Below are 72,089 nucleotides of genomic sequence, written 5' to 3'. Positions count from 1 at the left end.
TAAGGCTTTGGGGTACCAATCGTTGTCTTTCGTCATGACCTTGTAGGAGGGAACCTATTGGGTGAGAACTTCTAATCTGCCCCTAGGTTCCCTTGAGGCTCATGCACGATGCCCCTCATTGCCCCAGTGTAAGGCTTTGAGGTACCAATCGTTGTCTTGTTTTCATAGCCTCGTAGTGAGGAAGAATGAAAGAAGCAGTTGATTCTTGCAAAAAGAATTTTCCAAGGACGAGAAATAGTTGAAGGATTTTTTGATGGATTAAGTCAAATGACTCCTATGTAGAAGCAAGATGTTTTGATGTTTTGATGATGCCAAATGATCAAGTGCTTCCAAGTTTTATTCAAGGCAAGAATCCAAGAAAATCAAGATATATGATCAAGTTGATCTCTAGAATCTTAGGGAGAAGTTTCCAAATTGAAGAAGCAAAAGGTTTGACCAAGGAATTCTATCCTTTCAAATTGAGATTTGCTCTCTGGTAATCGATTACCAGCAGCTGAAAATGTTTATATTCAAATTTTTAAAACCTGTAATCGTTTACACAAGTCTTGTAATTGATTACCAGAGGGGATTTTCGGAAAATAATTTCCAAGAGTCACATCTATTCAAATGGTTTATGAATGGGCATCAAAGGTGGCTTGGAAGCATGAATTTAAAGAGAGTTTTCATTGCCCACAAAGTTTATCCTCTCAAAAGATTAAGAGTTTTTCTGAACTGAACTGTCTTATCCTCTCAAAAAGATTCCTTGGTCAACCACTTGCATATTCAATAAGGAATTTTGATTGGTCTTCATTGTACAATCTATCCCTTTTAAGAGAGATTTCTTCTTCTCTTCTTCTTACTTCTGAAAAGGGATTAAGAGACTGAGAGTCTCTTATTGTAGAGGATTCTTGAACACAAGGGAAGGGTTGTCCCTGTGTGGTTCAGACTTTGTAAAAGGAGTTTTACAAAGAGAGTGGAAAATCTCAAGTGGGTTTCTTGAGGACTGGACGTAGGCGCGGGAAGTGGCCGAACCAGTATAAATCAAGTTTGCATTCCTCTCTTCCTTTAAACTTCTTTTATTTATTGCTATTTATCTTTTGCTTTAAAGAAGTTTATTTTGAATTGTCTTTTGAGTAATTCATGTTAAGGGTGCATTGTTAATCCAAAAAGAAAGAGTGATAGTTCAATTGGGGAATAGTCTTTGCATCTTAATTCAACCCCCCTTTTTCTTAAGGTAACTGAGGCCATTTGTCCAACATCTTATTCTTGATAACTCACTTCTTTCTAAAAAGACAAAATAAGGTCACATGAACGTCTATATTTTTACTTGAAAACCCAATCAACCAAATGCCTTTTTATTATTTTTTTTATTTTGAAACTTATTTGTTTTGAACTTTACTCGTTGTTTTACGGCACCCCCACCAACGTGCAAGACGAGTAATCTCTGATTGAACAGTCTTGGAAGTCAACACTCAGGAGCGCAGGTCGCTTGAGCAAATAGACCAATGGCTTGCACCCACATTCCGGTGAAAGTTGAATTAGCAAACATGCGTTTGTGAGAGGATGAGGGACAAGGATGTCCATTTTATCCATATCATTTAGCATTGTAACTGTGGTTTATAATAATGGCATAAACTTGAAAATCCTGATGAGTCATAACAACAGCTTCCAGAATTGCCCCATGTATGGTGTTGCTTGTCAATATTATGATTCAACAAGCGATTCTCCTCAAATTTCAGCCAGCCCGTATCAATTAGACTTCACACTTTATGCTTCGGGGTCATACAATGCTCAATGGAATGCCCCAGGGCTCCTCCACGATAAGCACACGTTGCGTTCGAGTCGTATCCTCAGAAAAATGGAGGTTGAGGAACCTTGGTTGGGGTTATGGCTACCATTGAATTATTGAGTGGATATGGGATCAAGTTTAGCATATGACAACCGAATTTGGGGTGAACCCTACAGGCTTTTTGCTGCAAAATTCCTTTTTGTTGGTGTTTTTTTGGTTTGTGCTAAAGGTGGTCTTCGTCATTGGAAGTGCGGTAGACAGGCTTTGTGGTTGATTTAGGGATGGCCTTTGTGGATAACTGGGTGGTGGGTAAGGAGGAGGTTTGTTATTGACTGAGTAATGACATTGTTGGGTTTGGTGGGAAACTTGGCCGTATAGGAATGACAGTCACATCAAGGGTTTCTCCCTCTTTCTCACCCTCTTCATTTGCCCCAGTTTTCTCAGTCATCCTAGTAGGATGATCAAATTTGCCTCTTTTAGGACCCACATCGATCCTTTCACTGGCGAAGACCAAATCCGCAAAGCTTTGAGGGTGCGTAGCCCACCATCTTTTCATAGTAGAGTATCGATAATGTGTCTACCATCACGATCATCGTCTCCCTTTCCATCATTGGGGGTACCACCTGGGCCGCCAGATCCCTCCACCTTTTGGGCGTGTTCTTTGAAAGATCCGTCCCCCTTTTTGCAAATGTTCTGTAGTTGCATCCTATCCGGAACCATATCAAAATTGTACTGATACTGCCTAACAAAGGCAACCATTAGGTCCTTCTAAGAATGGACTCGGGAAGATTCCAAGTTAGTGTACCAGGTAACAGCTACCCCAGTAAGACTTTCTTGGAAGGAATGTATTAGCAATTCCTCATCTTTTGCGTATTCCCCCATCTTCTGACAATACATCTTTAGATGGTTCTTGGGACAAGTAGTCCCCTTGTACTTGTCAAGGTCCAGCACCTTGAACTTGGGAGGGGTGATGATATTGGGTTCTAGGAACAACTCTTTTAGGTTAGCGAAGGCATAATCTTCACCTCCTTCAATGGCCCTGAGCCTTTCCTCTAGATGATCCAACTTTCCCATTTCTGCCATAGCATGAGGGTTTTTACTTGTCATGGAATGCAAGAGGTGTAGTTGTGGGTGATACTGAGGGCCTTCCAAAGGGTTTTGTAGGGGTATACCACCAACTGCTTGCCCTTCCGTGGCATATCCGAGGCAAGGCTCGAAGTCGGCTAGATTGTGGTGGGGAATTTCATGTGTCCCCCCCCCACGATTTAAGAGACATGTGCATGATCAGTTTGGGGTTGTTGGCTCTCAATGGGTATAGGAGTGGAGTTATTGACATTCTTATTGGGAGTGTACGCCACTTTGGGTGGCGTATAGTTGAGAGGCAAGCCATATGGCGGGAAGGCGTGCTCGTTTTGAATTTGTACATTATGGGGGCTGCCCGTACTTCCCAAATCTTTGCCTACCATATCTGAGGTTGGATGATTCATTTGGTTGATGCCGGATGGGGACATTAGGTTCACCTTAGCAACAACGCTGGTAGCGGCAATTGCAACCGCATTGGCTTCCATTATCTTCTTCACGCTCATCATGGCCATTTTCTCTTTAATGGCCTCCATGTCGGCCTTCATCTTCTCTTGTATCTCCTCTACTTCACCCATTACTCTAGCTCTAGCACAAGTTCGGTGAGGACGTCGTAAAGCATGTTTTTTTTTTTTGATAACAATGATTAAGTTTATTTTATTTTTCAAGGAAAGAATGCAATGAGCAATGCAACCAATGAAAAGCATGGATGTATGCGAATGATGTACAGTTGAAGATTGCGAATTTTTACGCAGGATATGGGGTTGAATCAATTTAGATTTTCAACATGGTCCATGACATCTTTGTCAAGGTGAAACTGGAAGTAACAAGGACATCAACAATCCTAAATATGTTTGGCAGTAGACGAAGCAGTGATGTGACTCGATTCATCTTTTGCCCCAATTTTGCAAGACGGTTACTTCCATATTTTGACTTGATGAACCTTTTTATAAAAGCATGAGCTTGGTTCAACCCTATAATCCAAGGAATGGCAATTCTGATCGCCAATACTTCAACAACATCTCATAGGGATGAATGACTCGGGCATACTTTAAGCTATGCATGGAAAATGTAATTATGAAATTGAGATGCCCGAAGAAACACCATTTCCTAGTTAACCATGCATTAGGTACCATGTTCAATTATTTTGTTTTGTTGTTGTGTGTGTTTTTTTTTTTTTTTAGAAATGGGTTTATGATCCCAACATGGTTGGCTCATGGTGCCTAACACATGCAACTAAGAATGTAGTGTGAAGTTTCACGCTTCCCCTTTTTTGTTTTTGTAGAGGAAAACACAAGGATGAGAAAACATGAAAACAAATGGTATGCAATTTTGCAGATCAAAAAGTTTGTTGAACGCATATGCATGATGATGCCATGACTCATGCAAAATGTGAGGCTGGAATATGATAACGGACAAATGCAGGAACGATATGTTCATTATGATGCTGAAGAGATGTTTATGCGGTGCATGATATGAATGCATTTTACGGACACGAGAGCCCGGAAAATTATCTCTTCTTACTCGCGCATTTGGGGGCGCAGTGCCCCATATGTACAATTAAGAAGGTGATATGGACCTTCCGGCTTCCCGTGACAAAGGACGAGACCAACATACAATGCATGCTAGAGATAAAATGCGGGAGTGACTTGATTCGCACTGATTTTTGGAGTAAAAACGTGGGATAAACTCATCTTATTCAAAAAGTTATAACTAGTCAAGATCTGAGTGACAATACAAACTTCCTAGCGGTTTCCAATCATATGGTCCATTAAGTCTATCATATGCTGACAATAGCTGAGAAGTCCGTGGATCTCCTCGGAGGCGGAGTAGGTGTCCGCCACTGCTTTGGCCTTGGCTAGCAATCGGGGAAGTTCTTGACTCCTGTTCAAAGTAAGAGCAAATCAGTCCGTCCACATTGTTGCCTCTTGGTGCAATGAATCAATTACCCTTTCCCTTTTTCGACGCACGAGCGGTGACATTGTAGCGGATAGACGGGCCTACCTTCTTGGAGAAAAAAGGTGTGAAACCAGCCACACATAGAGAGCCAGTGCACAACAAACAATTCTTGCGCTGCTCTTTTCACATCCCCGGTCGAACGTGTCATACATGGCCAAAATGGCGACGACCGGGCTTTCCTTGCCATGATGAAAGGCGAGGAAAGCGTCAATCGCTGCTAGGTCCACTAACCCTTCCATATTCGGAAAGAGGACAACTCCAAAGATCAAAAACGCCAAGATGTCAATAAAAGAAAGCCCATTCGCCTTGATTTTCCAAGGCCTTTGCCCTTTCCTCCAAACACTTCCTTGGTACTCCGACTAATCGATTTCTGTTTTGCTTTAGACGTTCCAACTCTTGTGCTGAGATTTTCACTACCTTGGCAACTCTTGTCGTGGAGGGATAGAACCCAAAGAAAAGATATGGCTTCCTTCCTCCCAGTTGGCATCCCAGGATTTCTTCCAACTCTTTCACAGTCGGCACTAGCTGGAAGTCCTCAAATGTGAAGCACCTTAGGGGCTGGTCATAATACTGGGAAAGGGATGCAATCGGTTCCATGGAGACTTCTACCCTAGCTAGGTCCCAAATCTTACCATAGGCTTTGCGGAAGGCTTGCCGTTGAAGTTGACCCATTAATTGCCCCAACTCTCCTAAACTATTGACCTCTAAGCTCTTGATTTTGACTTGATAGAACCTCTTTTTAAGCGAAGGCTTTTGACTTGATCCCATGTTTTACTAAAGTGAAATAAAATCTAGTGCGAATCAAAACTCTGACATCTATCATGGGTGGAATGGATGAATGCATGAAGAAATGCATATGACACAGATGCAATTTATGAATACGGGAGCCCGAGAAACTGTCTCCTTCTTAGATACAACGTCTAGGGGTAGCAAAGTGCCTCAACGTATGTATTTAAAATGGTGACACGGACCCTTCGTTGGTTTGTTTACAGAGGGGATCAAGACAGAACCCATGTGCGATGCATATGCGAAAGGCGCAACACGGGAATGCACATAGTATGACAATACTCACTGAATATAAGCAAAAGGGTATATGACACTTATGCATGGCAGTGTGAAAAATGGCACGCAGCGTGTTTGCTCCGTGCCCCTATTTAAGGGACCTATAAGGGAGAGAGCTAACTAGGCTTTTAGTAATAACCCCCAAGGTAGTCATATCTCTTTTGATAGTTTCTAGAGGTATCATTCTCTTCGAAAAACATATTGCAGCAGTAGGGACTACTAGCAACAATAAGTTTTCAAAGAAAAAAGCTCTAGATGAGGGTTCACTGTAATCAAGCAAGTCGGAGACCTAGCATGACCACAGATTCACCTCCGCTCCTTATGTTCCCATGAACCCGGGTATAGGGCCCTTTTTCACTCACAGTGTGTGCAAATAGTGTTGGTGTTTGTGTGCATCAAATGAATAAATATTTACCCCATGCATACATTTTAAAACGCACTAAAAGCAACAAAGAGTTTATATACATAAGAACATAATGAAGGAAAACCAACAAAGGGATAAGTCACGGTAAAACATTGCACAAGATTAAATGGCCTAACTCTCTAAAAACAGTCCCCAGTGGAGTCGCCAACTGTCGCAACCTACCCTTCGGCGGGAGGGCGACGCGTGACTCGCGGGATGCGTGTTCCACGAAAGGAATGCGCGCGGAGTCGCCACCAACGTTTATTTGAGGAAAACGTCGGAAAAAACGGAAAAGACGCGATCTACGAACTTTTAAGTGAAAGGTTCGGGAGTTGTATTTACGCACGGGGAAGGTATTGGCACCCCACACGTCCGCCCCAAGGGACGGCAGCCTTTAATCGAATGTGCAAACATGACTTTGATTCTTACGTTCCCTTTTATGTCCTTATATCCTTTATACCCTTTTTATATTTTTTCTCTTTTTGTGGTCGACAAGGGTGTTTCCCTTTGCTCCTACGTATTCCTCAATTGGGATGAGAAAATCAGACCTACGTAGTTCTTTCAAAAGCGGTAAAGTCACATGTTGATTTTATGCTTTTGAACGGTCCATGTTAACCGATAAAAGCAAAGAGGACCGTTTAAGGCGTTGGACCTTAAAACGGTTTTTAGTGATTTTTCGGAAAAAAAAAACTTGATTTGTGAGTTGATTTTAGTCTTAGTTTCACTTTGGTTATTAATCAATTCATTCAAGGAAACTTCCAAAGAAAAACGTCCGATTGATTTTTTTTATTATTTTATTCAAAGATATTTTGATTATTTTATTATTATTTTTCAAGATATTTTGATTATTTTATTATTATTTTACTTTTTTTGGTTTAACCGATGTTATAGCGTGAACGATTGGTTAGATTTCGTTTTAACAGTGATTAAACGAGATTACAACACAAATGATCGGTTGAAATTCATTTTATCATTTATTAGACAAGAAAACGGCTTAAATAAATGGTTAAAGCATGTTAAAAACGGAAGAAAAGAAAACTGAAAGCAAACGAAATTAAAGTGAAAGTACACAAAACAAGAAATGAATTGAAAGTCTCGAATTCGAAAACTTACCCGTTGAAGAACGAAGAACGGATGAAGAACGGTGAAGAACGATGAAGAATTTCCACAGAATCGCTTACGGAAGCGTTACGGAAGTACTTCGACTTGATTTTTCTTCACGAAAACGTATTTTTGCCCAAAATAGCCGAAATGCATAGCCAAAGGGGTCTTGAACATTTTGAAACAGCTCCCCCCCTCCCCTATTTATAGAAAAAAAGGAGGTGCTTGCCGCCCAAAGACTTAATGAAGAAGATTTCTAAGCGCACCCGAATTACTAAGTTCACCCCCCTTTTCGTATTTTACGGAAAAGTTACGGAAGCCTTACGGAACTATTTTCGAATTTGATTTTCATCTTTTTTCTTTTCCCTTTTACCAATGTTAAGTGGAATATGCTTACCCAAGGTTTTCGGAAATTTTACGGAAGTATTACGGAAGCCGCGGAAGCCCCGAAAACCATTTTTCAAAAACGTGGAGGAGCTTGCCGCCCAGTTGCTTCCTCCTTAAGCAACCCAACTTCCAAAATGTTCGGGCCTAGATTTGAATTGCTATTTACACCCCTATCTTGATAAGTTCACCCCCCTTACCTTTTTTGGTGATTCTTTTTTCGTAAAGTTACGGAAACTTACGAATCTCGTAACGATACTTGTTTTCTTTCCGTAATGTTACGGAACCTTGCGGATTACATAATCATCCCCTTTTTGACTTACGGAATGTTACGGAATCTCACTTAATTATGCAACGATGCTTCCATTTGATTTCCGGTGTGTCACGGAAACTTACGGATTGTGCATCAATATTTTTTGGTTTTCCGGCATGTCCTGGAATTTCACAAATTGCCTAATGATGGGTGCCAAGCACCTCACAAGGACCAAAGAAAGGTCGCATGTCATCAAGCAAAGGTCCCCGGACGAAATTAGGGTATGACACTACCCCAGTAAGACTTTCTTGGAAGAAATGCATCAATAATTTTTCATCTTTCACATATGCTCCCATTTTCTTGCAGTACACCTTTAGGTGATTCTTGGGGAAATTTGTCCCTTTGTATTTATCAAAGTTCGATACCGTGAAATTCAGAGGAATGACCACATCAGGTACTAGGCACAAATCTTCCATGTCAGCAAAGGCATAATCTCCACCTCTTTCAACGACCCTGAGTCTTTCCTCTATCTGATCCAACTTTCCCTTTTCAGCCATAGCAGGAGGGGCTCTTCCCACCGCAAAATGCAAGGGTTGTGGTTGTGAGAAAAACTGAGGGCCCTCCAAAGTGTTTGGCAGGGGTACACCACCAACTGCTTGCCCCTCAGGGGCGTATCCGAGGCGAGGCTCGAAGTCGGCTAGATTGTGGTGGGGTATTTCATGTGTCTCCCCGATGGGTTGAGAGACATGTGCATGATCAGCTTGGGGTTGTTGGCTCTCAATAGGTATGGGATTGGAGTTATTGGCATTCTCATCGGGAGTGTGTACCACATTGGGTGGTGCATAGTTGGGAGGCAAGCCATATGGCGGGAAGGCATGCTTGTTTTGCACTTGCACAAAATGGGGGTCATCCGTACTTCCCAATTCCTTGCCCCCGTGACCTACACTATCTGAGGTTGGACGATTTATTTGGTTGAGGCTAGATGAGGGAGTCGGGTCCACCTCAGCAAAAACACTGGTAGCAGCAACTGCATCCGCATTGACCTCTATTATCTTCTTCATGCTCATCATGGCCTCCATCATTGTGGTCATTTTCTCTTTCAGGTGTAGAAGCAAGGCTTCATGGTGAATGTGATTCAAAGGTATTTTGATGATAACAATAATGACAACAAAAGATGATGACAAAGGTGATGAACAAAAAGCTCAAAGATCAAAGAACAACTCAAGTGAATCAAGAACAAGTCAAGAGTTCAAGAATCAAGAAAAATTCAAGACTCAAGAAGAAAGCCTAGAATCAAGAATCAAGATTCAAGATTCAAGACTCAAGATTCAAGAATGAAGAAAAGACCCAATCAAGATAAGTATTAAAAAGTTTTTTCAAAACTTTGAATAGCACATGAGTTTTTGACAAAACCTTTACCAAAGAGGTTTTACTCTCTAGTAATCGATTACCATATTGTTGTAATCGATTACCAGTAGTAAAATAAGTTTGAAAAAGTTTTCAAACTGAATTTACAACGTTCCAATTATTTTCAAAAGGTTGTAATCGATTACAATGTTTTGGTAATCGATTACCAGTGCCCTTGAACGTTGAAATTCAAATTTAAATGTGAAGAGTCACATCCTTTCACTCAAAAGCTTTGTGTAATCGATTAAACTTATTTGGTAATCGATTACCAGTGACTGTTTCTGATAAATCAAAAGATGTAACTCTTCAAAAAGGTTTTGACTTTTTCAAATTGGTTTTAAAGTTTTTCTAAAAGTTATAACTCTTCTAAATGGTCTTCTTGACCAGACATGAAGAGTCTATAAAAGCAAGGCTTTGTTTTTCATTTCAATAATCTTGAACACTTATTTCATACAATCCTTTACAAGCCTTGAATCTCTTTGAACTTCTTCTTCTTCTTTGTACCAAAAGCTTTCTGAAGTTTTCTGGTTTTCCAAACCTTGAAAAACTTGTGCTATTCATCTTTTCATTTTCTTCTCCCTTTGCCAAAAAGAATTTGCCAAGGACTAACCGCCTGAATTCTTTTTGTGTCTCTCTTCTCCCTTTTCCAAAAGAACAAAGGACTAACCGCCTGAATTCTTTTGTGTCTCCCTTCTCCCTTGTCAAAGAATTCAAAATGACACAGTCTGAGAATTCTTTTGATTCTTCCCATTCCCTTATACAAAAGTGTTCAAAGGACTAACCGCCTGAGAATTCTTTTGTATCCCCATTCACAAAGTATCAAAGGTTTAACAGCCTAAGATCTTTGTCTTAACACATTGGAGGGTACATCCTTTATGGTACAAGTAGAGGGTACATCTACTTGGGTTTGACTGAGAACAAGAGAGGGTACATCTCTTGTGGATCAGTTCTAGTGGAGGGTACATCCACTAGGTTCAAAGAGAACAAGGGAGGGTACATCCCTTTTGGATCTTTGCTTGTAAAAGGATTTTTACAAGGTTGAAAGAAATCTCAAGGACTGCAGGTCGCTTGGGGACTGGATGTAGACACAGGTTGTTGCCGAACCAGTATAAAAACTCTTGTGTGTTTGTTTCCTTCTTCCCTACTCTTTTACTTTCCGTTGTGCATTTAATTTCCGCTTTTACTTTCTATTAAGTTTCTCTTCTACTCCTTATTCTCTTAACAATTTAGTAAAAGCCTTAAAAGAGTAATTTTTTAATTGGTAAAGTTTTAGGAATAATTAATTCAACCCCCCCTTCTTAATTATTCTGAGGCCACTCGATCCAACATCAGGGCCTCTATGTCGGCCTTTATCCACTCTTGTACCTTGTCTTCTTCTTCACTCATTACTCTAGCTCTAGCATGCGTTCGGTAAAGGCACCGTAAAGTGCATTCTTTCCTGTTGATAACAATGATTACAGTTCTGATTTCAAGGAAAGAATACAATGAGCAATGCAACCAATGAAAAGTATGGATGCATACGAATAATGCATTGTTGAAGTATTGCAAATTTTACACAGGATATAGGGTTGAATCAATTCAGACGACATTGTTTATTACATCTTGTCAGAGTCAAAGTGAAACTGGAAGTAACATATGAACGCCAACAGTCCTCAATATTTTGTAAATTGGCAGAATTTATTTGTTGGCAGTAGACAAAGAAACGATGTAACTCGATCCATTTTTTGCCCCAATTTTTGCAAGTTGGTTACTTCCATACTTGACCTTGACTTGATGAACCTATCCTTAAAGGCATGTGCTTGGTTCAACCCCATAATCCAAGGAAAATAAATTTTTCTTGGATCGAGTGGCCTCAGAATAATTAAGAAGGGGGGGGGGGTTGAATTAATTATTCCTAAACCTTTACTAATTAAAAATTACTCTTCTAAGGCTTTTACTAAATTGTTAAGAGAAAGAGGAGTAGAAGAGAAACTTAACAGAAAGTAAAAGCGGAAATTAAATGCACAGCGGAAAGTAAAAGGGTAGGGAAGAAGGAAACAAACACACAAGGATTTTTATACTGATTCAGCACAAACCCGTGCCTACCTCCAGTCCCCAAGCAACCTGCGGTCCTTGGGATTTCTTTCAACCTTGTAAAAACCTTTTACAAGCAAATATCCACAAGGGATGTACCCTCCCTTGTTCTCTTTGAACCTAGTGGATGTACACTCCACTAGAACTGATCCACAAGAGATGTACCCTCTCTTGTTCTCAGTCAAACCCAAGTAGATGTACCCTCTACTTGTGCCACAAAGGATGTACCCTCCAATGTGTTAAGACAAAGATCTCAGGCTGTTACACCTTTGATACTTTGTGAATGGGGATACAAAAGAATTCTCAGGCGGTTAAACCTTTGAACGCTTTTGTATTAAGGAATGGGAAGAATCAAAAGAATTCTCAGACTGTGTCATTTTGAATTCTTTGACAAGGGAGAAGGGAGACATAAAAGAATTCAGGCGGTTAGTCCTTCCTTCTTTTGGAAAAGGGAGAAGAGAGACACAAAAAGAATTCAGGCGATTAGTCCTTGGTGAATTCTTTTTGGCAAAGGGAGAAGAGAATGGAAAGGATGAATAACACAAGTTTTCAAGGTTTGGAAAAAACCAGAAAACTTCATAAAACTTTTGGTACAAAGAAGAAGAAGAAGTTCAAAGAGATTCAAGGCTTGTAAAGGATTGTAAGAGATTGATTAGAAAGACTTGGAATGATTGATTCAAAATGCAAAACAAAGCCTTGCTTTTATAGACTCTTCATGTCTGGTCAAGAAAGTCATTCAGAAGAGTTATATCTTTTAGAAAAACTTAAAACCCATGTGAAAGAGTCAAAACCTTTTTGAAGAGTTACATCTTTAGATTTTTCAGAAACAAACACTGGTAATCGATTACCAAATATGTGTAATCGATTACACAAAGCTTTTGAATGAAACAATGTGACTCTTCACATTTAAATTTGAATTTCAACGTTCAAGGGCACTGGTAATCGATTACCAAAACATTGTAATCGATTACAGCCTTTTGAAAATATTTGGAACGTTCTAAATTCAGTTTGAAAACATTTTCAAACTCATTTTGCTACTGGTAATCGATTACAACAATATGGTAATCGATTACCAGAGAGTAAAAACTCTTTGGTAAAGGTTTTGTCAAAAACTCATGTGCTATTCAAAGTTTTGAAAAACTTTTTAATACTTATCTTGATTGAGTCTTTTCTTCATTCTTGAATCTTGAGTCTTGAATCTTGATCTTGATTCTTGAGATCTTGAATCTTGATTCTTGTTTGTAGGCTTTCTTCTTGAGTCTTGAATTCTTCTTGATTCTTGAACTCTTTGACTTGTTCTAGATTTTCTTGAGATGGATGTTCTTTGATTCTCTTGAGCTTTTTGTCATCATCTTTTGTTGTCATCATTGTTATCATCAAAACACCTTTGAATCATTGTCGATTCATCATGAAGCTTTGCTTCCACAATTTTGATTGGCAATACTTCGACCACACCTCATAGAGATGAATGACTCGGGCATACTTATGTTATGCACGACAAAATGCAATTATGAGATTGACATGAGATGCCCTAGGAACCATCATTTTCCTAGTTAACCATGCATTAGGTACCGTGTTTACATGATTTTCAATCATTTTTTAAGAAATGGGTGTATAATCAAAACATGGTTAGTTTATAACCATCATCATGGTACCCAACACATGTAACTAAGAATATGGTGTGACTTTCTTTTCGTTCTCTTTTTTTTTTTGTTATCCCCCCCTTTTTTGCAGAGGAAAATGCAAGGGTCATGCATGAGTGAACATGACACTCGAACGAGGAAAATAGAATGTATGCAGTTGTCAGAACAAAAAAGCATGCTAAATGCATATGTGTGGTAATGTAGTGATTTATGCAAATGCAATGCACGAATATGATAAACGACAAAATGTAGGAATGATATGTCCATTGTGATGCCATGAAGAGATGCATGATGCAATCAAGGAATATGCCAGAGTAAGTTTTCTATGTGCCCCCTAATTTGAGGAACCTAATGGAAATGATCCAAAGGTCTACTTCTAGTGATAACTCTAGAGGGTGGTTTTAAGTAACTTTACTAGTTTCTAAAGATATCATCCTCTTAAGTAATACATTGTGGTGATAGGGACTATCAGCGACAATGCATCACTAAAAGAGGAAAACTCTAGATGAGGCTTTACTATCATCAAGCGAGTCGGAGACTCAGCATGACCACAGATCAACCTCCACTCCTTATGGCTCACATAGACCCAGGTATATGGCCTAACATCTCAATGTGTGTGCGAGGTGTAGGTGCCATGTGTGTAGAAAAATTATTTCTAACTATGAATGTAATCGATAGATAAACACACACCAAACACAACAACATAGCAAATGTTATGTACAAATATGAACAACATAACAGATAAATGAGAAAAGGGAACACAAATTAAGAAGTCATGATAGAAGCATTGCACACTGACTAAATGACCTAACTCTCTAACAATCCCCAATGAAGTCGCCAACTGTTGTGACCTGCCCTCCGGCGGGGGGGGGGGGGGGGGGGGGGTGGCATGAAAAGGCCTCTTGGTCGGGCCAAGGGTGCGTCTTCTGTTGAAGGAAAACGCGTGGAGTCACCAGCAACGTTTATTTGAGGAAAACGTTAGAAAAACCCAAAAGATGATGGTTTGCATATTTTTGAAATGAGGGTTCGGGAGCTGTTTATGCACGGGGAAGGTATTAGCACCCCCCACGCCCGTCACAAGGGACGGCAACCTCTAATCGAGTGTGCAAATCATGACTTCAATATTACTTATTTTCCTTTGAAATGATTTTAGTTGCGAACAAAAGTCGTTTAAGGTGTTGGACCTTGAAATGATCTTTTGATTTTTTTTTAAAGAGGAGAGAGTCGTTAAAGCGTTGGACCTTGAGACAATCTTCTCAAATTTGACAGGCGAGAACCATTAAGGCATTGGACCTTGAATGTTCTCTTGATATATGAAAGGAGAGAATCATTAAGGTGTTGGACCTTAAAACGATCTCTTGATTTTTTGATGAAATGAAGAAGTTTATGAGTTGGTTTTTATTTGGTTTTGTTTGATTAATCTTCAATCCTTTTTTAAAGATAACTTGCGGCGTTATTGATCGGTTAAAACTTATTTTACAATGATGGAAATAGTTTACGACACAAACGATCGGTCGAAACTTATTTAAACAACGATTAAGTGAGGTTACAACACAAACGATCGGTTGAAATTCATTTAAATGGTGATTAAGTGAGATTACAACACAAATGATCGGTTGAATTTTATTTAAACGGTGATTAAGCGAGATTACGGTATGAACGATCGGTGAAAACTCGCTTAAAATGAAGAAAAAGAATACTGAAAGTAGACGAGATGAAGATGAAAACATACAAAGCAAGAATGGACCCCTAAGGGTCCAAAGAATGAATTCAAAGCTTCAAAATCAAAAACTAATTGTCGAAGGACGATGAACAATGAAGAACGGACGAAGAACGGCAAAAAATGTTCACGGATTTGGTTACGGAAGCACCTCAGCCTTGATTTTCTTCTTCTTTCTCCTTATTTTCACAAATTTTAAGTGAAATATGCTTTCCCAGGGTGTTGAACTCTTTCCTTCAGCCTTCCACGCCCTTTTATAGCCAACATAGGGGAGGAGCTTGCTGCCCAGCTCGCCCAGGCGAGCTCCACTAAGAAAAATTAGGGAACTAAGAAAAAACAAATCCCTTACGAAAGGGGTAGGTGACAAGAATACTGAATTATTAAACAAGATTAATAGTTTACTTAAAGTTATCCCAGAAACACCTCAACCATCGGAAGAATCATCCAAAATGAGAACACGAAGTACCTCCAACTTAATTAATGTTATTAATGAAGATAGTGACCAAAACTTAGAACAAACAGCTGAAGAAGGTTTGGTATTTGGAAAGCATATTAAACAATATCCTCAAACCATTACATGATAGGTTGAAGAAAAATCTGCCTCCTTGGTCTGACATTCATACTCAAGTTGTCAAAGACATTAAACTCAAAGTCCAATCCATAAAATGTTTGTATCTTCCAATTCCACAAGCATTCAAAATCATTGAAACAGATGTATCCGACATTGGTTACGGTGGTATTCTCAAACAAAAAGTCCATACCCAAGAACATGTGATTGCATATACGTCAAAACATTGGAATTCTGCACAATTAAAATATTCAACTGTTAAAAAGGAAGTTTTAGCAATAGTTTTATGCATATCCAAATTTCAATCCGATTTATTAAATCAAAAGTTTTTAATTCGGGTTGATTGCAAATCAGCCAAAGACATTTTACAAAAGGATGTCAAAAATATTACCTCTAAACAATGTTTTGCAAGATGGCAAGCAATTTAAAGTGTTTTTGATTTTGACATAAAATACATCAAGGGCACTTCAAACTTTTTACTTGACTATCTCACCTGTGAATTCTTACAGAAAAATAGTCATGCCACCTAGGGCATTAGGCACCTCCCTAAGGGGAGGACGAAGCACAAGAAAGGGTTTTAAGTTGGCTCTACCTGAGCTAACTATCAAAAAGGATTCTTCCTCAACATCTGGGTCACCAACCCAAGCTGGGTCATCCACCTAGAAACCTAATACAAAAGGGTCATCGATCCAAATAATCTCAATCAAACATGAGTTTTCCACTCAGGAACCACCAAAAAACCCAACTTCAAAGCAAACGATGGCTGATTATGCCTTCCCAATTCAAACACTTCAAGCCTTACAAGATATAGGCCTTACCAAACTCCCAAGAAAAACCTAGGCAGACATTGCCTCAGAATCTGATGATGATTCTGAAATTGATTTGCAAATTTTAATTCAACAAGCCAGAGAACTCAAAACAATTTCCAATGCTAAAGGAAAACAAGCACTATCCAAACAAAAAAACACCTCCACCAAAACAAACGAACAATTATATTTACAAAAACAAAATTTCAACTATTTTGCAGATGGAACCAGAATTTTGGGACAAAAATCGCTTCAAAGTCACAACTAAGGTATTTCCTCCGAGATTCCACTTCAGGCCAACATCAATTAACAAAACAAGAACATTCTATGTATTCATCTCAATAGACAGAAAACTTAGTATCTATTAAGCACTTCAAAAATCTCAATGACCAATCGCTTAGTACCCATTCCACAATACAAATCCTAAAGGTTTTGTAACCAAGACACTTTGGACAAAATCTTAATGAAGTTTAAAAATTCACAGTTTCTTTTGACCCAAGAGGATACACATACTGGGATTACATAAATGCCTGGAACAAGGTGTTTTGACATCAGAATAGTAAACTCAAACATTCTTGGCTCATTTACTTCAAGACCAACACGGTCTATGACTTTCCAAATTGGTTTCTCCAATGGTGGGACTTTTTTGGACCAATACCCAAAATTTTTCCAGAACAAGTCCAAGAGGGATTTTCCCAATTCAACAAGTTGTATAATTCCCAGGAATCACAAATTCCAGCAAACTTGAAATATTTTTCCAGTTTTGCTTTATTCTGGATTTTTTTCCTGGCAATACAGGTATAGTAAAACTGAAGGCAACAAAAATTTCCCATCACTTCAGCGACAACACAATTTGATTCATCCAAGGATGAACCAGAACATGTCAAACTTTGGTTTAAAGCTCATCCAAAGCTATTAAAAGCAGCTGATCCTAAGACTTCCCTATTCCTTAATCAGAAGTTCTAGCTCAAAACAAGGTCTAGCCAAAAATTTGAAAGAAGTCTTACAACATCTACAACAAGAAGAAGATGAAGGCTCTTCCTCTAAGAAGGAAGATACTAATTCTTTAGGAGAAGATTATCCTTTCTACTAAAATGAGGACGACTATTTTGTATTTTGTTAAATGATGATTTACATGTACTGTATAAATAGTTTCGGTCACAAAACTGGCACTGTAGCCACAGTAGAATTGTTTAGCTATTTAAGGAGTCCTCAAGTCATTTGTGAGGCACCCTTTCAGATAGTCATTTCCAGGTTTTAGAGAGAGAGGCTCTACATTGAAACAATCTTTGCAAGCCTTTCTTCTAATTTCAATAAAAATCAAATTTTCTTTTCGTATCTTTTCTCCCTCTTGACTGATCTTGTGCGGCTCTGTCACCGCTTCAGTTTCTTTTCCTCTCCCCCTTCATAGATTCTGTTTGGCTCTACCATCGTTTCTATTTCTTTTAATGATGCTTTCATTTTAATTTTATTTACAGTTACCTCCTTTCGTATTTACCACTATTCCTTACATACTGCATTCTTATATATATATATATATATATATATATATATATATATATATATATATATATATATATATATATATATATATGCCAATAGACAAACCAATTGCATTATTACTATCATTCCGTTTAATTTATATAGTATGTGTTTGAACAATATTCTTGGAAGTACAATAAGCCCCATGGATGAGAAAGAACAGTAAGGCTAAGGTGTATTGTTTAAATAAAATATTAAGACATAATATACTGGTGGCTATAGGAGTAATGTTCAAACCGTATTAAAAAAAAGTTAAAATTTTTATTTTTTTCAGATCCAAGAAATTTAGTAACATATAACATTATGGAAACATTTCTATGGAACCACATGAAGGCAAATATACTAGAGGGTGATATTATTATGTCGTATCTATTACGTTCATTTTCTAGTATTTCCTTCTGCTCTAATTCGTCCTCATCATCAAACCTTTAATAGACATGGGCATAGATGTTGTAATTTTAATGTGTCTTAGGGATATTAGGCACAACAAATTTGAAGATTCTTTAGTAGGAACAGTAGAAACAAGTCTAGGACAAGGACCAGTCTATTTCAACTATTACCCAAACAAAACGATAAGTCTGATGGATAAGAACATTCTTGCTTCTTTGTTCTTAAACATCCACTTTCATGGACTTGACATGAAAGAAGGATCAATTCCAGCAGCCTTAATATATAGGATCTAGTACAAGGTCATGAATACTTGTGCGTCAAGAGTCCTTCTAAAACCACAAAGAGGAGAGATAACTTTGTTTATCATTAATATGACAAAGGCTAATGTTTCTCTCCCAAGAACCAAAAAATGGGACGAGGTAACCCTTCCTGAAAAATGGGTCATGGACAAGGAACCACCGTCAGTCCCCAAACCCGCTCCAACTATAGAACAAATTAAGCAAGATAATTCCGGTAAGGTAGAAATAACCTTCAATAGGAGGAACTCTTTCTCATCCAGAATAGAAGCCTCAAGATCCGAATATGAATCAGTAAGAAGGTCTTTCTCAGTACGAACCCAGTCAATTCTAGTGGGGTTATCTAGATCTAAGTCAGAAAACCATTTTCCTAGTATAAACCTCCAAGGGTTAGATAGAACTTCTAGTATACCTAGAACTACATATAATCAAGAACAAGAGGACGACCAAAAGTCGATCCAAGCTCCCACATATTCCTCTACGCATGAGCGTTATGATGTTATCTGAAAAATTAAGCATTGATAAGGATACGCTTAGAAAAGACTTTTATTCTCCAGAGAATGAACCTCAGAGGATATGGTTTTTTCAACATTTTAAGGGTTCAAAAAGAAAACAGATTCAAGACAAATTCTATGAATTTATCATAAGAGTCAAAATCAATGTCCTTTTCTTTGAATGGTTTCATGCATATACCATCAGAGAAAACCTAGATTACCCTTGGAAGCAAGACATCACAGGTGATCCAACAACCAATGTTATTACCAATTGGCATAACAAAGATGGCGAGTTAATCCAATCGGATTTACCTCCCACAACACAATACCAACTACCAAAGGTCAAAGACAGTAATGATAAACTTGTCATGGCCTCACCCTTTAAAACAAAAGATATTAATGAAGAAGTCACCTCCAAAGACATCAAAAGCCTAATGGAACATGCTAATTACACCAATAAATATCTTCAGGTTTTAGGAGAATCCATTAAGGCAAAGGCATCTCCTAAATAGAGAACTCATGAAGAATCTCCACCAAATATCCTGATAGAAAAACCCTTATTCAAACCATTTAAGGTTAGTGAAAAGGCAAAACAAAAAATTAGGGAACTAAGAGAAAACAAATCCCTTACGGAAGGGGTCAGTGACAACAATAGTGAATTATTAAACAAGATTGATAGTTTACTTAAAGTCATCCCTGAAACACCTCAACCTTCAGAGGAATCATCCAAAATGAGAACAAGAAATAGCTCTAAATTAATTAATGTCATTAATAAGGATAGTGACCAAAACTCAGAACAAACAACTGAAGAAGGTTCAATATCTGGAAAGGACATTAATCCGATAAATTCCAAACATTGGAAAACACCCTCCAAACTTTATTACCAACGACCAACCACCCCTAACCTCCTATTAGAAGAAAGAGGTGAAAGTAGTTTCAAAAGCTTTAGTGCAAAAAACATCTATGAGTGGAATATAGATGCCTAAACAAAATACAATATTATGAATACACTCCAACACATGACCATGGTAGCCACAACCTGCTAGACATCCCATGAATATTCGGAGGAAATAATAATAGATATCCTAGTTGCAGGATTTTCCAGCCAATTAAAAGGATGGTAGGATAACTATCTCACTATTGATGAAAAATAAAAAATTTACAGCGCAGTCAAAACGGATCTAAATGGAAATGTCATTACAAGTGATGATAGTAAGGAGATTCATGACGTTGTTGATACCCTTATTTTTACAATAGCCCAACACTTTATAGGTGACCCATCACTTTGGAAAGATAAGTCAGCAGAACTATTATCCAATCTTAAGTGTAGAACTTTAGCAGATTTTAGGTGGTATACAGATACATTCTTAACCAAAGTTTACACAAGAGAAGATAGCCAACATTTTTGGAAAGAAAAATTTCTAGCCGGTCTTCCAAGATCATTAGGAGATAAGGTTAGAGATAAAATCCATAGCCAATCTGTCATTGGAGACATTCCATATGAAAGTTTGAGTTATGGTCAATTAATTTCATATGTCCAGAAGGTAGCCTTAAAAATTTGTCAAGATGACAAAATCCAAAGACAACTAGGTAAGGAAAAGGCTCAAACCAAGAGAGATTTAGGATCTTTCTGTGAACAATTTGGATTACCAGCTTGTCCAAAACAAAAGAAAAAACAAAATCTTAACAAAGAACTACATGGAAACAAAACCTTTAACAAAAAGAGATTTCCAAGGAGGATATACTCGCATAAATCCTCAACAAGCAAAGATGCTGATATTCCAAAACCAATAATAAAACCCAAAATAACATGTTATAACTGTGGAAAACAAGGTCACATTAGCAAATACTGTAGGTTAAAAAAGAAATTAAGAAACCTTAACCTAGACCCAACCATCGAAGAGTAGATTAATAATCTACTCATAGAAACATTGGAGGAGGAAACAGGAGATAAATCCTTTGAAGAAGATCTCAATCTAATTCAACAGGATGACCAACCATCGTCTACAGACGATAAAGAAACACAAGAGATCAATACTCTAACAAGAGAGCAATATCTTTTGTTCGAGGCAATCAATTCTATACCAGACCCTCAAGAAAAGAAGGTTTTACTGGATAAATTGAGAAAATCTTTGGAAACCAAACCGAGGCCAAAAGATTTCATTACAAATAATAAATTCGATGTCAGCAATATCCTTAAGAGATTAGAAAACACTTCAGCAAAACCAACCACAATCCAAGACCTTCAAATAAAAATTAATAATCTAAAACAAGAAGTTAATGAACTTCGACAACAACAGGAAATCCACCAAATTATTGTATCTCATCTCGAAGAAAACAATGATTCAAAGAATGAAGAAATGGAGGTAGAAAATAAAGATCAAGAAGATGAAATGTTTATAGGATTAATCAACAAGATTAAGATCCAAAAATTTTATATCAATATTAGAATCATTATAAATGATTTTTTTTAGATACAATGGCCCTATTTGACACCAAGGTTGATTCAAATTGTATTTTGGAAGGATTAGTTCCTACAAAATTCTTTGATAAAATGTCATAAAAACTGAGTATGACAAATGGCTCAAAATTGAAAATTAACTACAAGTTATCAAGCGTAATTATAGAAAATCAAGGTCTTAGGGTTAACAAAAACTTTCTTCTGGTAAAAAAACCTAAAGAATGACGTTATCCTTGGTACACCATTCATTAAATCTCTATTCCCCCTTCAGATATCTAAGGAAGGAATAACTACCACTCATCTAGGAAGAAAAATTACATTTAATTTTTCTACTAAACCTATTTCAAGAAATATAAATTTCATAGAAAAGAAGATTAGTCAAATTAATTTCTTAAAAGAAGAAGTTTCTTTTAATAATATTCAAATACAATTAGAAAAACCCCAATTAAAACAAAAAATCCATTCTTTGTTACAATATATTCAATCAACCATTTGTTCCGACTTGCCTCGTGCATTTTGGAACCAGAAAAAACATATAGTCGATCTCCCTTATGAGAAAGACTTTAGGGAAAAACAAATTCCCACAGAAGTCAGACCAATTCAAATGAATGAAGAACTTCTTCAATACTGTCAAAAGGAAATTAAGCATTTGCTTGATAAAGGTTTAATTAGGAACAACAAAAGCCCATGGTCTTGTGCAGCTTTCTATGTCAGCAAGAAAGTGGAACTTGAATGGGGTACACCTCGTTTAGTGATAAATTATAAACCGCTAAATCAAGCCTTACAATGGATTAGGTATCCTATTCCAAACAAAAAAAGATTTGCTCAATAGATTAAATTCTGCAAAAATATTTTCCAAGTTTGATATGAAATCTGAATTTTGGCAAATCTAGATACAAGAATCTGATAGGTACAAAACTGCCTTCACAGTACCTTTCGGCAATATGAATGGAATGTCATGCCATTCAGTCTGAAGAACGCCCCTTCGGAGTTCCAAAAAATCATGAACGATATTTTTAATCCTTATTCAAAATTTGTCATTGTCTACATAGATGATGTTTTAATGTTTTTCTCAAAATATTGACCAACACTTTAAGCATTTGCAAACCTTTATCCATATAATCAAACAAAATGGTTTTGCAGTCTCTAAGTCAAAAATCAATCTTTTTCAAACAAAAATTTGATTCCTTGGTCACAATATACACTAGGGTACAATCATACCAATAGACAAATCGATAGAATTTGCCAGCAAATTTCCCAACCAAATTCTAAACAAAACCCAGTTACAAAGATTCCTTGATTGTCTGAATTATGTAGGAGAATTTGTACCGTATTTAAACAATATTTTCAAACCATTACATGATAGGTTGAAGAAAAATCTGCCTCCTTGGTCTGGCATTCATACTCAAGTTGTCAAAGACATTAAACTTAAAATTCAATTCATAAAATGTCTGTATCTTCCAATTCCACAGGCATTCAAAATCGTTGAAATAGATGCATCCGACATTGGTTACGGTGGTATTCTCAAACAAAGAGTCCATACCCAAGAACATGTGATTGCAAAACATTGGAATTCTGCACAATTAAAATATTCAACTATTAAAAAAGAAGTTTTAGAAATTGTTTTGTGCATATCCAAATTTCAATCCGATTTATTAAATCAAAAGTTTTTAATCCGAGTTGATTGTAAATCAGTCAAAGATATTTTACAAAAGGATGTCCTAAATCTTGCCTTAAAACAAATTTTTGCAAGATGGAAAGCAATTTTAAGTGTTTTTTTATTTCAAAATAGAGTATATCAAGGGCACTTCAAACTCTCTACCTGACTATCTTACACGTGAATTCTTACAAAAAAATTCCTATGCCACCTAAGGCATCAGGCACCTTCCTAAGAAGAGGACAGAGCACTAGAAAAGCATTTAAATTGGCTCTACCCGAGCCAACTGTCAAAAAGAGTTCTTCTTCAACATCTAGGTCACCAACCGAGGCTAGGTCATCCACCCAGAAACCCAAGATAGAAGGGTAATCGACCCAATTAATCTCGATCAAACCTGAGTCATCCACTCAGGAACCACTAGAAACCTCAACCTCAAAACAAACAAAGGTTGATTATGCCTTCCCCATACAAAAACTCCAAGTCTTCCAAGATATAGGCCTTACCAAACTTCCAAGAAAAACCTAGGCAGACATTACCTCAGAATCTAATGATGATTCTGAAATCGATTTGCAAACTTTTATTAAAAAAATCAAAGAATTCAAAACAATTTCCAATCCCAAAGGGAAATAGACCCTATCCCAACCAAAAACACCTCTAGCTAAACAAACTAACATTTATATTTATAAAAATAAATTTTCAACTATTTTGCAGATGGAGTCGGGAGTATTGGGATAAAAGTCCCTTCAAGGTTATAGCCAAAGTGTTTCCTTCAGGGTTCCATTTCAAACAGACTCCAATCAACAAAACCAAAACTTTCTATGAGTTCATTTTGATAGACTCTAACTAAGTGTCCATCAAACACTTCAAAGATTCAAACGATCCATCATTAAACACCCATTCAAAAATCCAAATTTTAAAGGTCACGCAACCCAGACAATTTGGACCCAATTTACATGAAATCAAAAAATTCTCTGTACCCTTTGATCCTATAGGCTACACCTATTGGGATTATATGGATGTATGGACCAAAGTATTCTGGCATCAAAACAACAAATACAAATATTCATGGCTCATTTACTTCAAGACTAACATAGTCTACAATTTTCCAAATTGGTTCCTTCAATGGGGGGGGGGGGGGGGACTTTTTTGGTCCAATTTCTGAAATTTATCCGGAGGAAGTTCAACATGGGATTGCTCAATTCAACAAGATGTTTAATTCTCAGGAATCATGAATCCCTGTAGATTTAAAATACTTTTCCAGTTTTGCTTTGTCTTGGATATTTTCATTGCAATACAGGTATAGCAAGATGGAAAACAACAAGCAATTTCCATCCTTGCAGTGACATGCATTTGTCAAGTGGTGGAATTAGTTTGATACTTCAAAGGCTGGACCAGATCAGGTAAAAATCTAGTTTAAGGCCCATCCTGAGTTCTTGAAAGTTGTTGATCTAGAGACCTCTTTATTCCTCAATCAGAAGTCTCAACTAGCTGTTTTCCTAGCAGGATCCATCTCTAAGGAACATCTCACCAAAAACTTAAAAGAAGTTTTAAAATTACTTCAAAGTCAAGAAGAAGGTGCTGGATCAAGTGGCCTCGGAATAATTAAGAAGGGGGGGTGAATTAATTATTATTAATGTGTCTTGACTAATTAAAAAATTATCCTTCTTAATATTACGAGATTCAATTAGGCTTTACTACTAAGTTATGAGAAAGTAAAGAACAGAAACAATAACTTAGACAAAAAGTAAAGCGGAAATAAAAAGTACACAATGAAAATTAAAGAGTGTAGGGAAAAAGAAGACAAACACAAGATTTATACTAGTTCGGCCACAACCCGGGCCTACATCCAATCCCCAAGCAACCACCGGTTCTTGAGATTTCCAATAACCTTGTAAAATCCTTTACAAGCAAAGATCCACAAGGGATGTACCTTCCCTTGTTCTCTTTGAACAACCAAGTGGATGTACGCTCCACTTGAACTGATCCACAAGAGATGTACCCTCTCTTGTTCTCAGTATAACAATCCAAGTAGATGTACACTCTACTTGTACCACAAAGGATGTCTGCTCCAATGCGTTAAGACAAAGAATTATTAGGCGGTTAGTCCCTTGAATCTTTGTAAGGGGAAACAAAAGATATCTCAGGCGGTTAGTCCTTTGAAATCTTTTGTTTAAAGGGAAGAGGAAGAATCAAAATAATTCTCAGGTGATTAGTCCTTTGAATCTTTTGGCAAGAGGGAGAAGGAAGAATCAAAAGAATTCTTATGCGGTTAGTCCTTCGAAATATTTTGGCAAGAGGAAGAAGGAATGAAAAGATAGCACACTTTTGTGTGGAAGCAATGCCTTCCAAGGTTATTTTAATGATGCCAAAGAATCAAGAGTTAAGCAAATTCCAAAGATTCAAGAATCTAGTTTCAAGAATCAAGATTCAAGAATAATCAAGATCAAGTTTCAAGACTCGAGATTCAAGAATCAAGAGAAGACTCAATCAAGATAAGTACTAAAATAGTTTTCCAAAACATTGAGTAGCACAAGAAGTTTTCACAAAATCATTACCAAAGAGTTTTACTCTCTGGTAATCGATTACTAGAAGGTAGTAATCGATTACCAGTGTTTTAAAATGTTAGATTTCAAATTTCAAGAGTCACAACTTGTGTTTAAACAGTTTTAAATCATTTTAAACTTGTGTAATTGATTACACAATACTTGTAATCGATTACCAGAGCTTCTAAACATTTTGATTTTCAAAATTTAAATATGAAGAGTCACATCTGTTGATGTGTAATTGATTACACCTTAATGGTAATCGATTACCAGTGACTGATTTCGAAAAATAAATTTCCAAAAGTCATAATTCTTCAAGTGACTTGTTTCTGAAGATTTTTTCAAAAGTCACAATTTTTTAAGTGACTAGTTTTCAAAAGAGTCACAATTTTTAAGGTGACTTGTTTTAAAGAAATTTCCACGAGTCACAAACCTTAACTTGAGTCATCAAAAGATTATAAATATGTGACCATGGCATCAATCTTTGAATGAATCTTTCAATCAATCTTTCAAATATCTTTCAACTCTTTCTACAGAATTTTCTGATTCATTTTCTCTTCATCTTTCTAAAAGTTTTTGTTCAATAATTTCTCTTTCAAGAAAAGTTCTTTGATCAAAAACTTGTGTGATTCATCTTTTTCATTCTTTTTTCCCTTTTCCAAAAGAATATAAGGACTAACTGCCTGAATTATTTTGTGTCTCTCTTCTCCCTTTGCCAAAAGAATAGAAGGACTAACCGTCTGAATTCTTTGTGTCTCCCTTCTCTCTTCCAAGAGAATTCAAAGGACTAACCGCCTAAGAATTCTTTTGATTCTTCCCTTCCCCTTAAGCAAAAGATTTCAAAGGACTAACCATCTGAGATATCTTTTGTTTCCCCTTACAAAGATTCAAAGGACTAACCGCCTGAGAATTCTTTGTCCCAAGACATTGGAGGGTACATCCTTTGTGGTACAAGTAGAGGGTACATCTACTTGGGGATTGTTATACTGAGAACAAGAAAGGGTACAACTCTTGTGGATCAGTTCAAGTGGAGGATACATCCACTTGGTTTTTCAAAGAGAACAAGGGAGGGTACATCCCTTGTGGATCTTTGGCTTGTAAAGGATTTTACAAGGTTAAAAGAAATCTCAAGAACAGCAGGTTGCTTGGGGATTGGATGTAGGCACGGTTTGTGGCCGAACCAGTATAAATCTTGTGTTTGTCTTCTTCTTCCCTACACTCTTTAATTTCTGCTATGTACTTTTAATTATCGCTTTTACTTTTGGTTAAGTTTTTATTTCTGTTCTTTACTTTCTTAACTTAGTAGTAAAAGCCTAATTGAATCTAGTAACATTAAGAAGGTTAAATTTTTAATTAGTAAGGACACATTAATAATTAATTCAACCCCCCTTTCTTAATTATTCTGAGGCCACTTGATCCAACATTTTGTTTTCTGCAGAATTTCCACTTGCAGAAAAACAAAGTTTTGAAACAAAGTTTAGAAAGCTTTTTGGCTAAGAAAAAGCAATGGGCAATGGTTAGAGAAAGATTGTGAAGAAGAATTGTTTGGAAGAATATCATATATCTTTTGAATGTGTGCCAAAGTCATGCTTTTATAGACTTTTCATGTCTGGTCAAAGAAACCATTGGAAAAGTTGTGACTTTAGAGAAAACCATGTTAAGAGGTATAACTCTTAACTTTTTCTTCAAAACTATTCACTGGTAATCAATTACCACAAAGGTGTAATTGATTACACAATGTGTTTTATGAAAAGTTGTGACTCTTCACAATTGGATTTGAATTCCAATGTTCAAATTCACTTGTAATCGATTACTAATATAGTGTAATCAATTACACTATTTGAAAATCATTTTGGAACATTGCAAACCATTTGAAAACATTTTGAAAACCAAACTGGTAACTGGTAATCGATTACTGATAACTTGTAATCGATTAGTACACCAAAAATTTTAACAAACTTTTACACCAAATAAATTAAGTGTAGGACTTTAGCAGACTTTAGATGGTATAGGGACACCTTCCTGACTAGAGTTTACACTAAAGAGGATAGCCAACAACCTTTCTAGAAAGAAAATTTTTTAGCTGGTCTTCCAAGATCATTAAGAGATAAGGTTAGAGACAAAATCCGTAGCCAATCTGCTAATGGAGATATTCCATATGAGAGCTTGAGTTATGGACAATTTATTTCTTATATCCAAAAGGTAGCCCTAAAAATTTGTCAAGATGACAAAATCCAGAGGCAACTGGCTAAGGAAAAAGCCCAGAATAAGAGAGACTTACAATATTTCTATGAGCAATTTGGGTTTCCAGCCTGTCCAAAGCAAAAGAAAAAACAAAACCCCAAAATGGAGATTCAAAAGAAATATGCCTCTAAAAGAAGACTTTCAGGTAAAAATACTCAGATAAACCTTCAACCAGTAAAGAAATCAATGCTCCAAAACCCAAAACCAAAGTAGTTTGCTATAATTGTGAAAAACAAGGCCACAAAAACAAATATTGCAGATTTGAAAAGAAACTAAGAAACCTTAGCTAGCTTAGATTCATTTATAGTATAGCAAATTAATAATATACTCATCAAAACTTAAGAAGAAGAGACTTGGGAAGTATCATTGGAGGAAAATCTCAACCAAATCCAGCATGATGATCAAACATCATCCTCGAAAGAAGAAGATACCCAAGAAATTAACACTTTGACAAAAGAGCAAGATCTTTTGTTTGAAACAATAAATTCCATACCAGACCCTCAGGAAAAGAAGATTTTCTTGAATAAACTTAAAAAATCTTTGGAAGACAAACCTAAACCAAAAGAATTTATTACCAACAACAAATTTGATGTTAGTAATATCATCAAAAGATTAGGAAACATGTCTATCAAACTTGCTACTATCCAAGATCTCCGAACAAGAAATTAGAGAAATTGGACAACAACAAGAAATTCATTGGATCATTCTTTCTCATTTTGAAGAACATAGTGATTCGGAGAATGAGGTTAAAGGGAAGAAGATGAATGTTAAGATGATGAAATTTTCATGGGATTAATCAACAAGATTAAAATCCAGAAGTTTTATATTAATATTAGAATTGTCATCAATGATTTTGTTCTAGATACAATAACCCTATTTGACACAGGGGCTGACTCAAACTGCATTCTGGAAGGACTAATTCCTACGAAATTCTCTGAGAAAACCTCATAGAAATTGAGTACAACAAGTGGGTCAAAATTAAAAATCAATTATAAGTTATCCAAGGCAATCATAGAAAACCAGGGTCTTAGTATTGAAACCAATTTTCTTTTGGTAAAAAACCTTAAGAATGAAGTTATCCCAGGAACACCATTCATCAAATCTCCATTCCCTCTCTAAATATCCAAGGGAGGAATAACCACTTGGCACTTGGGAAAGAAAATCACCTTCGATTTCTCTACCAAACCAATTACAAGGAACATAAACTTCATAGAAAAGAAGATTAGCCAAATCAACTTCTTGAAGGATGAAGTTTCCTTTAATAATATAAAAATCCAACTAGAGAAACCCCAAATAAAAGAGAAAATTCAGTTCTTACTAAAACACATCCAATCAACAATATGTTTCGATCTGCCACATGCATTTTGGTATCCAAAAAAGCATATAGTTGATCTCCCAAATGAGAAAGACTTCAGGGAAAAACAAGTTCCCAAAAAATTCAGACCAATCCAAATGAATGAAGAACTTCTTCAGTATTGCCAAAAGGAAATCAAGGATCTCCTTGATAAAGGATTAATTAGGAAAAGCAAAAGCCTTTGGTCTTGTTCTGCTTTCTATGTCAAGAAGCAATCCAAACTTGAACGAGGAACACCTCGTCTAGTCATAAATTACAAACCTTTGAACCAAGCCCTACAATGGATTAGGTATCCTATTCTAAACAAGAAGGATCTACTCAATAGGTTGCACTCTGCAAAAATATTTTCAAAATTTGACATGAAGTCAAGATATTGGCAAATCCAAATAAAGGAAACCGATAGGTACAAGACTACCTTCACAATTCCTTTTAGGCAATATGAATGGAATGTTATGCCATTGGGTTTGAAGAATTCCCCTTCAGAATTCCAAAAAATCATGAATGATATCTTCAATCCATATTCAAAATTTGTAATTGTTTATATTGATGTTGTCTTAATTTTCTCTCAAACCATTGACCAACATTTTAAACACCTGCATACCTTCATTAATATAATAAAACAAAACGATCTTGCAGTTTCTCAAACCAAAATCAATCTTTTTCAAACAAAGATCTGATTCCTTGGTCACAATATTCACCAGGGAACAATTATACCAATAGACATGTCAGTCGAGTTTGTTAACAAATTCCCAAACCAAATCTTAGATAAAATCCAATTACAAATATTTTTAGGGTGTCTAAATTATGTCAGAGAATTCGTACCATATTTGAACAATATTGTCAAACCACTACATGATAGTTTAAGAAAAAAATCCTCCTCCATGGTCTGATATTCACACCCAAGTTGTCAAGGATATCAAGCTCAAAGTTCAATCCATAAAATGTTTGTATCTCCCAATTCCACAGGCATTCAATATTGTCAAAACAGATGCATAAGTTATGGTGGTATCCAAAAACAAAGAATCAATACCCAAGAAAATGTCATTGCATATACATCAAAGCATTGGAATTCTGCACAACAAAAATATTCAACTGTTAAAAAAGAAGTTTTAGTGATTGTTTTGTGCATTTCCAAATTTCAATTTGATTTATTAAACCAAAAGTTTCTTATCAAGGTTGATTGTAAATCAGCCAAAGAAATTTTACAAAAAGATGTAAAAAATCTTGCCTCAAAACAAATTTTTGCGAGATGACAAGCAATTTTAAGTGTTTTTTATTTCAAAATAGAGTATGTCAAGGGCACTTCAAACTCTCTACCTGACTATCTTACCCGTGAATTCTTATAGAAAAATTGTCATGCCGCCTAAGGAATCCAGTGCCTCCTTACGAAGAGGAAGAGGAAGCTAGAAAGGTTTTAAATTGGCTTTACCAGAGCCATCCCGAAAAAGGGTTTCACCCTCCAAAACCGGGTCATCAACCCAAGCTGGGTCATCTACCCAGAAACCAAAACAGCAAGATGGGTAATTTACCCAACTTGTTGAAATTAAATCCGAGTCATCTACTCAGGATCCTTCAAAAATACAAACCTTAAAACAAACCAAGGTCGACTATGTCTTTCCAATCAAAACACTTTTGGCCCTTTAAGAAATTAGCCTAACCAAACTTCTTAAGAAAACATGGGCTGACATAGCCTCTGAATTAGATGATGAATCTAAAATTGATCTGAAAACCCTAATCCAAAAAATCAAAGATTCAAAAGTTATCTACAATACTCCAAAAGAGAAACACATAATAACCTCAACGGCAAAACCAACCCCAAAATCTTCGAACAGTTATATTTATGAAAACAAATTTTCAACTGTTTTGCAGATAGAGCCAGATTATTGGGACAAGAATCCCTTTAAAGCCACAGCTAAGGCTTTTCCTCTTGGATTCCATTTCAAACCAACAACAAACAATAAAACAAGAACCTTTTATGAGTTCATTTTAATAGATTCAAACTCAGTATCTATTAAACATTTCAAAGACCCAAATGACCCTCTTTTAAATACTCATTCTGCAATCCAAATTTTAAAGGTTTTACAACCTAGACATTTTGGATCCAATCTGAATGAATACAAAAAAAAATTTGTACCTTTTGATCCAATCGGTTATACCTATTAGGACTATATGGATGTCTGGACCAAAGTTTTTTGGCATCAAAACAACAAATACAAGCTCATGGTTAATCTACTTCAAGACTAACACGGTGTACAATTTTCCAAATTGGTTCCTTTAGTGGTGGGACTTTTTTGGACCAATTCCAGATATTTTCCTTGAGCTTTTTCAACATGGATTTGCACAATTCAACAAGCTTTTAAACTTTGAGGAATCATGAATTCGAACAGACTCAAAATATTTTTCCAGTTTTGCTTTTTCTTGGATATTTTCCTGGCAATACAGTACAACAAAACATAAAGCAACAAGCAATTTCCATCCTTGTAGAGACATGTCTTTGTTAAGTGGTGGAATCAATTTGACACAACAAAAGCAGAACTAGACAAGGTTAAAATCTAGTTTAAAGCTCATCCAGAGTTCCTTAAAGCAACTGATCTAAAGACTTCATTGTTTCTTAATCAGAAATCCAAGCTAGCGGCTTTCCTAGAAAGATCCAAGTCAAAGGAACATTTGACCAAGAACTTAAAAGAAGTTCTTCAACTACTTCAACTACACATAGAAAATACAAATACCTGAACACATCCTATGTGTAGGTATTCGTATTTTCTGCTATGTTCATAAATTGAATTTTTTGTGAGTAAATGGAATTCTTCCCCTATGTCTTGTCCTAGAGGAATATTATTTTCTACAGTCTTAATTACATAATTAAAATTGTGTTTATCTTTGATTGTCTCAGGAACATACAGTGTGTCCTGATGGATTTCTGGGATACTCCAGTCATCCATATTTTGATTTATTTCTTCGAATCAGACTTCCTCATCGAAGAGATTATGTTTTGGAGCGACCTCGTGGGTCTGATTGTCTTGCTCATTGAGCATATTTAAGTTTCTTGGGCTACTATTTGAGGATGATGAGGACGAATTAGAGTGAAAGGAAATACAGGAAAATGAACGTAATAGACACGGCATAATAATATTATCCTCTAGTATCTTTGCCTTCATGTGGTTCCATAGAAATGTTTCCACAAGGTTATATGTTACTAAATTTCTTGGATCTGAAAAAATAAAAATTTTAACTCTTTTTTTTCAATACGATTTGAACATTACTCCTATAGCCACCAGTATATTATGTCTTAATATTTTATTTGAACAATACACCTTAGCCTTACTGTCCTTTCTCATCCACGGGGCTTACTGCTACAATATCATCCAACTAAAATACCATACTGCTGTACTTCCAAGAATACTGTTCAAACACATACTGCATAAATTAAACGTATTGTATATGAACCAAAACATTTATTGTACAAAACTTCAAATCCATGAAATCAATAAACATATATCCTTATAGATCATATTCCTACTTCCCCATCAGGCTCTGATACCAGAGATCAACGGAAAGGGATCAACGGACAAATGAGAAGTAAGAATGCAGTATAAGAGTATAACATAACAGGATGAAAATTAATGTAATGGAAAAAAATTAATTGTAAATGAAATTAAAATGAAAGCAACATTAAAAGAAACAGAAATGACGGTAGAGTCGAACAAAATCTATGAGGGAGGAGAAGAGAAGAAACTAAAACGGCGGTAAAGCCACACAGGATCAATCAATACAGAGAAGAGATATGAAAAGAAAACTTGAGTTTTATTGAAATCGAAAGAAAAGCTTACAAAGAGTGTTTTAGTGTAGAGCTTCTCTCTCTAAACCTGAAAATTCTATCTAAAAAGGTGCCTCATAATGGGTTTGAGGACTCCTTTTATAGAAATTTTTGGTGTACTGTAGCTACAATACAAGTAGCAAAACCGGAACTAAGTCTACAAAACCGAAACTATGATAACTGGTAATCTATGGTACAAGTCAAGAATAGTACGCAGTTGCAGATTTGAACTTTTAACAAACCATAACAATGTTTTTAGTTCACACATTATCATCAATTCATAATCTATAGTCAACAATCATATCCAGGGAAATATGACTTACTTTCAACTACTTCCATTTCTTATTTTCAATTCACATTAGTACTAAGTAACAATCAAAAGCAATAGCCAATTTAAGATCGAATAAAGAAAATCATATCCAGGGAAATGACTTACTTTCAATTACTCAAGACTCAACAATCAACATAAAAAGTGACATTCTTACCCATATGGAAAAAGGAAAAGGAAAATGATAATGGCAATCAAAATCCTACTTATTAAACATCTCCTTTTTGGTTGCAGGAAAAAAGTAAGGATGTTACTTAACACCTTGGTCTGGAAACCAAAAGATATAAAGTGTGCCAATACCCTGTCGTGGGATATTTTCATCCCTTCATATATGCTATGAAACATCTATTTCATAATATAATTATCAAAAGATTAAGAACAATGACAACATTTGATCCTAGAAGCAAATTAAAGCATTACAATTTCAACTTAGTTGCTTAAACATGACAACCAAGAAGCTCAATATATATATATATATATATATATATATATATATATATATATATATATATATATATATATATATATATATATATATATATATATATATATATATATAGATCGTAGTGTAGTTTTGTTGTCATCTACAAAAACAAACAATAGGTTCATTTGTATTTATTTGTATTTTTTTTTGTCAAATGTTAGTTATTAAAACACGTGACCTTGCAGCCCCTCCTTTTCTTCTCTCTTAATCATTGATTCACCTTATATCTCTTATTGTGTGGCATGTTAATTAAACTACTTAAATATGTGTTTCTAGAAGAAGATGAGTCAAACCAGTTGTGAATCCAACAGTTCCTTCTAGTGTCTTCCCGGGGCCAAGGCGGGTCAGGGCACGAGCCACTCCAAATGCTCCACCAACTCCACCTTCGGTGATCCCTTGTCCAGCTACAACCAACAAGTTTTCTCCCTCTTTTTCTCAATAGAAGCAGCTCTTCTCCATGTTGCAGAGCCTCCACTCCACCATGACTAGTACCTTTTGATGTAGAGCCTTCACCAGCTCTCTCTTCAACAACCAGTGATGACACTAGAGGCATTCCTATCTCAGGTTGCCTGGGCAGGGGTTCAACTTCCTTCTATAAGGGGGGTGATATCTCTGATATTGGTAATGATGATGTCATAGATGCTGGAGCTGATGATGATTATGTTGCGGACATCATTGTTGCACATGAAGCTTGGGATCTAGGGCCCACACAGGATTAAGGCCCATTTTGATAAGAATTTTTCTTTAATTTTTTAATTTGTCTTTATTTATTTTGTTTTGTTTTCATTTTCTATTATTTTATTTTCATTTTAAATTTCTTGCATTTAGGACAACTTAATTTCAGTAGTTTAAATTTAGTCATGTAATAGTTGTAATTTAGTTCGATGCATGATAGAGAAGTAGGTACTTATTGATTGGTTGCGACGCATTTGGAGTTAATCAATTGCATGAGTGAGATGAACTGCATACTAATGGATATTTTTGTGAATTATTGATTCTCGTGCAGCAGACATCAATGTAAGTGATGAAGTGTGAACTAACAGTACACGAGAGAAATGATTAGTATTTCTGACAGAAAAACATGGAATGAGAACCTTAATACTTCAATGAAAAATGGTAATTTGTGCGAACTTTAAACTGTGAGAGAATGACTGGTTTTAATTTCTTGATTTCACATGATTTTTGGATTGCTTAAAATGCATGTATGATGTGGAAATGATCAAGGCCTTGTTTCTTATTTTATTCAGCTACTTAGCCAAAAAGTCATCCTGTGAATGAATACATCCCTTGCACCCTTTTTTTTTAGCTTAATGTAACATTTTTGTCATTGGAACCCAAGCCTAAAATGTGATATTTACTAACTACCCTTTCTTAGGTTATAGGAGAGTACTCATGGATCCAGAAAAATTTGACCAAAATTTGGGGGAATGTTTTTAGTTGATTTTCTATTGAAAAAAATGAATAAACAACACAAGTTAATTAGATTGAGTTACAAAATATGATATTACTCCAGCCAGTATGAATGTTATTACATTTGCATTAAAAATAATACTTATTATTCTATTATTTTAAAGAATAAAAGTTGGGGTAAATCATGTCAAAGAAAATGAATGTGCTGAAAAGAGTAGTAAAACAAAAATGTTGGTGTTGTGAAAAATTCTAAGTTGTGGTTTGTTTGTAATTTGGGGGTATGAATTCTCTCCTAGATCCTAAGTTTTGAATCCTAGAAAAACCATGATTTCTTTGTTAGCTCAGCCACGTTACAAGCCTAATAAAGTCTGTAGTGATCCACATTGTGCATGTATGATAGTATTGACTGAGATGATGTTCAAAGTTGAAATTTTACTATTCAATTATTGTAATTGAAACACTTTTACCGAGATACTTGTGAGATTGAGAGAAACACTAGCCTTGTAAGGATTGAAGTTGGTGATTATTCCTTGTGATCAGTCATTCTTGTTAACCATTTTATTTAAGCGCATCTTGTTTTGCTCCTTTCATGAACTTATGACAATTGTGAACTTGAGAATTGACCAATAAAACATTTTAGAATGTATGTAGTTATATCATGAATTGTGATTAGTAAACTCTGAACCTTTTCCTTTTGCTTAAGGACAAACAAAGATTTAAAATTGGACGAGGTTAATAATTGCTAATTGTGAGTATATTTTGGGGTTAATTTATATAGAAATTTGTAATTTTTCTCTCCTAATTATTCCTTTTTGAGTAATAAATTATTAAATTAACATCATTTAAGTTTTTGTGAAAAAATATTAAAAATGATGAATTTATGATATTTATTGAGTAAAATAAAACAAATTTATAAAAAAATAATAAACTTCAATTATGTATTATATAAAGATTTGTAGAGACCAGATGTTATAATATATCAAATCAAACTATCCTTTCACATTACTAAAATCCACGGACCCACACTGACTGTAATCTGTGTAATTGACTTCCATTGCGGAGCAACTCATGTGCCCACCCATTTTCAGGAGACTATTGCTTTGGTTATCAAGAGAGAATTAAGTATAACATGAAAATAGACGAGAGATTATTATTACAGAAAATAGAGATTGAGTAGAAATAAAATAGAATCTTAGGCTTTTTTTAAAAGAAAAATAAGTCAAAAATAGAATAGAGATAAAAAGTAAGATTGTTTAATTAAAAGTGTCGTTTTACCGGCCCAAAATTTAGACGAGTTGCCAGCAAAAACACTGTCCTGTGTTTTGCATTAACCAACTTTTTAAAAAGTTATAAATTATCTAAAAGAGACTTTTGGAAAAAAAATGTAAATTATATTAAACCCAAAATGATACAATAATAAATGGAGCATACCTCGCAGTTAAATAAAATCAAAAGTCTCCCTAATACAAGAAGACATATATCAAGATGCTAAAACAAATGCAACAGGTGCGCTTGTCTATACATAAGAAACTTAATCTTGCTAATAATCTCTATGACAAAAAATTGATAATCTTCAAAAATCAGCTTGTTCCTAGACAGCCAAGTAGACTGTAATTGTTATAGTCAGACAACGTAATTTTCCTTGAACACGTGATATGGATCTGCCCCTAATTAAAGAGTCAATAATGCGCTGTAAAGAAGTGAAACGTCTGCGGAAAGGAGCCAAATCACGAATGTGAGCCCAAACTTGAAAAGATTTCCTGCAAGAAAAGAATAAATGAGCATTTAACTCAGGCTCATTTGAACATAAAGGGCAGAGGGAATCCTTGTTCAAAAAAGCAATTTTATCACAGCCGATTCCTTTTAACAAGCCACAAAATGAAAGACATCTTAAGGGGATTGCTGGGTTCCATATAACAGAACACCAACTAACAGTTTATTTATAAATAGAGGTAGTATTTAAATCAGAGAGAATATTAGATAATCAAATCAAAATATGCTTTTCCAATACTAAAATGCAAACACTACCCAATTTGTGTATTTGTACAACGAATCTTATAACTGCATCAGATCAGTGCATCTGTTTTCTTGTCACAGATTTTTTATTATTATTATTATGATATGCAGCATCTAAACACTTGTTTTCCTGCATATAGTATACGTACTTCTGAATTTTTAATTGGGTTCTTATATAATTATTAATTAAAAAAAGAAAAAAAAATCTTTTAATTTCTTAAGAAATGCCTAGAACACTAGTTATCAAAAGTCAAGACCCAAACTAAAATCAACGGACCCACACCGACTATAACATGAATAATAATATCTTATAATTTCTTAAGAAATGTCTGGAACACTAGTTATTAAGAATAAGATCCAAATTAAAATCAACGGACCCACACTATAACATGATTACATGTATCAAGAATCAAAACCCAAACCAAAATCAACGGACCCACACTGACTATAACATGATTACATGAGTAATGAAATTCCATTTCTATCATCTTTTGTATTTTGTATTTTGTGCTGAACTCAAGCAGACCCCAGTGGCCATCACAACAAACACCCAGAATTACTCGTTTTTTTATGAAACGGTCTGGCACAGCAATTAGTGTCAAAGTTTTTGTGCCTTCATTGACCCGCAAGGGAATTGCAACTGAACATCAACTGCATTTATTCTCTAATTTCACACAGTATCAAATCATGACTACAATCCCAATAGAGTTGGTGATATATGGACACTTCTCAATTAGTTATGTAATAAACATTCTATTAAATCTTATCTTTAATTTTTTATTTTTCTTCAATTTTTAACACATCATAATACTTACATACTTATAATTATTTTTCTTTTTTTTTTTCCTTATCTTTTAAGGTGTTAAATAACCATGGCAATTCATTGATTATTTTCCATCCACATATAAGACCTTGTGAAGAATCCTCACAAATCATAGTAAGTAATTAAACCACAACCCTGACATCCATTCATCTTAGCCATGCTAGCTAGACCTCTAAAAATTAACACATCCATGGCTTACTTCAAGCTTCCCTTCCTCATTATCATCCTTGTTACCTTGCTCAATTTTTCAACAAGTCACGCACAAGACGACCCTTTTTACCTTTACCAATATTGCTCAAGCAACAGAACCACTGCCAACACCTCCTTCCAAATAAACCTCAGAACCCTCCTCTCTTCCCTTTCATCTCACGCCACCGGCGACACCCAATTCTACAACACAACATTCACCGGAACCAACCCCTCCGACACAATCTACGCCATGTTCATGTGTAGGGGCGACGTCCCTTCTCAGCTTTGTCAAGCATGCGTCATAAACGCCACTCAAAGACTCTCCTCAGAATGCTCCTTGTCCAAAGAATCGGTGTTTTGGTACGACGAGTGCATGGTTTGGTATTCCACCAACCCGATCTTCACCACCGTGGCCACAACTCCGAGTTTTCACTTGTTGAACACGGGCAACGTCTCGAACCCTCAAACCTTCATGCGTTTGTTGTTTCAGACCATGAACCAAACCGGAGAAGAAGCAGCAGGTAACCCTAAAAAGTTCGCCACAAGGGAAGTATTAGTTTCTGAACTTCAATCCCTTTATTGTCTCGTACAGTGCACACCCAACCTTTCACCCCATGATTGCAAAACGTGTCTCGATGAAATCATAGGAGAACTTCCATCATGTTGTCAGGGAAAAATAGGAGGGAGAGTTCTAAATCCAAGTTGTAACATTAGGTATGAAATGTACCCTTTCTTTCTCTCCACTCTTAATACACAAACACCAAAGCTAGTTCCTGAGACAAAATTTTCCGAGGAAGACACAAAGTTTTCAGAAGACCCAGTTTATCTCTCTCACAATTGCTTAAGTAGCAAAACCTTCACTGTCAGTAGCACTTTCCAGAAAAGCCTCAACACCCTCTTCTCTTACTTGTCTTCCAACGCCACAAACGGCAAGTCGTTTCATGATGCAAATATAAACAACCAAGTGTATGGTCTCTTCATGTGCCGAGGTGATGTTCCTTCTCCTAACTGTGAACAGTGCGTTTTAAACGCAACTCATCGAATGTTATCAGAGTGTGGTTCATTTCAAGAGGCTATAATTTGGTACAGTCACTGCTTGCTTCGCTATTCACATCGGAATTTCTTCAACATGGTAGAAAAAAGTCCCGTGTTCTCGAGGCTGAATATCACGCGTTTCTCAAGCCCCGATCAGGGACAAAAATTCTTCATTTTCGTGTTGTCGAATGCGTTGTCGAAAGTTGCTATTGAAGCAGGGGACAGTGATGAGAGATTCGGAACCAAATCGTTGAAACTGAATGATTTGCAAACGCTTTATACTCTTGGTCAGTGTACACGGGATTTGACCAGTGATGATTGTAAGGGGTGTTTGGGGGATGTTATTGGACCCGGAATTCCATGGTCTCGTTTGGGGAGTGTAGGGGGAAGAGTTATGTACCCTAGCTGCAATCTGCGATTTGAATTGGTCCAATTTTACAAGGATGGTGACCAAGCTGCTACGCCTTCTTCATCAGGTGAAGTTCTTCCTCAAGGTTATGCACAATTTTGGTAAAAAGTGTTGTTATTAGAAAATCTCCAGCATAAAAAAAAAACAAATACATATGTTTAGACATTCACAAACTTTAAATCCTTAATTAACAATCTTATTTTCTTTCCATTGCATCATATATTTATATTTTTTTCCTTTTTCTTTTAAAGCATCACATAACACATAACCGTCTGTGTCTATTTATTCTTTAAAAAATTGTTTTGATTCGTAGTAAAATAGTATTTTTCTTTTCTAAAACCACGCATGTGCAGATGTTTTCCAGCGGCGTATGATAGTCGTTGCTGACGCAGAATATTTGCTTTTTAAAAGAAATATTATGATCATTCACTAACTTTATCTTTCATTTCTCTTTACTCTATTTTTCATTCTATATCTTTCTTCCGTTTCCATCATTTGTTTCACTTTTTCTATCAATCTTTTCTCCGAACATAAATGATCTCTCATTCTGTTACAACTCACTTCTAACCTATTTTTTCACATATCTCTTGTTTTTCTTCCTCTACTTTTTCTTTTCTCTCTCATTCTCATCTTAATCCACCTTGGCCGGCCCCAAAACGTTGACGGTTGACATCATTCTTCTCTCTCTCTCTTTTTTTTATCTCTCTCTCCTCTCTATCTACTACATTTTCTTCTTATATCTTTTTCTCTTCCTTTTTCATACTATCATTTTTTTCTCCACTGTTTCTCCTTTTTATGTATTCTCTGTCTACTTCAAATCATCCCGTTAATTAAAAATCTTAATTCCATACCATACCTGATAATTTATATTTTAATAGTACTGTAAAAAATATTACAATCTAATTAAGTACTGTTTTAAAACATGCAGACTAAGACTAATTTATTCATTTAATAAAATCAATGTATTTTTAATGAAAGCACAGCATTAATTTAAAATTTTAATCAAGAGTTGATATAAATTTTATATATAACATTTACTTGGAAGATATTATATTTTATATAACATTTAATTATTCATAAAGTGATGTCTAAGCTAACAACTTGTATTTTGTTATTATATATATATATATATATATATATATATAAAGGATTATTTTTATTTTTTTTAACTTAAATACTTAAAAAATTTAGTTTTATTTTTATACGATTTCCCCTACACAAAGCCTTTATGAGCATGAAAGCGTATAGAGTGCCAAGACTATCAACTTGAAACCTTAATAGTCCTTATTCCTATGAGTGATCACCTAACGATGTTCAAGGATTCTAGGCCCATGTACATATGCAATGTTTTTTAATATCAACGTGTTGACGAAAAGGCTGTGACCCTTGCTCCATGAGCTAATCAACCCTATTTAGGGAAGTTTCATCATAGGGAGAAATACCACTAATAATGAAATTGTCCTCCAAGAGGTTAATCATCACATGACCAAGGAGAAAAGGAAGGAAAGGGATGTTTCTTTAAGATTGACTAAGAAAAGGTATAAGGCAAGATTAATTAAATAACACATCCTCAAACAAACCCTAAGGACATTTCAATTCTTATAAGTTACTTTCTCTCTCATTATGGATGTCAATTCAATTCCACCTCCATTTTGTTATCTAGAATCAAGGTTATCAAACTCAAGAGTTTATGTAGACTTTAAAAGTTCTATAGACTCGACTCGTGTATTCAACTCAAAATAATAACAAAATATTTATAAATAACGTACCAATTAAACATTTTAACAATATAATAAAGCAAAATAATAATTCATAAATTTCACAATTCTCAAATAATCAAGTCTAGTAATGCATTACTACTAGATAATAACTTACAGATATTATAGTAGTGGTAAATCATTCCCATCGAGGATTTGATGTTATTAGAGAACAAGAGTTTGATGTTATTTAAGGTGAAATTTTTTTTATTCGGGAACAACACACTAAATGAAGATATATTGAACACTAAATAGACAGAAAACAACCCAAAATGACTTATATGATCTAATTTTTTTTGGCTTGATGACTCGTTGGTTCGGTGATAAACTTGAGAGTTTATCGAGTTTACCTAAAGTTTACTAAAAAGAGAATTTACACATGAGTCAGATCACATAGGGTAAGTAGAGTCATAAACTCGTAAGAGTTAACGAGTTAACTCGAGAGTTTGATAATCATGTTTAGAATGGAACTGGGACTCAATTTTTATCCATTGAAAGGTTTGAAATAGAGAGATCCATTATCCGCTTATTTGTTTATACTTTTGAATAGAGAGGTTTAGAGACCAAAGAGGTTAAGGCCTAAGGGTAGGTGTTTACCCTTCCAAATGTCCAAGAATGGGCCCATTATCTCACATTCATACAAATGCTTTTTTATTTATGGTTGTCAAACTGTAGGGTTAACTTGTAAACTCTTATGAGTTTAAGAGATCCACACGGGTTAACTCGCATTCAAATTTATTTTTTAGCTTACTTGGACTGAACTTGGTAGACTCTGGCTAAACTAATGCTAACTTGTGAGTCTAGATTGAGTCAAACAAGTTTGCTTGGGAAAAAAATTAACGTGAAATTACGTTGTTTGGTGCACTTTTCTTGGGTCAATTTGGGTGATTAGGGTTGCCATTTCGTCTTCGATTGTGCGACCTTAAAATGAACCCACAAAGTCCTCCTTTTGCTTCATTTGTTCTCTCTCTGCCTCCTAATCTCTCCTAGTTTGCGATTTGGTTCTTCAATTCTTTAGGAAGTCGTGATTTCTTCCAAACCCAAAACATCATGAGTTTACAACTTGCGAATCTTCTCTCATATCGTGATTTGTTTGAAGGTGAAGGCAGTGCTTGCTTCACTTCAAGGCACAACTTGCTTGCTTCACTTTACTCTCATCCCAATCGTGATTTGCTTCCAAGTGAAGGCTCGAGCGCACCTCTGTTGTAGCCATGTAAGTTTCTTTAGTCTTTGACTCATGCATTGTTGTTGACTAGTTTTGTTGTTGCCTTGTTGGTTGGTTTGTCACAATCCTATTAGCCTCATCAAATGATATATTTACTTGTTGGCCATTTTGTGGTTTCAAACTTTTGTATCTTAGAGTAATAAGCACTGAATTTTAACCAGAAAGTTAAGTTCTCCTCTAGAATTTCATCCATGTTTGACCAGAATTTCTCTTCAATGGGTGAAGTAGATTCAAGTGGTTCAATTTGTAAAAGTTCCTTTGTGAAATCCTCATTTCCTTCTATGCTTCTCTACAGGAGACCTAATTTCTGACACAAATGTCTTATCTCTGCATCTTTCATGGCATTAGCCGTCTTCAGTTCTTTTAGCTGGAAAGATGAATCAGAGTTGTTGTCTTGATTTTTCTTCTCTATTTTGGCTAGTCTTTTTCATATCTTTATAATTCCAAAGAGTATTAGTATACTCACTCAGCAGCACTTGTTCTCTATCCTGCATTCCATTCGTAAACAATTGCTGCCAATCAGGTTCATCTTCTCTATTTGTGTTTTCTAATTGTATGACCTTTTGTTGGAGAAGAGCTTATGTTTTGTAATTGGATGAACTTATTACTTATGTGCTTTAAAATATTAATAAAATGTTAAATTGATATGATATTTATAGTTAATTTATTATTTTTTTATTTGAAGTAAACTTTTACAAATCTACTATTCGAGTCTACGAAAACTCTCATGAGCCTACGTAGATCTCACGATTTTGACAATCATGTTTTCATTATTTCCTAAAGCAAAACAATCTCAAGCTTATCTCACTTCACGTGTGATAAATGTTTTCTGCTCATTATCAAGTAAGAAAATAAGCTTGGAAAAATCTAGAGCCTATTCCTTTTGCAAAGTGCCCCACTACAACTTGCAGAAGATTAAGAATATTATTGATATTAGCTTTATAAATAATATGGGAAATACTCAGGGTTTAAATTTTATGGGGAAACTTTTAAACATCAAAGAAAAGTCGCAGAGCCACATTAGAGGATACAATCTTATCCTTTATATATCCTCTCATATGGTATTCGACTTAATTGATTACCTTAACATGTTTGTAACTAGACAGACAAAATCATGAGGAGTAATTTCCTTTTGGAAGGGTATATATGATAAAGGAATGCACATGGTAGACTGAATCGAAATACATGCCAAATTAAGGAAACATGGAGGCTAATTAGGTGTACAGTGAGATACCAAAATGTAGCCTTGTTAAGAAAGGTCGTTTAGGAGGTCCTCAAAAAGAGCAACAAGCTATCGAGATACCGAAATGTAGCCTTGTCATAGAGGCCCCCAGATTTGGAAGTTGTTGTGCTAGACTTTGTCTTCGCACAGGGCCTAGCTAAGATGTCTAAGATCTGAAAGTCGTTATTGTACCAAACTCTGTTCGTTGTCAGGCAAGCCTAATGGGATGATATTAATTAGTTTTAAGCATAAAAATGTAAAAAACTTCACTCTATAGACATCAAACCCAAGACATATATAGGACAACTTCAAGTTGCAACTTACCACCACACTATTATGATAGTTTAGTTAATGTTTGACAAAAATAATTTATATAAATTTATTTAAACATTACATATATTACTTACATAAGTTTATGCGATTCAACTATTAATCCTCTATTTGACCATTGATCTAACAACTTAGTATCTCAACCCAGCTGACAAATGATATGGTTTTTAAAACATTATTGGTCCATCAAAAAGGTTCTCCGACATGGATCGACTTCTATGATAAATATCTAAAAATGTTGGAAGATAGTCTGAAAATGATAATTAGAAATGACCTTTTAAGTTTTTGGTACAAATAATGGCATTTTAGAGGGATTAAAAAAATTTAGAAGGACTAAAACTAAACTTCAGACATTTTAGAGGAACAAGAGCATATTTTATCGTTTATTTATTGTTATTATTCCATGTAATTGAGATATGATGATTGTCTTCTTTTTTTTTTCAGAGAAAAGACAAAACAAGTCTCGGTTAATTATCTTAATTATTGTGCCCACGTTAGTTTCAATAATGGTCTTCTCCGTTGGCTACTATTTACTAAGGAGACAAGCAAGAAAGAGTTTTAGGACCATTCTCAAAGAAAATTGTATGTAAAAAATATGTACTTTAAACTCGTATTTGTTATCCTCAAAACTTTGAAAACTTGGTTTAACAAACTAACCATATTTGTTCTAGTTGGTCATGAAAGCGCCATTTTAGAGCCATTGCAATTTGATTTGGCTGTAATTGAAGCGGCGACTAACAACTTCTCCAATGAGAACTGTATTGGCAAAGGTGGATTTGGAGAAGTTTACAAGGTGAGTAAATGTGAGAAAAGTTATTTTCATATTTTTGTTTTTCACATGAATAATGGTTTAATTTCAGGGGATATTACCTGATGGGCAACAAATAGCAGTAAAGAGACTTTCAAGAAGTTCTAAGCAAGGTGCAAATGAATTCAAGAATGAAGTCTTACTAATAGCCAAGCTTCAACATAGAAACCTAGTAACATTCATTGGTTTTTGCCTGGGAGAGCAAGAGAAAATGCTTATTTATGAATACGTGTCAAACAAGAGCCTGGATCATTTTTTATTTGGTTTGACACTTTTCACCTTAGACTCCTTCACTAATTTATGCGTTAAGACTACTAATTCATTAAGTATATATGCTTTAATAAGATTTTGATTTAATTCAATTATTGATTAACACATGCTTCTCATTGACATTTCACACTTATACAATTTTGTAGATTCTAAACGGCAAAAATTGTTAAGTTGGTGTGAACGCTACAACATCATAGGAGGAATTGCTCAAGGAATCTTATATTTACATGAACATTCTCGACTCAAAGTTATACATCGTGATCTCAAACCTAGTAATATTTTATTGGATGAAAATATGATTCCAAAAATCTCAGATTTTGGTCTAGCTAGAATTGTTGAAATAAATCAAGACAAAGGAAATACAAATAAAATTGTTGGAACATTGTAAGTTACAAATGCTCATCCTTATCCTTTCTTTATGCTTATTTATAATGTGTATTTGAGCTAAAATGACTCTATTTTTTGCTTCTAATTTTACTTTCTAGAGGTTATATGTCTCCGGAATATGCAATGCTTGGACAATTTTCGGAGAAATCTGATGTTTTCAGTTTTGGAGTCATGATTTTAGAAATTATTACTGGAAAAAAGAATGTAAATTCATATGAATCACAACGGATTGGTCATAGCCTCCTAAGTTATGTGAGTATATAATAACACAACCTTTTTATTCCCTTGCATTAATCAATGCCTATATGCCATTATTTATCCAATGTACACTCAAATTAATAGAAATGCATGCAAAGAAGTTTTAAATTATGATTTGGATATTTTAATTTGACAAATGCTGTAGGTTTGGAAGCAATGGAGGGATCATGCACCGTTAAGCATATTGGACCCAAATATGAAAGGAAGTTTTCCTGAAATTGAAGTAATTAGGTGCGTTCACATTGGCTTATTATGTGTTCAACAATATCCTGATGCTAGACCAACAATGGCAACAATTGTTTCATATATGAGCAATCATTTGATTAATTTACCAACTCCACAAGAGCATGCATTTTTGTTGCAAATGGATCCAAAAGCAATTGTACAAGAATCAAGTTCCAGCCAATCTTCCACACTATTGTCCAACAACGAAATATCTATAACCGAATTTCTTCCTCGATAGCAAGCTAATGTTCCCTTTGATGTGTTGTGATCTACAGATATTTTGGTTGTATAAAAAATAAATGTTAATTGGAGCTTTCACCGGTAAATGTCAAATTATAAGCTTTTCTTCTCATTTTATATTGCTTTATCTTTTGCCAGGAAGAACCTTTCTATATTCCAAATACTATTATTTATAGAAGGGAAAATATAATGTTTTTGATTTTTTTGTCAGGTTACTAAATTAGAATTGTGAATTATAACAAAATAATCAAATTCTGAATATCCGTTGCACGAGTTTCCAAATACATCTCACAACCCTATTTTCTATCTCGTACATGTTTCTCTTGTGGACTTTAATATTGATTGTGTGGCTAAATGATCTGCACCTCTCATTCATGACTTTGCTTTTAAGAGAAACGCCAAATAAGAATTCTTTTTTTTTAAAAAAAAAAAAAAAGCCAATGATTTATCCAATCTAAACAGAAGCACAAGTGGTGCAGATCATTTAGAGAAGAAGACAGATTAAAAGAGTCAAGAGGGAAATGACACGACAGCTAACCTAACAATTACTAAAGTGCACAGTAGATACTAATTATGTAGCAAATGCATGCACAACATATTACAAAATTATTCTTACTGAAATGAAACGTAGCTGGCTCTCTTTCAATTAATTGCTATAATAACCGATTTCCAAATACCAACTTGCTAAAAAAAATAAACTCACAAATAATCAAGCCAACATACATCACCATATACTTCACAAGTATGTCTCGAGATGATGCAAGAGACCAAGGATCTGTAACATTTTAATCATTTGTTGAATGACAATAGTGGTGAGCTCCATTGTTTTAAATGAGGAATTGGATACATCGTACAAATTGTCAATTCCAAAGTTTGACAACAGCAATGAATTATTATGGTTTTTTAGTCCGGTTAGTTTGGTGGTGACCATATTAAAGTGGTTTTGTCTATTAGGCCACGAATTAGATTGCTGACCACTTTTCCTTCATTGGGCCGAGTGAATATTGTATAGGGGTTTGCTGGGGTGTTGACTGATGATCTCTTTTTTTGGATTCTACTTCACGGGCTCAATGATAGGTAAGCTTCTATACTAAATTTAACTAAGAAAAGATGAAGGAAATTTCTGCTCATTTCATGGGTTATTATGGTATTTATAAAGGATACAGATGAAGGAAGATACTGCCAATCATTCGCCAGCAGAAGAATTCGTAATAAAGCAGAAAATAACAAAATGATAACAGAATTGGAGGATAAGCAATCTTCCGAGCCTGAATTACACAAAGTCAATGAGGTAATTGGGCCTCTTCTTCTGTGTCCTCTTGGGCCTAGTATATGTTGCAATGTTGCTATCATCACCTTTCTCTGGAAAATTAACCTTGTCCAGAAGAATTCGTAATAAAGCAGAAAATAACAAAATGATAACAGAATTGGAGGATAAGCAATCTTCCGAGCCTGAATTACACAAAGTCAATGAGGTAATTGGGCCTCTTCTTCTGTGTCCTCTTGGGCCTAGTATATGTTGCAATGTTGCTATCATCACCTTTCTCTGGAAAATTAACCTTGTCCAGAAGGTTGTGAGAAGCCCATAAATCCTCCCAATGTTCTGATGTTGTGTCTTCCGAAGGCAACCCAAACCAGTGCACCAGCGGTAGCTTGGTCAGGGGATTTGTCGTTGTGTCCCATTTCCAATCAAGAATCGACATGTGTTCTATTATCGGGTGGTTGTCAGTGGCCATAGGAGGTAGGGGGTCTGGACTGGGAGGAGAGGGACCTTGGTAAGGCTTCAGCAACGAGACGTGGAAGACCGGATGGATTTTGGAAAATTTAAGTAATTACTTGAGACAATATGCAACTTGTCCAATACATACTTTGATATGAAAACACTCACAAAAATATTTCCCCAGTTTAGTGTATGTCGGGGTGAGTGAAGTTTAGCGATAGGGATGGAGATGAATAAACACCCAATCATTGACCGAAAGCTGAACATCGCAGCGATGGGTGACCTTGTGTCGCTTCATAGTGGCTTGGGCCTTTGAGAGGTGACACTGTAATGTTTCATGAATGGTGGCCTGTGTGGCTAGTAAGGAGTCGATGGCCTCGACTGGTGAGGACCCAAGTAGATAGCTGGGAATTGACGATGGACTTTTCCCATACGTTACCTCGAAAGGTGAAAAACCGATGCCAAAGTGAACCAAAGTGTTATATGACCATTTAGTGAGCGCAAGGAATTTGAACCGATTTGTCGTGAACAAAAGCTCGAAGGTATTGTTCAAGGATGCAATTGAGAACCTCTATCAGTCCATCCATTTGAGGATGGTATGAAGTGCTCATTCAGAGTTTCGTACAACCCAGGCGAAATAATTCACGCCAAAATGAACTGATGAACAGAGGATATTTGTCTAATACCAAGCTACGAGGGAAGCCGTGCAATTTGCAGACAATATCCAGAAAGAGGAGAACGACCTTGTGTGCCATATATTGTGGAGGAAGGGCACCAAAATGAGACCCTTTAAAGAATCTATCCACCACTACCAAAATGGTGGTAAAACCATTCAACGGGGATAGTCCGAAGATAAAATTGAGGGATAAGTCTTCCCAAATTGATGATGGTGTTGGTAAAGGTTGAAGCAGACCCACGAGCTTCTTAGTTTCATACTTGGTTTGCTGGCAGATGAGGCACCAAGAAACATATTAGCGGACGTCGGAGCGCATATAAGACCAGAAGAAATTGTCCTGAAGATGATGAAAAGGCTTAGTAACTCTTATATGGCCTCCAAGAGGAATTTTATGAAATTCCTCCAACAAAAGTGATGTGAAAGGATTGTCCAAAGTGAGCCAAATCTTTTCGTGGATAAAAATGAGATCGCATTGGATTGCGAAGTCCAGGTGTGCCTCTGGGTGTTGGTGGATTTGCTTAAGTAACTCCTGCTAATCCTGGTTTTCCAACAACAATTGTTGAAGTTGTTCCATAAATACAAAGTTGGGGAGCAATCATGAGAAGAATTGATTGGTGGGAATCTGGGAGGCGAAGATATTGCTAGAACCTGACTTGTATTGGATCGTATAGTCATAGCCTAACAATTTGGCAAGATAGGTTTGTTGCTCCGGAGTTTGTATCACTTGCAAAAATTCTTGCTATAAAAGGTGATGGGATAGGAATTTTGAAGGAGAACAACTCCTGTAGCGAAACCTGAGGCATCAGATTCCAAAATGAAAGGAATTGAGAAATCTATCATGGCCAATACGAGAGCCTCAGTCATGAGTTGCTTGAGTTTATTGAATGACAGTTGGACGTCCTGGTGGCAGACAAATTGGTCTTTCGGCAATAGAGTCATTAGAGGTGTAGCCACAACTATGTACCCTTTTATAAAATTTTGGTAAAATCCTATTAAGCTAAGGAAGCCTCGTAGTTCGGGTTAAGATGCTGGAATTGGCCAAGCAACCATTGCCTAAAATTTGATTGGTTTGGTGAAACCTCGTGGGTTGACACAATATGGCCAGGACAATGTAATCAGTTCTGGGAAAACAGACACTTAGAGTGGTGCAGGTAAAAGTGTCCCTACGAAAGTGAAGCGAAAACTACTTCCAAATGGTGAAGATGCGAGGATAGTGATGAACTGTAGACAATGATATCATCGAAGAAAACCACGACAATTTGCGTAGAAATGGTTTGGGTAGTTCATTCATGGTCACCTGAAACATCGAGGGAGCATTACAGAGTCCAAATGGTTTGTACTTGTAATGACCTTGATAAGTAAAAAATGTCATTTTTGGAATGTCCTCGTCAGCCATGCAGATTTGGTGGAATCCTTGGTGAAGATTGAGCATAGAAAACTATGAAGCTTTTCCCAATTTGTCGAGGAGCTCGCCAATCTGTCTTTGGATGTGATCATGTTCAAAGCATAATAATCCACCCAACAACGCCAGCTGTCATATTTCTTTTTTACCAGAAGCACTAACGAAGAGAACAAATTCTAACTGAGTTGAATGAGGCCAACGTCGAGCATATAAGTTACCTGCCTTCCTAATTCTATCTTCTGGCAATAAAGGTAGCAATATGGCTTCACATTGATGGGGTTGGAATTGGGAAGAAGATGGATGTGGTGAGTAATGGAACGATGACTGGTAAGCGATTATGGTTCCTGAAAAATGGTATCAAAACATGAAATGAGGTTGGTGATGGCTGGGGGTGAGGAGGGAAAATCATGTGATGAAGATAGACTAGGGGGGCGTTAAGCTGTGTTTGGGATTTGTGCCAGCTAAAACAAGGCCGAAACACGCTGGGCTTGGAAGTAGTGTTTTAAGTTATTGGGTTGAAGCAGAGTCTAGGCGAAGTAGGACATCTACGTGAAGGGTTATGGGCTGACCCATTTGGGAAAATGGCATTGGGAGGGTGTTGTAGTCAGTAGTTACAAGGCTCAAGTTTTTGAGCCATTGGACCTCGAGAACTTTGTTTGCGCCATAGAGGGGAAGGTGGAAGAGGTTTAGGGTAAATTGGTGACCCAAGACGGCGAGTAGAACCTGAGGACATGTGGTATCGCAGTCCAACAGGTTGTCATTGCCCACCATAACCTACATTGCCGGTGTGGGAGAAGTAGGCAAATTGAGGAACTTTGCAATGCATACCTGAATGAAATTGTGAGTGTTATCCCCATTGACAAGGATAATGACGCGGTGGTGAGAGATATGGTTGTAGATGCGGAAGGTTTCTGCCATAGGCATCCCGAACATTGTGTTGGGGCTTTTAGGGGTGATCGTCAGAAATTTGTTCGAGAAAAAGGACAATGGTGGGTGGGTCATATCCAAAGGAAAGGTTAGGGTGCTGGGGTTTGTCGTCGTCCGTAATGAAGAGATGGAGTTGTGTATATGCAATGGTGGCCGATAACCCGTTTATTTTCACAATGATAGCAAATGTTGAATAATATAAACTTGATTTAGCCTATTAATCAAGTGTTAGGCCCATTAAGTTTGTACTACTACTCCAAAGAAAATTCTAGAGAAATGTAGAAATAAGTAGAAGTAATGTTTAATTAGAAGAAGTGTGTAGAACTAAGTAGTTGGGAGAAGTGTGTAGAACTCTCCCTTGATGTATGTTGAATCTTTCTTGATGTATCTAGAATTTTCCCTTGAAGGCTATAAAAAGGGAAGAGGTTGCCATTTATAAGTAAAACCAATGAAGCCAAAATAAGCCAAAGCAAAAGCATTTCTTAAGTCATAAAAACTATCTAGCCTTCTTTCAAATATTCTCTCCTCCTTCATTTCTCTCAATTACTTCCTAAAATCTTCTCCTTTCCAACAGTAGAAGCCTTTGTTGTGACGAACAACCATGTTGAGCGCTTAGTGTCCAATCACTTACTCACCCTTAGCGTGAAATCGCGAAAACTCATATCAGGATAGCTTTTAAGTGAAAAACAAGAGGGAAAAAGGGCACTTCTGATAGGGAGCACAAAGCATAATCCTAGAGCTCGAGGAAGAAGAAGAAAAACACCAATTGGGAGCCATTGACTACCTCCACACCCATCTACCTTCCATTCCTCCACACATTTTCATCTTTTTTTTGTATAGTTAAGTCTCTCATGACAATGAGAGGCTAAACCACCCATTGTTCACCAAACTATCTTGATGTAATGACTCTCACTATCTATTTAATGTTATTTCTAGTTCATTGTATCTTTTTGTGTTTATTAAAATGTATTTGGATTGATCACCCATATATATGTCATGTTTAGGGTTTAGGCAATGGAAAATGTTTTTAATCCTTAGAATGGGAAAGAACATCTAAATGCTTTATTGTTGGGGATAATATAAGGTTGTTCAGCTTGTTTATGCATCTCCATTAGTCATGTGGTTCAACTAATTTAGTTCTTGAGGGATTAAGAAAGAAATTAGGGGAATTAGGCTCTCTCATGTGAGGGATAACGATTAGAGTATATTAATAGATGTAGGTGATAACTATAGTAATATTAAATAGAGAAAAATTAATTATACCACATCAAGAGTAGTTTCAGTAAGAAAGCCCCCAACATATTCAATCCTGCATTCACTATCCTTTACCACTCACAATGTTTTTCTTACTTAATCATAGCGTAGAATAGTATAGTTTGTTTACTTTACCAAAATGACTCAAATTACACTTCTTAAATCTATTCATTAATTGTACAAAAATTAGGTATACATCGTCTTGAGTACAAACAAAATCCTTATTAACTCGTTGGCAAGTGTACCAAATCGTCACAAGTAGTAAAGTTCTCGGAAGTCCGAGTGTCGAATTCACAGGGACTTTGTTTGTACTTAGATTAATGCAAACCCAATTTAAAAGCAAGAGATAAGAATTTAAAATAAAAGATAAAGAAAGATAGAAGATAAGGTAAAGAAAAGATACGATATTTAAAGTTAAAATTAGAAGATAAAAGAAAAGATAAGATATTTAAAGATAAAATTAGAAGATAAAAGAAAAAGATAAAAGATTGAAAGATCAAAATAGAAGATAAAATATTTAAATTGCGATATGATAAAGATAACTACTTCTACGAAATTCAAATAAAGTCTAAATCTACTAAGCCTAACTACTTATTCCTAATAAAACCCAACAGTAAAATAAGGAATAACTACTTCTAAGAAAACAAATAAGAAAAATAAGGAATAACTACTTCTAAGAAAAGCCAACAATAAAATAGGGAATAAAATCTATATATTAAAATCGTTAAAACATGACAAGTCTAATTAGCCTAGATATATGGATTATGGATTTGTCTGTTATCAATACCAGCGAACTAATTCTGCCTCACATATATCCATCTACTTGCCCCTGATGCCTCACGATGACAAGCCTACCTTAATTACCTATCTTCCAAATGCCCTTTGCGAAGACTCAATAACAAAGATGCATTAAGATTACATTCTAGATGTTTGCTAAAGCATGGGCATTGGGGCATTAAGTCATGCTAACCCAATGATTTCTTTCTTTTATTATCAAGCATTACCCTCTCCCGAGTGGCCTAACCCTTAAAACCAATTCACGCATTCATTCCTTATCCCTAATTAGGCTTTACCCTCTCCCGAGTGGCCTAAAGACTAACAGAAAACAAAGTCCGAGATGCAGACTAAGCAAGAAAGAAAAGCAGATAAAAGAACCTAGAAGGAAACCATTCTAAAAGATAACCCGATAATTTCTTCCTTTTAGTGTTCTCTTAAGTGTTACCCTCTCCCGAGTGGCCTAACCCTTAAAACAGATTCAAGTATTCATTCCTTACCCCTAATTAGGCTTTACCCTCTCCCGAGTGGACTAAACCCTAACAGAAAGCAAGTTTCGAGATACAGGATGTAAAAAGAAAGAACGGTAAATAAATAAAAGAACTTGGAGGTAATTCCTCTTTTTATTGATAACTCTTGAAATGCTCCATACATCATTGTCTTTTTAGGTCTGCCAGACCCTAGCTAGGGGGTTTAGCCACTCATGGCCATTGAGGGCTTTACAATGAGAGAAGGGGTGAAAGAAAGAAAGGGAGTAAATAAAACCCCTAAGAGAGGGGTTATGTGGTGGTGTTCTCTATCCTTGGACTGGCTCTCTATTTATAGCTGCTGAAATGGGCTTTGGGCCTTCGTAGGCGTGCTTAACGCGATACCCCGCGCTTAGCGCGTGTACTTCATGGCCCGCTTAGCCCGTGACGCGCGCTGAGCGCGCGTATTGGGCTGGGCCTTCTTCAAATTTTTTTCTTTTCTTCAATTTTTCTGCCCTTTTTGCTTGTTACACCTCCAATTTTTATATCTACAACCAAAAATTCAATTTAATTAATTTTCTAACTTTTATTCACAAATAACTGCTAAATAATTAATTTCAGGCCAATATTTGACTAATTTTCTACTATCAAAATACAATTATTTAGCAGTTATCAATCCCTGTGGAAGCGATACTCGATCTTATCATTTTAAATTACTACTTGGACGAATTGGTACATTTGCCAATAAGTTAACAATAATATCACACTATTTTGTCTCTTTGCAAATTGTGAACTAGTGGACTTTGAAGAAGTTGCGCAAGATAAAAGATGAGGAGATGCAATGGAAGAAGAAATTAGATTTGTCATGAAGAATGACACATTGGAACTCCTCTCCCTTCCAAAAGGGAACAAGGCTATTAGTGTCAAATAGGTGTACAAAACAAAGAAGAATGTCAACAGAGAAATTGAAAGATACAAGGCAAGGCTAGTTGGAAAAGGTTACAATCAAAAGACTGCGATTGATTATGATGAGGTGTTTGCTCCGGTCGCTTGCCTGGAGACCATAAGATTCTCTCTTGCTGCTCAACACAAGTGGAGAATTCATTAGATGGACATGAAGTCTGCCTTCTTGAATGGAGTCCTTGAGAACAAAGTGTACATTGAGCAAACATTGGGATACAAGGTGAAAGGAGAAGAAAACAAAGTTCTGATATAAAGAAGGCACTTTATGGACTAAAACAAGCACCGAGAGCATGGTATAGTCACATTGACAAGTGTTTCCAAGAAAATAACTTTACAAAGTGCCCACACGAGCATGCCCTTTATGTCAAGATCAAAGATGGAAATATCTTGATCATGTGTGTATATGTGGATGACTTGATCTTCACAGGAAGTAATCCAAGTATGTTTAAAAAGTTCAAGAAAACAATGCTCAAGGAGTTTGAGATGACCAATATTAGACTAATGTCATACTATCTTGGCATTGAGGTAAAGCAGAAGGAAGATGGAATCTTCATTTCACAACAAAACTATGCAAAGGAAATGCTCAAGAAATTCAAGATGGATAGTTGTAAGCCAATTGGAACACCGATGGAGTGCAAAATGAAGTTATCAAAGTTCGACCAAGCATAAAAGGAGGATGCTACAAATTTCAAGAGTTTGGTGGTTAGTTTGCAATATTGGACGTCCACAAGACCAAACATTCTATAAGCTACTAGAGTCACTAGTCAATACATGGAGACTCTCCGACCATTACTCATCTCAAAGCCGCAAAATGAATTCTTCGCTATATCAAAGGAACAATCGGCTTTGGCTTATGGTTCTCAACAAGTAATGACTATAAGCTTGTAGGTTACAGTGGCAACGATTGGGCTGGAGATGAAGATGATAAAAAAAGTACCAGTGGGTTTGTGTTTTTCACGGGGAATACAACCTTCACTTGGATGTCAAAAAAACAACCCATAGTCACTCTTTCGACTTGTGAGGCAGAACATGTAGAAGCTACTTCATGTGTTTGTCATAGTCTGGCTTAGGAATTTGTTAAAAGATTTAGGCATGTCACAAGAAGAGCCGACCAAGTTCTTTGTGGATAATAATATAGCCATTACTTTAGCAAATAATTTAGTGTTCCATGATCGAAAAAACATATTGATACCTATTAGCACTACATAAAGGAGTGCATGGAAAGAAAGAATGTACATGCATAATATGTGAAGTCTCAAGACCAAGTAGCTGACATCTTCACCAAGCCGCTCAAGCAAGAAGACTTTATCAAGTTAAGAAGCTTACTTGGAATGGTAAATCAAGTTTAAGGGGTGTTGAATAATATAAACTTGATTTAGCCCATTAATCAAGTGTTAGGCCAATAAGTTTGTACTATTACTCCAAAGAAAATTCTAGAGAAGTGTAGAAATAAGTAGAAGAAATATTTAATTGGAAGAAGTGTATAGAACTAAGTAGTTGGAAGAAGTGTGTAGAAATCTCCCTTGAAGTGTGTGGAATCTTTCTTGATGTATCTAGAACTCTCCCTTGAAGCCTATAAAAGGGGGAAAGATTGTCATTTGTAAGTGAACCCAAAAAAGCCAAAAAAAAAAAGCCAAAACAAAAAATTTCTCAAGTCATAAAAACTAGTCTTCTTTCAAATATTCTCTCGTCTATTTCTCTCAATTAATTCCTATAACCTTCTCTTTTCCAACAGTAGAAGCCTTTGTTGTGTCGAATGACCATGTCCTTCGATGAGAGGCATTTGATAGGGATCCTAGGGTTGGAAATCACAAAGGACCCCGACAGTGGGTTTGACGGAGGGGGAAAGTGGAATTGAGCTCTAGAATGGCGACAACGGTCCAAGATATTGTCCTTTTGAAGCTTAGCCAGAGCGGTTGCCAGGGTAAGCGAAAGAAGCTGGAGAACCTAAACTTCACACCACAACTCTGGGTTCAAACTGGAGACAAACCAATTGAGAAGAAAAGGTGGAGCGAGACCTACAATTTTGTTTACGAGTCTCTCAAACTCTGCCAGGTACTCATTAATGGAGCCTCAATGAGAAAGTTTGAACAAGGCTCCCTAGGGTGTCGTCATAGAACAAGGGGGCGAACCGGGATTCCAAAGCTTGGAGCATCGCCGGCCAAGACGCGAGAAAACCATTCCTCAACATCCATTGATATCAATAGAGGGTAGGTCCTTCCATGCAAAAGGAAGCTACCATAAGTCATTCGTGATTAGGTATGCCCTAGTAGTCAAAGAACTGGAATATTTTAAATATCTTGCCCATGGGGTCCTGGCCATCGAAGCGTGGTACCTCCAGCTTCATGTGAAGGCATGATAGTGTGGGAAAGGTGGGTGTTTGTGGAGATTTTGATAAAGAGAGGGTAACTGGCAAAGCAGGTAATCATTCCAGAATGGAATCAATCTTGTTGTTCATGGTCATTTGGGCTTGGGTGAGAGCGGTGTGGTTCTATGCCAGGGTGGTTTGGCTTTGCATGAGGTGGTCAGTGGTGATTTGGCGGGTATTGTGGTCGAACATGACAGGTCAGACCAATTGATAGGTAAGCTTCTATACCAAATTTAACTAAGTAAATATAAGGGAAGTTTCTCTACTCATTTCATTGCTTATTATGGTATTTATAATGGATATAGGTGAAGGATGATACTGCCAATCATTGGCCAACAGGGGAATTCATAATAAAGCTGAAAATATCAAAGTGATAACAAAATTGGAGGATTAGAAATCTAAATTGGTTATAACAATATAACAGAATTGTTAACGTTGCAATGAGTAAATATCCAACAACCTTTGTCCTTTTCTGAGCCTGAACTACATGAAGTCATTGAGGTAATTGGACCCCTTATGTGTCCTCTTGGGCCTAGTAGATGTTGGAGTGTTGCTATCACTCAATCTGCAACATTTGTAGCTTTGTCTTATGCTCCTAAAGGTAAATTTTGTACTAAGTTTTGTTTCAAATCAATTATATTTTTTTTCTTATATAAAAAATTACATCACTCGATTCCTTATTAGAATTTCTTTCATCTTTTTTTTTTTATATTTTAATCTTTAACAGGCGAAAAAAATTATATTATGTTACATTAGTGAAAGATATATAATATGTTATTAAAAAATATTTATACGTCATAATGGGTGTAATACAACAGGCAACACACACTAGATTTGTGAGGAGAAAATTTGAATTCGATACTCGCAAAATACACTTTTGGGAAGGAACGAAAAACTTTAAGTGTACTAATGATTAATTTCATAACTGGTCCAAAGGACCAAAACTTGTAGAAATACTTTAACGCATCACCGAGGAGTCTATAATCTTAATTGCGAAACTACTAAATCAAAAAATCAAAAAATATTTATTATAATACTGTTCATGACACTAAAGAAAAGAACATAAATTACAAGGCAATTAAAAATGTGGTACTAATTTTGTTTAAATAAATTCCAGCAATAGCACAACATGTAGACCATGCATGCTTCCAATGTCCATTGTCAATTGCACACACTATAAATACAAGTTCCAACTTCCAAACTTCAACCAATAGCACATCCACCTCTCTTCTTTGCTTCCTATACAACATAAATTGGTTCTCCAAACTTCATCTCTAGATTTTACTGTAAGGAGAAACCCACCAGAACTAGTAGCCCCAGCAAATCCCACTCCACGTGAGCTTAAGCTGCTATCAGGCATAGATGACCAACATGGCCTGCGTTACCAACTTCCATTTGTTCAATTCTATCGTTACCAACCTGCAATGGCAGGTAAAGACCCTGTTCAAGTCATTAGAAAAGCATTAGCCAAAACACTTGTGTTTTATTATCGTTTTGCTGGAAGGCTTAGGGAGGGTCCTAATGGAAAACTAACGGTGGATTGTGATGAGGAAGGTGTCTTGTTCATTGAGGCAGATGCAGATGTGGCAATTGAACAATTTGGTGACAATTTTATGCCCCCATTTCCTTTCTTCGATGAAATACTTTACAATGTTCCTGGTTCTGATGGAATCATTGAATGTCCGCTCGTGCTTATTCAGGTTATCTCACGTACATTCTTGTTTATATTGAAATATATTTTCATGAGTTTTATTTTTAATTTCATAAACAGGTTTTATTATTATTTTTAAATATAAAATAATCTAATGTAAACCGAAAATTAATATATCACGTAAATTGTTAACACTTCGCTAGAAAAATCCTCTCTATATCTTTCATTCGGAACTTTAACTGCGTACGTGTACGTAAGTAGATATATTCTGTATATGACAAGAATTTTATTACTCTCTTGCATTGAAGACCCGATCACTTAATTATTTAAGATGGGATGGTTTTTTAGAATTTAGGATTGATCCAGGAATGTAATTTATGATTTAGTACAATAATGATTTTTTTAAATTTTTACTGTAATAAAAAATGCCTAATAACTAATCGTGATAAAAAAAAACAATTTTTTTTTTTTTTTTTACTTTTCTCTATTAGTTGACTGATTTCATTAAAAAAAATATTTGGAACATTAACATTATAACCCTTTTATTTAGTACAATATGAGGAAACAAGTCGTTCTACCCAGCCAATTTTTAATCATGAAAACATATTATTTTTATTTTTATTTAATTACTTATTTCGTTACTATATTTATAAGACTTTCATTTTATGCCCCTATATTCTAAAAAACATTTATTTTAGTTCTTACATGGACCATTTTTATTCTATTTTAGTTTATATATATATCATTTTTAATCACTTTTAGTCTATACAACAAGGATTGAAGGTATTAAAAATAAAGGGAATTTAAGGGGATGTTTTTAAATATAAGAAACAATTTTTATCTGAATAAAGTGGAGTACCCACTGTTGATAGAAAATTATAAGAAAATAATTGGTGGCTACCCAATTTAAAAGGACAACTAAGGAGATAAAGAGTGAGAATAAAGATAAATATAAATAAATATAATAGATAATAATATGATGTGATAAAATTAAAAGAAAGAGATAGAAAGAAATTATAAAAGAGATGGAAAGAAATTATAACTACTAATGAAATATTTGGAATTGTTTAAGTGTTCAAATATCATTATTCAAGATTATGATGCTTTTCAGTGGGTGATTTTGGTCCCTTAAATTAACAGTTATTGTGTCCTAAGTAGTAATTAATCTCATTTCTTATTCTTTTATCCCATTATAGACCAATTTTATTTTTTTTCTGTTCTTATAAAACTGCATGTGGGATAAACGGATTATAAACTTTTTTAATTTATTGTTGGAATGACATACAAAAATGTTAACGTGGTGTAAAATAATAAAAAAGATATGATAATTAATACCAAACGTTGTGGAAATTATTTAAAACAACTTGAGTTTTGAAAATAACTTGTATTTACTAATTAGTGGTTGGGCTATGCATACAACTTTGTTGATTCATGTCTGTAGAGAAACAAAAAGAAAAGAAAAAAAGTTTTAAGAATCACTCACAATATACAAGATTCTGATTCAAGCTAGGAAAACAGCTTGCTTACAAATTAAACGTGTATGAAGGGCAAGTGACACGCCTCAAGTGTGGTGGTTTCACCTTAGGGTTTGCATTGGAGCTAGTGAAGAAGGCAAAGAATGAAGCAAATGAAGAGTATGTGCATTCGGTGGCAGACCTTATGGCTACTAAAGAAAGATCTTGCTATCCTAGGTTAGGGTCTTTTAGCGTGTCAGATCTTACAAAGGCTGGGATTATAGACGTGAACTTTGGGTGGGGCAAGGCTTTGTATATTTGAATAGAAAAAGGTGGTTTTGGGGCCATGCCTGAAGTGAGCTTCTATAATCCATACACTAACTCTAAAGGAGAACAAGGTAGGGTGGTTCTGATTTGCTTGCCAGAATATGCCATGGAGAGGCTTGAGAAAGAGTTGGACATTATGCACAATCATGTTATTAATGTCCAATATCTGAAGGATGGTAATAATTAAGCAAATACCAATTAGCATGCCTTGTGTGATGGTAAATAAAATATGTAATGTCTACCTTAATAATTAAGCCTGCTCTATGGTTTAGATTATACAACTTGTAGTTCAGCAAAACAAATACTAATAACAATAATATGATGATGATATATGAATTTATAAAATATATATACCTAGTTTTGATTGGAAAGTTAGCACTTTCCTTCGAGAGCATTCTCTCTTTGAATTTAAATCTCATTTTCACTTTATTATATTCATTGTTTCTTTTCTTTTTGTTACAATAATGGGAAAGAAAAACCAATTAAACAAAAAAAATTAAGGACTAAGTAAGGCTGAAGATGGAGAGATTATTAAATAGTTCAAGAACACCACATGTAAATGGTGCCAACCAATAACTATAGGAGGACATCCGTGTATTCAGGTTTTTTAGTTTATGAGGAAAAAAAATTAATAACATTTGATTATGTGTAATGCAAAGAGAACTAGAGATTATTCTGGATTTTGTTGCAAGGACCACATGATAATTTATTCTGACACCTATCACATCCAGGAGCAACAGAAAGGCCATCTCTGAGGGGGTTGTATCCAAAAAATCATCAGATGTTCATTACACCTGGTTCCTATCTTAGTTAATCTGCATGGCATAGTGGTTTCCTTCTTGAAAAGTGTGAGCTAAATGACAGTACAATCATTCGGGGTGAAAATAGCTTTTAATGATGGATATTATAGTGTGGTTTCAGTCCTCTTTAATTTGGATATAAGACACCTGGACCATTGTCGACTGTTTTTCATTGGATATGCGTGGGCTGCTGATGAAAAATGAACAAAATTTCAAAGAATTGGTGACAATGGTCTGTTGGGAAAATTGGAAGGATAAAATGCGAGTGTTCAGCAATTCCAGTCACTGTAGGAACTGGGTTATGCTTACTGTTTTTGCATGACTGGCAGAGATTTTTTTCTGACGCCTCAGCTTTTTATAGTTGGTAACCTCAACACAGCAAGGTGCATTGAAAATTAACATTAATGATGCAAGATGATCTTGATCCAATGGTTATGGGCGGGTAATAATAACCATTCTTCATCTCGTCACTGTGTGCCTTATGTTTCCCCAAAACTAGGTTAGGTTAGGGGAAGCATGACTATTATTACCTGTTCATAACCAATATATATCAATAATTAGGATTTTAAAGGAATTAAAATTAAAAAATATAAACCTACAAGAACTATAAATAAATAAATAAACTTATATTAATTGAATTTAAAAATATTAACTTAATTATAAGAACTAAAATTAAAAAAAATAAATTTATAGGGATTTAAAATTAAAAAAAATGTTAATTTATGTGAACTAAAAATATATTTAAATCTAAATATGTATTAGTCGGTGAAGGTTGTAGCATTACCATTGAATTCATTTCAACGTCATGATTATGTTGAAAGAAAAATGTTTAATAGATACCCAATGAATTCAATACCTAAAGAGAATTGTAGTCATAATAAGATTTATAGTGTGATATGAAGAAAGAAATAAAAAAAAAATGAAAGGTATTGATGAAATATTTAAAGTAAAGAATGATTTTTTAGGGAAATATAAAAATGTTAGTTATGTACTTTTTTTTCATTTTTTTTCATTCTCCTTTTCTTTTCAGGAGTGATATTTACATGGAATTGATTATTGCACACCTATCTTGTTTAACATAATGTATAATTTTTATCAAATATTTTTTTTATTTGTAAGAATTGAAGATGATACTAAGAAGTTTATAATATTTATATATCATGGTGAATCAATTGAACTAGATTTATTTGTATATTTTTTAACAAATATTAAAGAACACGTTAATATTATTAATATTTAAAAAACATACACTTTTATTGAAAAATATTTAGATTATATTATATTTTTTATAATACTTTTTAACCAAAAAGTATTTAAGTATTCGATTTAATACGCAGTAATCAATTTTCTATCAAAGTGACTCATTTAAAATAAAGTAATATTTCTATAGGTACTATAGGTTCAAGTCAAAAATTAGACTCAAATCTTTTGTTAAGAGATATAAGTATCAAATTAATATTGTGTCGATAATTTTTATTATTATTTTTCTTTAAATTATACTCATATAATACTAATATATACGTTATATGTTATATGTTAGTTTATTTTCTATAAATAAATTAAAATAGCTATATAATTTATAGAAGCTCCACTCTCTTACTCCCGTGGTATAAAAGAACCCATAGTAATGCATGTGTCTTCAGCAAATCATAGGCAAAACCATCAAAGTGTCCCGTGGTTAAAAAATTCCAACTAGCAGCAAAGTGTTATATGGATATAAAATGCAGCAAAACAGGGGATTATGAAAAATGTAAAAGGAAGTACACCGATTTCTCTGCAACTTGATAATGCATGTGACACAATTGGCACCCCTGTGAAACAATATATTACCACAAATATATTGATAGGATAATTATAACTTACTTTCTATATCTTATAGTTCACTTTTCGTATCACATGGCATATTATGTTTATTATTATTTTTCTCTATTTTTTTTCTTTCTATACGTATCCTTCCAATCCAATCCAATCCACCCAAAAATGGAAGCTTTTAACATTATTGAGATTGGTACGTACAGAAGCAACAAACTGGCTCGGCTCCCACACCATTCGTAGGAGTGGACTTTGTTGTCGAATGTTAGCATGCATAAATGATTGGAAAATAAACGAGGGAAAAGGATATTTGGAATTTCAATATTTAGGGAATGTTGAGTACTATAAGAAAAGAATTTTTTTACCATATTCTTAAATTTATTTTGTTAATTCCAATTTAAATTCAAACTTTGATACATCATATGAAATCAATAAACATAAATATATCGATAACTGATAGAACAATATCCAAGGACAATTTTATCTATTTATTTATTTTGTAAAATCCAATTATACATTCACTATTTAATTATGTTCTGCACATAACTAAGTTAACTCAAGATCACAAGGTAATTTACATTTTAACTAGAAACTTTTTTTAAAAAAATATCTCTATAGTCACAGAACTCACGAAACTGAGATCCTCTAATTAAAAAGCTAAAACTATTGGCCATTTCATCAAGTAGAAACCTGTTTTTATAAGGTAGAATAATTTATTTAATGAAAACATATATAGTCTAAATAGCTTCATATCTTAGTATATAATTATGTTAGTCAAACTTAGGATAACATCCCAATCAAGGTTTTGAAATATTAGTTGTGGTCATGATTTTGTATATGGTGGTATATCACGGATAAATACAACCAACGTGATTTCAATTACAATTGCAAACAGTTGAAATTTTGATGTTATCCTCAAAATAATAATGGCAGACCATTTTTCAAAACCTTAATTCCAATACTGGCAATCCATGCTACCAGTATAAATACATAACAAGGTTGTAGCACTAAAAGCACCAACCACTGAATTATTATTCATTAATTTCAACACCATGGCTATATGGAAAACCAACAAATCCCTTTCTCTTCCTCTAATGGCCTTCACAATGGCAACCATGTTCCTGATGCTGCTGAACAGGGTGAACTCAGCAGATTCACTCTCCTTCAGCTTCAACAACTTCAGTGAAGACCAAGAGGACTTGATCCTCCAAGGTGATGCCACCACTGGTGCATCTAGTGAGAACGATAAGAATGTGTTACAACTTACCAAGTTAGACGATAGTGGGAAGCCAGAGTTCGGTAGTGTGGGGCGAGTTTTGTACTTTGCCCCAGTGCACCTCTGGAAAAGCTCTCAACTAGTGTCAACCTTTGAAACCACCTTCACCTTTAAGATCTCATCAGCATCACCTGACTCTGTTCCAGCTGATGGTCTTGCTTTCTTCATTGCTTCACCTGGCACTACTCCTGGTGCTGGTGGCCAGGACCTTGGTCTCTTTCCTCACCTCACTTCTCTCAAAAACTCTTCCTCCTCTCATCACAGAAAAGTTACAAGAATTACTGGTGTCAAAGATCTTGCATCAGAGCCGCTGGTTGCTGTTGAATTTGACACCTTCATAAACACTGATATTGGGGATCCAGAATATCAACACATTGGAATTGATATAAACTCTATTACTTCAGTCACAACCACTAAATGGGATTGGCAAAATGGGAAAACAGTCACTGCACAAATAAGCTACAACTCAGCCTCTAAAAGACTAACTGTTGTTGCTTCTTATCCCGATTCTACTCCCGTGAGTCTCTATTATGACATTGACCTCTTTACTATCCTTCCTGAGTGGGTTAGAGTTGGATTCTCTGCCTCCACTGGTGGTGCAGCTGAAGCAAATACCCTTCTCTCTTGGTCTTTCAGCTCAAGCCTGCAAACTAATCAAATCCAGAAGGAGGACATGCATGGTATTGTGATGTAATATATATAAAGCCAAGTGGCTAAATGTTAATTTACGTGTCCCGTCTATGATATATTTGCATGCGAATAAGAAGTAATGGACAATGTATCTAGTCCTTTAGTTTATGCCTGTGCTAATATATATATATGATGTTAACTTGTTTATGTTCTATTTAGTACATGCAACATCTATATTTATATATGTTAACTTGAGCTTACTCTTTTTTAGAGTTTGATTTTTTATATATTAATAATTCAAAGATTTTTATAATATTAATTAATTAAAAAAATATAATTTCAAAAAATTTTAATTACATAATAAATTATAATGTAACAAAACCTATAATATGAATATATTATGATTAAATAGTTTTTTTTTTACTGTAGGTGAATATTAATAAAAACTAACATTGAAACAAACTAATATTTATTTTATAATTGATGACTCGGTTTTTTTTTCTTTTCTTTAATATTGGCTTTTCCCGTTTCATCCCTCTTTCTGCCACCACAAACCTTCACCCGAAGCATGGCATGGCTCCCAATCTGCAACCACCGACACCATGAAGTTGTCCTTCGTGGAGACTAGATGACAAGTAAATAGCAGTTATAGAAAGCTGACAGCTAATAGAGACATTTTAAATTGCAACTAGCATGGTATAAAACAAAATTAAAGTAAAATATATTTAACAAATATCAAGGCTACTGGCTATTAAAGAACCCATCCTAGGCAAACTTAAAACTAGTTGCCGTGTTACTTCAGAATTTTGTTAGAGTTGCCAAATACATCAATACTTCATTAATTTAAGGTCACATGAGCACTGGCTAACTTCTAGTTTTGAATTTTAATTTATATATGTGCTCCACAATACTTTTAGGAGGTTGGAACTTTCATCCTGGCCCTTTGTCTTGGACTTATAGAGCTCTTAGAGAGAGAGATGACGCCTACTCCCAGCTGGATGAGTGTGCAAGATCCCTAATTTTTTTCTCTAATACTTTTTATAATGTGTGCTTGAAGTATGGCCATGGAGAGAAAGGACTCAATTGTTACGCATTTTGGACTCAGTTTTTAATCTATTAAGGTTCAATTTCAATCTTTATTATCTAAAATAAAAACATCAAAATATAATTAAATAAATAAATTTTCGAAAAAAATTTAATATAATATAGAATAGATATAATATCTTTCACTCTAATATTCTAAAATTTATTTTCTTGAATTTAAAATTTAAAATAAGTGAATTAAATTAAAATGTAATAGAGAAAAATATGTATAAAGTATTTAAATAAAAAAACCGTTTTCTTTACATTTATATATTTATTGTTTACTTTGATTTAAAAATTTTATAAATATTTTTCTTTGTAAATCTATACAAATTATCCATATATTATACTTTCATTATATTTAAATTAATTATTAGATAAAATTTTGGGATGAGAAAATTAGTTTTAAAAATTGAGAAATTATAAATACTAAATTGGATTAATTAAAACTAAATGGATTAAAAAAACACCAATTGGTGGAATAGTTTTTTTTTTATGTGCCAAAAGATTGATGAGACGGTTTCAAATAATTAAAGTTTAAGTAATACGAAAGACAGAATCACATTATGAACTATATATGAAGAAAGTTGATTAGTTTTATTTAATTAAACAGTTTATAAAACCTAGACATTACATCTGATACACTAAAAATTAATTAATAGTGAAAAAATTAAACAGAGAATCAGACAACTTAAGAACTTTAATAATATTTAGTTTATTGCTAAGACTGCAAGAGAATAATAAAAAAATATTGTTATGGAAGACAATATTAACTGATTGATAAAAAAATGCAGTTTTTTTTTTTTTGGGAAATTGATTGATACATGCAAAATTACACCAACTTAATGTTTATAATTTCCTTGACTTGTGCTTTTGTTTCTTTGTTTATACTTTTTCTGCTCTTATACTTCCATTGGTACCTTAGTGGTTTTGATTTAATGTTAAGGTTGGTGACAATGAGGGAGATTGTGCTGCTCGAGGTGTCCATCTTTTTGAAAGTATTGCAACTGAAATAATCAGTTCCATGAGCACAATGCTGTAAAATTGCAGGCAAGTACCTGAATTACACCATTTTGTCCCTTTCTTGCTTACTTTTTGGAAGAAGAAAAAAAAGTCACCCATTGTAATCACTTTTGAAAAGTGTGACCTTTTAAGAAGTATAATAAGTTTGGTGATGTCTTTGATTTCTTGTGTGGCTTGTGTTTCTGAGTTTCATTTTGTCGATTATGTGGCATAATTTATGGTACTTCTTTGTCAATATGTGCTCTGATTCGCTCTATGCTTTTTTTTGAAGTCATGGTAATATAATATTATATTCACCCAAGTTATTGTTTGATCCTTTGTAAGACTTTCTGAGAACAAAGGCAGGTCTTTATGTGCGAGATATGTTGTCTAAAGTTGTACCTGCAACATTTTACACAATAAGTTCTTTTTCTAAGTTGATATGGCGGAGTGAACAGTCATCTCCAAAGAAATCACCAATTTACTCGAGGTAGGAGTAACACCAATTTCGGTCCTTTCTACGCATTTTGATTCTAATACTGTTTCTTCTGCATTAAGTGACAACCAGGAGCAGCACACCTCCTGGGAAATTCACTCTGGTGTCAACTCCTGTAACTCTTTGCAGGAAAGCATGTTGTCTTGCATGGTATCAGAAAGAGCAGATTAAAATTTTTTCATACAAAAAATTGTTGGAGGTGAATTGAAGGAAGAGGCTGCTCTTGGGTCAGAGGAAAGACAGGAAAAAAAGTCAAGTTTGTCTTTAGCTGACTTAACAGATTTGATCCTTTAAGCTCAACCTATTTCTTGATCATTTTTTTATCACTAATTGAAATTGATTGATTTAAACCTTAAGGTTTTGATTTCAGCCTATAATATACTTTTGTTGGTTAAGTTGATAACTTCCCAATGCAATGACTATATATGTTTTTCATCATCTTATCTTTCGGTTCTCATGTTTAATGTGGGAAGAACATGTTATTTCGTACTTTTTCAATATTCTGAACTTGTGAAGCATCTTGAGAGTTGAGACCTTAGTTAAAGTCTTGGTTTGGGGAAAAATAAAGGAGCTTCTTGCTTGATGTTTATTCATATATAATCATAATCTTGAGGACAAAATTGAATAGAAGTGAGATTGTTGCACGCCAAGTTCCAAAAGAACTTTAACCCTTTTGTGTGATTGTTAAATTTTTTTCAACACTAGAGTTCTTTTTTTCTTGATCAAGTATATTTCTAGATACTTTGACATTTTTTGTTTAAGTATGCATGGCTTCGAAAAAATGATCTGAATCACTAACATTTCATGTGTTAGATGGATCTGGCCAAATCAATCAGGCAGGAATTGATCATTAATTATAATAAACTCATCAACGCGTTACTAGCCAAAGGTAACTCTCATTATCCATGTGCAGCTGTTACATTTCTATAATTTAGTTGTGAATACATAATAAAAGTTGCATTCCATCAACAAATGTTGTCTACATCTTGAGAGTTCAGAGTTATAGTAACATTTATGATTGCTTGATCCCTACATTTTGTAGGAATTGAATCATATGTGACTCTATCACTGGGACCTACCTCAAACCTTGGAAAACAAGTATAAGGGATGGCTAAACACTTCGATCATGTATGAAATATACTTCTTCGTTTTAAACATGATTTTTTACATTACTCTCAATTCTGGTAACAAGAAAATATGCTTATAGCTATGAGATTCTTGTAAGCTACAGAAAGTACTTTGCAACTTATGTCGAGACATGCTTTCAGAAATTTGGGGATAGGGTGAAGCATTGGATCACATTCAATGAGCCACATACATTTTCCACCCAAGGATATGATGTTGGTCTACAAGCGCCTGGTCGATCTCCATTCTCCTTCACTTGTTCTGCTTCTAAACCTTACATTGTTGCTCACAATGTCCTACTCTCTCATGCAACAGTAGCATATATATTTATAGGAAAAATATACAAGTACAGATGTTCTCCAAGTGAAATTATAGGGAGGATCACTAGGGGTAGCTTTTGATGTCATTTGGTATAAGCCACTAACAAATACCAAAGAAAACAATATTGATGCAGCTCAAAAAGCACAACATTTTCAGCTGGGCTGGTAAGTCATTCACAAATTCATAAAACCATTATCATTCACCACTTTATAACTAGATTGATATCTCAAGTAGTCAATGGTTCCTTCTTCATAATTCATAAATAAGTTCATCACACTTGTCTGTAGAAGCAAGCTTCATGATAATGAATCAAGTAGTTTTGATGATGACAAAAAGTCCAAAAGAATGATTCCAAAATTGAGTCAACAAGTTCAAGGTCAAGATTAATTTCAAGATTCATTAGAAGAAATCAAGAAGATTCAAGATTCAAGAGAAGATGAATTCAAGATTCAAGAGAAGAAATCAAGAAGACTTCACAAGAGAAGTATTGAAAAGGATTTTTCAAAAACCAAACATAGCACAATTTTTGTTTTACAAAAGAGTTTTTTCAAAATTTTCTAAGTTACCAGAGTATTTACTCTCTGGTAATCGATTACCAGTTTCCTGTAATCGATTACCAGTGACAAAGTTTGATTTCAAAAGCTTTTAACTGAATTTGCAACGTTCCAAATGATTTTTAAAATGGTGTAATCGATTATAATACATTGGTAATTGATTACCAATATATCTGAACGTTGAAATTCAAATTCAATTGTGAAAAGTCACATCTTTTCTTAAAATACATTGTGTAATCGATTACATGATTATGGTAATCGATTACCAGTGACAAGTTTTGAATAAAAGGTCAAGAGATGTAACTCTTGACATGATTTTCTCAAGGTTATAACTCTTCCAATGATTTTCTTGACCAGACATGAAGAGTCTATAAAAGCAAGACCTTGACTTGCATTCAAACGATCTTTTTAAACAACTTCTTGAACAACTTTTGAGAAACCTTTAAACCTTTACAATTCTTTTCTACTCATCTTTCTTCTTCTTCTTCCTTTGTCAAAAAGCTTTCTAAGTTTCTTTTTCAAACCTTATTCTTCTGCAAGTGAAAATTCTGCAGAAAACAAAAGTGTGCTATATCTTTTCATTCTCTTCTCCCTTTGCCAAAAAGAATTCAACAATGACTAATAGCCTGAATTCTTTTTGTGTCTCTCTTCTCCCTTTTCCAAAAGAACAAAGGACCAACCGCCTGAATTCTTTTGTGTCTCCCTTCTCCCTTTCCAAGAGATTTCTCTTGATTCTTCTCTTTCCCTTAAACAAAAGATTTCAAAGGACTAACCGCCTGAGATATCTTTTGTTTCTCCTTACAAAGATTCAAAGGACTAACCGCCTGAGAATTCTTTGTCTCAAAAAATTGGAGGGTACATCCTTTGTGGTACAAGTAGAGGATACATCTACTTGGGTTGTTGTAACTGAGAACAAGAGAGGGTACATCTCTTGTGGATCAGTTCAAGTGGATGGTACATCCACTTGGTTGTTCAAAGAGAACAAGGGTACATCCCTTGTGGATCTTTGCTTGTAAAGGTTTTTACAAGGTTGAAAGAAATCTCAAGAACCGGTGGTTGCTTAGGGACTGGATGTAGGCACAGGTTGATGCCAAACCAGTATAAAATTATTGTGTTTGTTTTCTTCTTCCCTACACTTTTTAATTTCCGCTGTGCACTTTACTTTTGTTTAAGTTACATAACTTAGTAGTAAAGCCTAATTGAATCTAGTAACATTAAGAAGGATAAGTTTTAATTAGTCAAGGTACATTAATAATTAGTTCAACCCCCCCCCCATTCTTAATTATTTTGAGGCCACTTGATCCAACAAGTGGTATCAGAGCCAGGTTTCTTGAGAAAAGTTTCAAAACTTCAAGATTCATGGCCTCTTTAAATTCTTTGTTTTTGAAAAGTAATTTCAGGAATAGGTCATTCCAAGATCATGATGAAGACCAAGTAAACTTGTGTCTCATGACAAAGTCTCATGAAAACAACAAAGAAGAATTAGTAAGGAAGAAGTGGTACATCGACAGTGGATGTTCCAAACATATAACGGGAGATGTATCCAAATTTACAACCATTTCCCCCAAGAAAAGTGGACACGTTATATATGGCGACAATAACAAAGGCAAAATCATTGGAGTCTGTAAAATAGGTACGAGTTCCTCTACTCCTATTGAAAATGTGTTACTTGTAGAAGGTTTAAAGCATAGCCTATTAAGTGTTAGTCAATTATGTGATAGAGGATATAAAGTATCTTTTGATTCTGAAAAATGTTATCAAGCATGAGCATGAAAAAGATATTGAGCATATAGGTTTCAGAGAAAATAATGTTTACATGATTGATTTAAAACAAAAATTTGAAAATGATAAATGCTTTCTAAGTAAAGATAATGATCCTTGGTTATGGCATAAGAGAATTGCTCACATTAACATGGATAATCTAAATAGATTAATCTCAAAAGACCTAGTTGTTGGTTTACCAAAATTAAAGTTTGAAAAAGATAAATTATGTGATGCATGCCAGAAAGGTAAACAAACAAAAGCATCTTTTAAATCTAAAAATATTGTCTCTACCACTCAACCATTACAATTATTACACATGGATTTGTTTGGACCCTCTAGGGTCATGAATTTTGGTGGAAGTTACTATGCATTAGTAATTGTTGATGATTATTCTAGGTATACTTGGACTTTATTTCTTACTCACAAAAATGATGCATTTCATGCATTTATAAGACTTGCCAAAGTCATCCAAAACAAGAAAAGTCTCAAAATTATCTCTATTAGAAGTGATCATGGAGGTGAATTTGAAAACAAGGATTTTGAAATTTTTGTGATGAACATGGCATAGAACACAATTTTCTGCACCTAGGACACCCTAACAAAATGGTGTAGTAGAAAGGAAAAATAGATCTCTAGAAGAAATAGCTAGAACTCTCTTAAATGACACTCCACTTCCAAAATATTTTTGGGCTGAAGTTGTCAACACCGCATGTTATATTATGAATAGAGCCTTAATTAGACCCATTCTTAAGAAAACCCCATGTGAATTATTTAACAATAGAAAACCAAACATTGCTCATTT

At 35.0% G+C, this 72,089-nt stretch overlaps 3 protein-coding genes and 1 long non-coding RNA gene across 5 annotated transcripts; all 4 read left to right on the top strand.

Annotated features, from left to right (window-relative positions):
• Positions 1-37,450: 37,450 nt before the first annotated feature.
• On the top strand, positions 37,451-46,537 carry CRK12 (cysteine-rich receptor-like protein kinase). Of its 2 annotated transcripts, none has more exons than XM_026123772.2 (7): positions 37,451-39,786; positions 44,698-44,835; positions 44,925-45,046; positions 45,114-45,174; positions 45,478-45,715; positions 45,817-45,970; positions 46,122-46,537. In XM_026123772.2, exons 1-7 carry the CDS (start codon positions 38,244-38,246, stop codon positions 46,437-46,439), a joined length of 2,574 nt encoding a protein of 857 aa, XP_025979557.1. In that variant the 5' UTR covers positions 37,451-38,243; the 3' UTR covers positions 46,440-46,537. The 2 variants fall into 2 exon arrangements, with proteins under 2 accessions (XP_025979557.1, XP_006587374.1); XM_006587311.3 differs by having other exon boundaries at positions 37,456-39,786; positions 45,114-45,324.
• A 9,953-nt stretch (positions 46,538-56,490) lies between these two features.
• Positions 56,491-60,419, top strand: LOC100805516 (13-hydroxylupanine O-tigloyltransferase-like). Its single transcript, XM_014761698.1, has 3 exons — positions 56,491-56,679; positions 58,207-58,692; positions 60,150-60,419. Exons 1-3 carry the CDS (start codon positions 56,491-56,493, stop codon positions 60,417-60,419), a joined length of 945 nt encoding a protein of 314 aa, XP_014617184.1.
• Positions 60,420-64,057: 3,638 nt separating this feature from the next.
• Positions 64,058-65,149, top strand: LOC100797544 (lectin CPL). The gene has a single exon (XM_003533983.5). It carries the CDS (start codon positions 64,089-64,091, stop codon positions 65,004-65,006), a length of 918 nt encoding a protein of 305 aa, XP_003534031.1. The 5' UTR covers positions 64,058-64,088; the 3' UTR covers positions 65,007-65,149.
• Positions 65,150-67,409: 2,260 nt separating this feature from the next.
• LOC121172765 (uncharacterized) lies at positions 67,410-68,761 on the top strand. The gene is made up of 3 exons (XR_005886372.1): positions 67,410-67,779; positions 68,337-68,412; positions 68,566-68,761. It is a non-coding gene; the product is annotated as an uncharacterized lncRNA (long non-coding RNA).
• Positions 68,762-72,089: the final 3,328 nt, after the last annotated feature.

The sequence above is a fragment of the Glycine max genome, chromosome 9, assembly GCF_000004515.6.
Source record: "Glycine max cultivar Williams 82 chromosome 9, Glycine_max_v4.0, whole genome shotgun sequence".
Classification (NCBI taxonomy): Eukaryota; Viridiplantae; Streptophyta; class Magnoliopsida; order Fabales; family Fabaceae; genus Glycine; species Glycine max.
Note: the sequence above shows the minus strand (reverse complement) of the source record. Positions and strands in the feature narration are given on the sequence as shown.

What these genes read in the sequence shown, in the direction of transcription:
- CRK12 (XM_006587311.3), top strand. Translation starts at nt 38,244, where the DNA reads ATGCTAGCTAGACCTCTAAAAATTAACACATCCATGGCTTACTTCAAG. An exon ending in AATAAAATTGTTGGAACATT is followed by an intron (nt 45,716 to 45,816) that starts GTAAGTTACAAA and finishes TTTACTTTCTAG; the next exon opens with AGGTTATATGTCTCCGGAAT. An exon ending in GTCATAGCCTCCTAAGTTAT is followed by an intron (nt 45,971 to 46,121) that starts GTGAGTATATAA and finishes CAAATGCTGTAG; the next exon opens with GTTTGGAAGCAATGGAGGGA.
- LOC100805516 (XM_014761698.1), top strand. Translation starts at nt 56,491, where the DNA reads ATGGCGACAACGGTCCAAGATATTGTCCTTTTGAAGCTTAGCCAGAGC. An exon ending in AGTCTCTCAAACTCTGCCAG is followed by an intron (nt 56,680 to 58,206) that starts GTACTCATTAAT and finishes TTCAACCAATAG; the next exon opens with CACATCCACCTCTCTTCTTT. An exon ending in GTCCGCTCGTGCTTATTCAG is followed by an intron (nt 58,693 to 60,149) that starts GTTATCTCACGT and finishes TTCTGATTCAAG; the next exon opens with CTAGGAAAACAGCTTGCTTA.
- LOC100797544 (XM_003533983.5), top strand. Translation starts at nt 64,089, where the DNA reads ATGGCTATATGGAAAACCAACAAATCCCTTTCTCTTCCTCTAATGGCC.